General features: G+C 24.1%; 3 protein-coding genes across 4 annotated transcripts; 2 read left to right on the top strand and 1 right to left on the bottom strand.

Moving 5' to 3' along the window:
* The first annotated feature begins 5884 nt into the window (after window positions 1-5884).
* LOC145842070 (inositol oxygenase-like) lies at window positions 5885-12883 on the top strand. Its single transcript, XM_082949445.1, has 10 exons — window positions 5885-5938; window positions 6826-6915; window positions 7841-7921; window positions 8671-8763; window positions 9534-9603; window positions 10071-10248; window positions 10835-10902; window positions 11443-11509; window positions 11810-11905; window positions 12456-12883. The coding sequence occupies exons 1-10, from the start codon at window positions 5924-5926 to the stop codon at window positions 12562-12564; spliced, it is 867 nt and encodes a 288-aa protein (XP_082805571.1). The 5' UTR covers window positions 5885-5923; the 3' UTR covers window positions 12565-12883.
* A 5073-nt stretch (window positions 12884-17956) lies between these two features.
* On the bottom strand, window positions 17957-20689 carry LOC145842638 (uncharacterized). Its single transcript, XM_082950111.1, has 6 exons — window positions 20575-20689; window positions 20428-20521; window positions 20208-20327; window positions 19699-19795; window positions 18987-19133; window positions 17957-18573 (listed from the first exon to the last, which is right to left on the bottom strand). The coding sequence occupies exons 1-6, from the start codon at window positions 20684-20686 to the stop codon at window positions 18502-18504; spliced, it is 642 nt and encodes a 213-aa protein (XP_082806237.1). The 5' UTR covers window positions 20687-20689; the 3' UTR covers window positions 17957-18501.
* Window positions 20690-41453: 20764 nt separating this feature from the next.
* Window positions 41454-62192, top strand: LOC145842390 (melanotransferrin-like). Of its 2 annotated transcripts, XM_082949819.1 has the most exons (14): window positions 41454-41529; window positions 42879-43030; window positions 45270-45378; window positions 45588-45680; window positions 46108-46234; window positions 47159-47275; window positions 48345-48461; window positions 50490-50648; window positions 52061-52127; window positions 53174-53255; window positions 57083-57250; window positions 59925-60059; window positions 60671-60808; window positions 61407-62192. In XM_082949819.1, the coding sequence occupies exons 3-13, from the start codon at window positions 45286-45288 to the stop codon at window positions 60776-60778; spliced, it is 1266 nt and encodes a 421-aa protein (XP_082805945.1). In that variant the 5' UTR covers window positions 41454-41529; window positions 42879-43030; window positions 45270-45285; the 3' UTR covers window positions 60779-60808; window positions 61407-62192. The 2 variants fall into 2 exon arrangements, with proteins under 2 accessions (XP_082805945.1, XP_082805946.1); XM_082949820.1 differs by lacking the exon at window positions 41454-41529 and having other exon boundaries at window positions 61424-62192.
* Window positions 62193-72089: the final 9897 nt, after the last annotated feature.

Genomic DNA, 72089 nt, shown 5'->3' with positions numbered 1-72089 from the left:
GGGTTAGCTTGCCATTTTCGTTAAAGGACTCTTATGTTTCTTTATAAACAAACCAGCAATTAAATTAAAACTTGATTAAATAACTCATTAATGATTCCTATAATGTAGTTTAAGAACATTATTACAAATTACTGGTAACTTTTATATTTAAAAACAATTTTAAAACAAAATTACTTATAAAGTGTAAAACAATTATTATTATATATAGAAATATTTTAATAATTAAAATCATTATTTTTATTAATTAATGGTGCAAAGTGTTAGCTTTTATAAAGACAGCTAATAATTCATGTTTCGATCAACCTATGTTCTATAAATACTTTCTTATTTGCTATACTTGCTTTTTACTGCTTAAGGCATGTAGATTTTAAAAATAAATATGAACTATTTTAACTATTTTTGTTTTTATATAATTAGGTTTAAACTTTTCTTAAAGCGATTAAAAACAAAAAGTAAAACATAAAATTTTCAAATTTAGAGTATTTAAGTTTGACTTTTGTATATTAATAATGTATCAAAAAAACAAATGACTTCAATTTATTTTTTAACTTGTTATAAAATTATTATTTCTTTGTTTTAAACAAGATTTGTTGATAAACAAAATATTTAAGTATTTTTGTTTTTTAGACGCTTGTTATACTACAATTTTAATAAAAGAGCTTTCTATTGGTTAGTCAAGGTTCTATGCTGTATATTTTTGCAAGTTCTGCAATTAAAGGTTGACACCTTTTGCAGCAATCTTAAACTTAATTGAGTTTATTTATTACAAATATTTACTTAAACTTATTTGTCTGGCGTACAAGTAAATGCGTCTTATGATCTATATTAAGCTTTCGATTGACATAATTAAATGCAAGTCATTTCTTTAAGCAACTATTTTTTATAAAATATATAAAACCAGTTTTAAGAAAACAGTGTACATTGATAAACAAAAATATTTACCGTCTGACCTAAAATGACTTTGCACTTTATGTATCAACAACTGTTTATTTTACAGAATATATTGTAATACTTTACTAATGGGCTTATATAAAAAACGTTTTTCAGTCATATACTTACACCAAACAAACGAATTTCAAAATACAAGCTTAGGAAACTAAAAGTAAATTTTTTTGACGATAAAAATGTATATACGCAGTATCATACGATAAACTGTAAAATTGTTCTATTTAGTTTTAAACAAATGTGAGATGTAAACTTACTTTATAATGGTGAATAAAAAGTCTTCAAGCAAGTTTATCAATAGTATAGTTATATCAAAACTTGTTAAGTATCTACTAACACACAAAAATAGACTAAAGCTCATACTATTAGCTTAAAAAATGTTTACACAAAGATTTTTTCAAAGTATTATAATTTTGTTATGTTTATTAAACAAATAATAAAAATCTATAATTATTCAACTTTTATCTGCTTAATAAGTATGCTTTATTATATTCTAAAAATTAGTAAATAAAAACATCTCTTATTCACACGTATATTTAAAAAAAAAAAAAACTTTAATATTTTTCGTAAAAACTTCTTGTTTTACAAAAATACTTAATTTTGTTATCTGGGTGTGAGAAAATTTCTTACGATTATTTGTCAACAAACAGAAAAGCAGCTATAAACTAAAAATAAAAAATAGGTGCAAAACAACTTTCAACTTTAATAATTTATTTTTGTAAAAACAAGTCGTACTTATGAGAACTATAAAGTGCAGCTGGTAGATTTTTTTTTATAAAATTTATGCTAGCGTATTGCTTTTATTGTTCTTACTTAATTTATTTTTAAATAAAGTTGTTTCGTGCCAACAGGTGCTAAAGTTTGATTTCTTATTCAATATTTACACGTATGAGTTTTTTTTAATTAGAAAACAAAAGCTTGATATTTTAATAAACTGTTATTTTATGAAGCTTGTAATTAACTTCTTAATTCTTTTTGGTAACGACAATAGAATTGCATTAATATTTGTAGTTTTTACCGTAGTTTAGATTATAAAAAACTGAAAGAAAATAAAATTTTAAACGTATATATGTTTATCTAACGACAAAATATATATCAAAATATTTGGTTCAAATAACTGGTGCCCGAAAAAGCTTTTCGGTTATAGAGCCGCACACCAAAGATACCTTTTTAAATCTTGACCAGGACTAACTCGCTTAAGTATTACAATTTTTATTTTGAGCTTTAAACAAAAACTTTGTATTTTAATACAATGTCCTTTTTTAAATTTCAAAGTGTTTATTTTATATTTTTTGGAAAAACAACAGAAGTGTTTTAGAATTAATAGTTTTCATCATAGCTTATGTCGTACAAAACTAAATTAACTTGTTTTCGTATGTATTTAAATCTTATTGTTATTTATTAAACATTTTCAAATGTTTGAGATTAATATTTAACTTTGAGTTTTAAATTGTTTTATAGTGTTGATTAAAAAGTAATAAACTATTTCTATTTTTTAATCTTAATCGTTTTTGTGTTTTTTTTAAGCTAGATATGTTGATAAACAGAATCTTTAAGTAGTCGTTTTTTAACTGGCTGTGATACTAAAACTTTTTTTAAATTATTTTTATATGCTTAGTAAAGATTCCTTACTGAATATGTTTTTACTAGCCATATCAGCAATTAAAGCTTAACAGCATTTGCAGCAATCTTCAACTTAATTGAGTTTATTTACATCAAATATTTACTTAAATTTATTTGTCAGGCATTCACAAAAATACGCCTTATGATCTTTACAAGGCTTTCAATTGACAAAATTGAATGCAAATCATTTCTTTAAACAACGTTTTTTATAAAATATCCAAAATTAGGTTTCATAAAACAGTGTATAATAATAAACAAAAAATATTTACTGAAAAACCGAAAATTACATTGCAGTTTATGTATTAAATAATTGTTTATTTTACAATATTTATTGTAATACTTTACTGATGGTTTTGTCTAAAAAACGTTTTCAGACATATATTTTACAATAAACAAGCGTAAACTATAAAAGCTCATTAAAATAATGTTTTTATACTTATACATGTTTAGACTTTCTTGGTGCTAGCTTTAAAATGTATAAGCTTACAATTTTTTAGACGAAAGTAAAAAGTGTATACGTATTATTATACAAAAAGTTGTAACGTTTTACTTTCAGTTATAAACGAATGTAAGATGTAAACTTTTTTTATCAACGAAAAATCTTTAGAAGTTGCGGCAGTTATTCAATGTAATAACTTAGTTTTACACAACTGTATCAATTTTACTTTGTTTTAAAGTAAACAAATTGAACTTATTAGTTGATTGTTTCAGGTCTTCGAGTCGTTTTTACTAAGCTTGAAATCTTTATCTACTTATTGTTGAAGTTTGTTTTTAACTCTTTATTCTGTATACATTTACAAATATAAATGTTTTAACAAAACTATTGAAACAATTTTAAACAACTATAACTAGTAATGTTATAATTTATTTAAATTTCAGAATAAACTAATACACTGCGGAAAGTATGTATACTATGGGGATTATTAAAATACTTTAATGTAATTTTGGTCAAGAACTTAATTGTTTCTTGATGAGTATTTCTATGTGCAAAGTTGGTTAAAAATTTAGTAATCTAAAAAGGGCGACTAAAATTTATATTATTAGGTAAAAAACGGTTTAAATTATCTGATTTTTTAAACTTTCACACTTTTTTGTATAGTTCAAGTTGTTTTTAACTTTATTTGATAGATAAATAAAAATTAATATTTTTTTTTTTTTAGCTTTATAAATAAGTGTTATTAAAAAAGTAAAAATTAGTTAGGGCGTAATTTTCTTATTTATTTGTCATTTTAAATCAATAAAAAACTACTAACTTTTCACTTCAGTTATAACAAAATAAAGTTTTGTTTATTGTCTGGGTGTGAGAAAATTATTTACGTTTATTTGTCGACAAACAGAAGAAAACAAAAATAATAAAAAGTAAAAAACAAGTTCCGATTTTACTATTTGTTATCGTAAATATATAAACACTATACAATTGCAGCTGGTATGTTTTTATTAGAAAACTTATACCAACGTATTGCTTTGTACATTTCTTATCGGAATTATCTATAGATTAAGTTTTTTCGTCAAAGTTTGATTTCTTATTCAATTATTACACGCATAACTTTTTCTTCAAGTTGCAAAATAAAGCTTGATATTTTAACTTACTGTTATATCTGAAACTAAAAAATAACATTTTAGTTTTTTTTTGGAAAACAATAGAACTATAGTTGTACATATAATTTTTTGTCATAGAACAGTTACTAGTAAAATAAAACAAACTTATTCTCTTACTAACGCATCAAAACTACAATTAATATTTGAGTGAACTGAAACCGCAGCCCTTTAGTAACCTTACCGCCAAATATTTTACAACTGGGCGTTTTTATCTTTACATGAAGGCAAATATTTGGTTTGTACAAGTTTATAATAAGCTGTGTGTTAGGAATGTCAGAAGCTTTTCTTTGCAGCTTCAGCTGCTTGAAACAAAATTTATTTTGTTTTACTTTTGTTTTGTATCGGTATGTTTAGTACCTTCAAAATCGTATTTACTACTTATTTTTTGTATTTTTTTTTTAATTTTTACGTTAAACACCGCAATATTTTTAAATAAAAAACAATTAAACTTATATTTATTACTAAAAAAAACTGAAAATATACTTCAAATCAATAAATAATCACCAACTAACTTATAGAAGCTTCACATCATAACGCGTGTGTGTGCTTAAAAAACGCGCTTTAATTTTTCACATAAAATACGCACAATTTTTACTACACGCGCGCGTTTGTATTGGTTGAAATTTCCAAGTTCACAAAACCGTTGAAGCGTGTCGAATTCGTGAGGCTTTTCATGTGACGTTTGATTTGCAGCTATTAAAAGTGTGTTGAGCTTATTCGTAGGGCTATTTCGTTAAGAGTGTCGTTTTATATTAATTTTAGCTAAAGACTTGTTGTTTTTAAGTTAAGCTGTTTTTGAAAATAAAATAAACAACTATTGTTTTTAAACTTTTTTACAATTAACAACAAACTTTACTTAAAGTAATTCGTTTGAATTTTAGCATGTAGTATTAATAAAACGTGTTTAAAGGGAACGCTTTTATTTAAGTTCATCACTTTTCAAACGTTTAACTATAAGTTAATAGTTTATAAGTATAGGTACGTTTAAGGTTTATAAAAAATTATTAGTAAGTAATAAGAAAGGATGTTGTTAGTAACTTTTTTTTTCAGTTTTTAACTCTCGCCAAAAAGTTTACTGTTTTAATTGTTTTCGTTTAATTTAGTCTAATATAGTTATAAGGTTTTATAGCTTTTCTTGTAAATATTCAAGTAAATAATCTTCAACGTGCATGATATTTGTACAAAACTTTTTAAATTAGAATAAACGACCATTAATATATATTGGTTTTTTATGTTTAATAGAAGTATAGATAGAGGTGTGCAAATTAAATAAGCTCTTTACATTTCAGCAAATTGAGCAGTCTTTTTTAGTTAAGGCAAATAAAAATATAAGTAGAAGTATGAAATAAATAAGTGTTGGTGAAACCTTACTATTTTGGTAAGAAAGTTTTAAAAAATAACTTTTTAATAGTTTCAGAAATGTTTAACTAAACTAAGTTGAATTAAATATCAGTGTACTCAAATTGACACTTTATGTAAATTTACTTTGTAAATAATAAACTAAGGTAATGTGTTTTAAAGTTTTGTATGTGTATTTAGTGCACTAATATGTTTTGTTAAATACAAAAATTATAACAAATCAGCAATTAAACTATACTAAAGTGTTTTTTTTTTATCAATAAAGTTTATTAAAAGTTAATTTAAAACACTATATAAAGTTAAATTTATCATCTATGTTTAACTTATGTTGTCGTTCATAAAGTATATATATTTACACAGGTTTTATTAATAAAGTATTTATAAAAAAACTTAAAACATGAGAATTAAAACGGTAAGTTTTTTTTTAATTTCAATAGGTTTTAAACTAATGCAAGTCTAAAGTACCTCAATCATATTTTTACTTGTAAAATGATTTAAGAGTTGTATACATGCAACTTAAAAACAAAATCATATTTTATATACGATTTAAAACGATAAGTTCAATTAATTTTAAAATCGTGAGATACTAGAATTTGATACTAGAAGTTATTTGTTTAGATTTTTTTTAGAACTTATAAAGTTACAAGATTACATAATCTTTTCAAACAAATTAAAAGTAAATTTTTTAAGATTTATAGCTCAAATTTGTCCAGCTAAATCTTTTATGTTTTTACTAAACAATCAAAGTTTGGTTAAATTTTCAATGAAAAAAAAAAACACACAACAGTAACAGTTTAAACTTTATAAGTTATATACAATTTACTCATGACGTCATTTTTAAAAAGTAACGTTTTTGTAGTTTAAAATCAACTAAATATAGAATCACGTTTATTAGTCATGGTTGTGAAGTTTTAGAATTTTTAAGAGTTTACTTGTCACCTAAATAAAATGTTTTTTTTAATTCAAATATGTTTAACTTTCGATGTTGTTAAAAAACAAAAAATATTAAACCATTAAAAAAAATTAGTTGAAAAGTTGATTTAAACAATAGATATTAAACAGTATTAAAACACTTTTTTTTTCGCTATTTACAACACTAAACTTTTCTTAAATTTTAAAAAGTTGGACTAATTTGAAATGTTTATAATTAAAAGGTTTATTGAAACAAAAAAAAAATAAAAAAACACAAAAATTATTATACGTTTTTTTACTATAGCAAGTGTAAACAGTTAATTTTTCAAAAAAATTAACTTCTTTTTACGTTCAATCGTGTAACAAAATGTTTAATTATCTTTGCAGGATCTGTCATCACCAACTCAGGCGGAGAAAGAAATTTTCGACAAATACTCGAACGACTGTGAAAAAGCAGGTTTTCGTGATTTTTCCGCGGTTAGTGTTTACTTTGTATATTTATTGTTAAGATATTATATTTTATGAACTTCAATTTAATTAGAAAAACAAACTGCTCCTACTCATATTTTAATTGATAATAAAACTAAAAAAACGGGTGTTTTTGATAAAAATTACAATTTAGTTGCAAATTGGAATATTAGTATAACATTGTATATTAGTTGATAACACATTAAAAAAATATTAAAATGTTCAAAACAAACACTTTTACCTTTAAACTAAACTATTTTTTAAATATCCTATCAAGATTTTCTGTGATCAGTGTTTTATTTGAATATTAGTTGTTTTTACATTGCGAAAGTATTAAGTTATTCAAAGTTAATGTTTTTTTTTTCTCAAAAAACAATGTTTTTTTACTTAATTTCCAAAAGTTTTTATTTTTTGCGGTTTTTGTTTCTTTTGTATATTAGTTGATAGATATTACGTTTTCTGAACTTGCTCACACAATTTAAATCGTGTAATATCAAACAAATTAGATAAATGTAAACTTACTATTTCAAAACCTATAAGCAAAAAAAAAGTATTATATTTTTCAAAACGGTTTAGCTTTGTAAGCGATAAAAATTTAAAATAAGTTTATAAACAAACAACAAATAACAGAATAACGACTTTGCGTGAGTGTATAGTTTGTACAGTTTTATCAAGAGTACAAAATGATTATAAAAAATCGTAACAAAAGTTTATCATTTCTTTTTACAGAAAAATAAAGACTTCGAATTAATATATTTGTACAAATTCGTAGGTAGTTATGTATATATTTTTTTCAGAATAACCCTCACTTTGAAAGAGTATATAACATGTACAATTTCATAAATGATAATGTATATATTTTTTCAGAATAACCCACACTTTGAAAGAGTATACAACATGTACAATTTAATAAATAATTATTTTTTTTTTTCAGAACAACCCACATTTCGAAAGAGTATACAACATGTACAATTTGATGCATACAAACCAAACTTACGACTACGTCAAATCGAAGGTTAGTTTCGCATTTTTAAGTGTTTAACGAATCGTTTGCTTAATTATAGTCAAATAGGTAGTCAAATCTGTTGTGAGACTAGTTACAATTTTTAATTTATTTCTACTTTAGTTTATCGTTTTCTCAAGAAAAAATGTTTAGGGATCTAATAAAAAAAAAAGATCTATTTAAGCTACATTTAACAATTAACTTATGAAAAAATCTATACTAAAACTATATTAAGAGAAAAATCCTTCGTAAACAGTCACACAAAACAGGAGAAGACAAATAAAATATTGCTTAAAGACAAATAAAAATGTTCAGCTTAATTATTTTCAATAACGTCTAAAGTAGCAAAATATGAGAAACTTTCTAGACAAATTAACTTATTCTAGCCTAATAATTGTTTTTTCTTATTGTTTAATGACCAAAATAGCAACGTTCAACCATGGCAATGTAGCGTGATAAACAATTATTCGATACAAAATGTTTATAAATAAACATAAGCAGGTTATGTACTTCACAGCACGCAGAATGGTTATTTTTTAATATACCTTAGTAATTAATAATAAATGCAATAATGATATATATCAACATTTACGCCACGTTAGAGTTAAGCAACTAATACCATTGAATTTACAGAATAAAAATAAATAAAGTTCAATAACGAGGTATAAACCATAATATTAATAATAAATACAGTTAATTATTACAACATATAAACAGCTTGAATTTTTAACTTTAACCATCTAATTTCAAAAAATTTTTAGCACAAGGAATGGCTTGGTTTCAATCACGGGGAATATACCGTAATGGAAATTGTCGATCTCATGGACGGTTTTGTCGATGAAAGCGACCCTGATGTTAGTTTTACTTTTAGTTGAAAACTAACCTTACTAATAGAATCTGTATTTTATTTTATGTTGACTAATAGTTTACATGTATTAAGCTCATGAGGTTTATGTGTTTGCATGAACATTTTAAACAAGTAAGTTTTTTGAAACTCAACACATATTTTTTATTGTAGTAGTATTAAAATTCGTTGTATAAATACTACACATACTATGCATTTTAATTACACAAAAAAATAAATATTATGCATTTAAAAGTTATGATAATTTTCATTATTTGAACTTTAGATTGATTATAATCGTCTTGTTCGTGACTACATTTATCTAAATCAATCAACCATTAAATTCAATTCAAAACATTTAAGAAAACTTAACAAACAAACTAAGCTTGTTTAACTTAATATAATATCAACAATTCTAAAAAGGTATATTTCTCAAATGTATACTAACATTATAGTTTAAACATAAACAACTATCAACATTGTTATTATTATTATTATTATTTTTTATTTTTTATTATCATTACTTTTACTATTATTATTATTATTGTTATTATTGCTTTCCAAATATATGTATAATTTTTATTAAAATTTAAATACAATTAATTCTTTTACAGGTAGACTTCCCAAATGTATATCATGCCTACCAACCACTATAAAAATATTTTAACTTAGTTTAAATAGAATAAAATATTCACAGATGGACTTCCCAAATGTATATCATGCCTACCAACCACTATAAAATATTTAAACCTAGTTTAAATACAATTAATTTTTTTACAGGTAGACTTCCCAAATGTGTATCACGCTTACCAAACGGCTGAGGGTCTCAGAAAAATGTTTCCTGATCTTGGTTAGTTTGCTAAATTAAATTTATCATTGAAACCTTTAAGGTTTTGTAAAATAAAACAAGTATTCAATTCATTTTTTGTTTATCAAAACTTTAAAGAGTAGATTTATATTCTAATTTACTTGTACTGTGGTTAACCACTGATAAAAAGTTATCAATTTCCGTTTGATAAGATCATATGTTGCATTAAAAGAACTTAACTCGAGTATATGGTAAAAGCTACAGGGTATATTAATTAACTCGATTCTGTTTATATAAAGTTACAAGTATGTTCAAGGCGTTACAAGCTAAACTTATACGTAATTTTAATAATTGCGCTAGCATAACTCTATATAATTTATAAATTTCAAGAAAAATCTTTAACTTTCAACTTTTCTTCCAGACTGAGTCTTTTATAAAATTTCTTGATTAAAATTTGTACAGTTTTTATCTTTGCTAAGTTATAACTTCTTTCATTATATTTTTTACAGACTGGATGCACTTATGCGGGTTCGTGCACGATCTGGGTAAGGTGATGACGCAGTGGGGGGAACCCCAATGGTCCACGGTGGGCGACACGTTTGTGATCGGATGCCAAGTTGGGGAGTCAGTCATGTATCAGGAAACCACTTTCAAGAACAACCCGGATGTTAAAAATCCTAAATACAAGTTGGTATCGTTAATTTGTTCCTCCTGCAGTTGTATGTAATTATTAAAAAAAAAGACTTAATTGATCAAATATCGTTTTCAAAAATAAGCCCGATAAAATAACCCAAAGGATAAGTTGGTATTAACAGCTTCTTAAATTTATACCTATCGTTTTATAGGCACTTAAGTTTTGTGTTAATGATTACTTTAATTGTTTATTTAGTATATATAGTTTAAAAAAACATGTTAGAATTATAGATATATTTTGAACAAGTTTGTATTAGTAATTTCTTTAATAGTCTAGTCTTAATCAAAGATTTTCAGCTACTTTGTTCTTATATTGATGGTTGTATAATCTAATAGGTACGCTTTTGAACTACTTTCATATAGTTATTTTAAGCAAAAGTATGTACAAGAGTAATATCTTCGATAAGAACAAAGATATAATTGCTTCAAAAACGTAATAAAAAATTTATTGCACTAAAAACAATTTTTTTCCACATAGTTCTTAATTAAGCTTTTGACTTGCTTTTAACTTAAAGGAGTTTCAAACGACAAGTTTGTTCAAACATTTTTTTTAACTAAATAAAACGTTTATACACTTTAGCACAAAATACGGAATTTATGAACCAAACTGCGGACTGGAAAATTTGATACTGTCATGGGGACACGATGGTTTGTTTTATTAAAATATTTATATTGTTTTTATTGTTTTAATAAAAAAGTAGGTATTAGAACTTTTTTCACCAGCTTTCAATTTTTAATATAAGTACATACAACAACTTTAGTGGAGTAATACTTGCTAAATGGTCATTGAAATATATTAAAAGTAGGGTGTTTTTACTGCTGCTTAAATGAATTTAGTTTTTCTTAAATATTAACACTTAGCTTCTTTAAAAATTTTTGCTAATGTTCAGCAGTATGTTAAACCTTGAACTCCAAACATTACCTTAATTTAGCTTTTAAAAATTGAAAGAAAAATTTGTAAAAAATAATTAATATGCAATTCTGACTCATTTTTTTGAGAATAACAACAAACTTTTTTTTAATATTTACATATTACTTAAAGGATTACTTTTAAAAGGTTACAAGACTTATTTAGCGTTTAAATCACAGAAAAAGTGTTTTGAGTGATGAAAAAGTAAACAACTTACCTTATCAATAACTTTACTTCGGTTTGTTTTAAGATTGACACTAAAAAACCTAAATTTTTAGAGTACTTGTACCAAGTTTTGAAGAACCACGGATCAACCATTCCTCAAATGGGACTTAACTGCATCAGGTTAGACTCTTTTACTTTTTATTTTTGTTTTTAACATTTAGTTAAAACTTGATCGTTTTAATCAGATTCCACTCGTTTTACTTATAAAAATGAATAAATATTTATATAGTTTTTAGTGTATGATCATTCCCAATTAAAATTTAAACTTAAACCTACCAAGTTTCACTCATATTTTTATAATCTTTATCATTACAATTTTATCGTTTATTTTAAAACGCTTCAAACGCATTCTAGAAATCAGACGTTTTTGGATCGTATGAGTTATAAAAGTACAGTGAAAAACTCATTAATTATTATCAGGTTCCACTCGTTCTATCCGTGGCACACAGGAGGTGATTACAAACATTTGTTGAAAGATGAAGATGACGAAACTATGGAATGGGTCCTAAAATTCAAGTTTGTGAAGTCATAGTATACTTGGTTTTGTGACGTCATAATATAACTCACTTTAGATGCCATGATCTATTAGGTTTTGTGACATCATAATACACTTGATTTTGTGACGACATAATATATTCAGTTTTGTGTTGCTTTAATATATATTTTTTGCAACATCTAAGAACTGTTTATCTGATCGAAGTTAATCTTCTTTATTCAGATATTAAATTCATCATATTATTTGGGTTGTTAAATATTAGTTTATGACGCTGTAGGACTTAGTATTGATTAAAATAAAGTTACGTATCACATTGGCATACTTAATTAGTTAAAACAGTAATTTAAAAGCTTATTCTACTAAAACTGTATTGTTTTATTTCTACTTGTACTAGTTTATAAAACTTAAAGTACTTATATTTTTATCAAGTAGCTTATATAATATAAGAGGAGGCGTCTTAAAGATATCTACGTATCAATTAAACAAGATATTGTGTTATTTTTTTATAATTTGATTTACTTCTAGTTTTTTAACGATTCAATAAATTTCTCATCATTTACATATTCACAGTCAACACGATTTATACACCAAGTCAGTAGACTTGCCTGATCCTGAGAAGTTGAAACCATATTACGAATCCCTCATTGAAAAATACATACCCGGCAAGGTCAAGTGGTGAAAATGGAACCTTATTTTAACGACGTCACAGGTAATCATGTCTGACGTCATACGTGGTTTTATGACGTCACAAGTAATAAGGTGTCACAATCAATCTGTCTTTAGAGTTTTTACTATACTTTTTTTTCTTTTCGTCGAGGTTGCTACTTTTAGAATTTGAAACGTTTATAATTCATAACAAGTTATTTTTGTTTTTTGATCTATTTTGAATAAGCGCATTTACTTTTTGGAATATTTTAATTGTTTTTTGAATCGTTTGTTATTGTTTTTTTTTTGCACTTTTTTTCTACCATCGTTCATATCTAGTAATTAAAAGTTTCTCAAAATTTGTTATTTTTTCTTTTAAAAAATTTAACACCCAAAATGCTTACAAATCATGAAGTATCTTACTTTAAAGTAGTGCGTTTTAAATTCGCTTTTTTAAGTTGTATCTCAAGTGATGCTAGGTTATTTTTAGTCAAACATTTGTTTTTACTTAAGGTTTTATAAAATTAATTTGTAACACCTGTTTTTAACTCAAATATAAGCTGTAAAAAATTTACATTAAATTAATGAGCTCGTGTGTATTACTTAAAAATTCTTAGCTTCAATGAAAGCTTTAATGAAACAAGTTCTAACTATATTTTAAGAGCTATATGTGTAGGAACATGAAAATTATGAAACTTGTTTCCTAATTAAACAAAAAAAAAGGAATATTGTTTTATAAGTAAGTATGACCTTGATTGTTTTTTTCTTTTATTATTGTAATTTTAAGTTTTTCCTTAAGCAAACTGTAACCCGCGAGCCAAATTTATTCTGCCAAGCAAAAAATTATTAAGCTTCAAACTGTTGTTTAGCTAAAACATAAGAAATTCAAAATATGCTTTTTTGCAATAAAAGTTTACATATAGTCTCTTTATTTATGATTTCGTTTAAATTTTTGCCTATTTTAAGTTTACTTTAGTGCAAACTAACTCTTATCGGTACATTTTATTATGACAAAGTAAAAAATTCAAATTAATTCACTCTTAAACCTAGCCCGTCACTTATAAAACTTTGCCTACCAATGTTCTAGAGTACTAAAATAATTTTAGAAAGTACTTATTGGCAAGGGCTACGCTCAAGAAAAAATGTTGTATTTTTTTTTCAAAAAATAAGAAAAGAAAAACTTAAAGTATTGCTTAAGCTTTTGATTTTCCTATTAAACTTGTTTTTATTAATTGTGTAAGTTTTACATTAGAATTCTTTTTATTATTAAGGACATATGCAGGTTGCTAGTTGTCCTAAATATAATATAATGAAAAAGACCTGTAGAACTTTAATTTCAAGTTCAAGAAGGAGCTGAGAAAAGTTACTTATTACTAAAGTTATCACCACTTACTATAGTACGAGGAAACAATGTATTTACAATTTTTATTAAACACTTGTTTAAATACCTATAGAATTAAAGTAATATTAAAACTTTTTTACAAATAGAATATTTTAAAAACATCTATATACCTGTTACTATTAAGCTATATGCATTTACATCAAATGATTATGTTTTAAAAATACTAATTGCCACAATTATGGAAGGTGTTGTTACAATAGTTTTTTAAAACCAAAACAAAGTTTTAACTTATAATTACTCACAGAACATAAGTTTTGTATGAGTTTTAATAATTTTACGTAGTACTATGCAAAACAATTATTTGAAATATATGTCAAAGCCTCTTAAATAATAAAATAATTTTAGTTTTGTAGACTATTAACGTTTTTTTAAGTTTAAAAACCCAGAATAAAGTTTGAATAAAATCATTTGTTCAATAACATTACAACTTTAGTGCTTCTTCGTAGGTAGGAAGCTTTGTATCTGTCTTATTTTCATTTCTTATTGAGCAACAATCCTTTTGAGATCCATTATTGATTTTTAAGTCTTCATACTTTGGAGGAAGAAAACAACCTTCTAAATATTTTTCATAATCTTAAAAAAAATTAAAAACTTGTACTATTTACATACTCTGTACATTTGACTACAGTACAGCATAAATATAAGATTTTATAAATAAATATAAATTAATTATTGGTAAAAATACTTTGTATGCTGCAATTTTTATTTGCTTTATTCTTTTAATTTTTTGTATAATATTTAACATTATAGTTTAGTATTGTTTTATGACGATATCGTATAAAGCAATATACGTTAATTTTAGAAAAACAAATTTTATTCTCAACGGGTTAACAAAAAAAGTCACACCATCATATTTTTGTAGAAAAAACTAGACTAATTAGTTGATTCTTAAACCGTATTATGAAGCTAAAACACTATGCATTAAAGAAAACTATTTATAGATTCGAGCATACGTTTTACTGAAAAACATACATGCTTACTTAAAAAGTACGTTAGTACAGTTACAGAAACAAAAACTTATGCACTTATAAAATTAAAAAAATAAGCTGTAAAGTGTTGTAAATAAAACTACCTGTATCGTGCAAGTCAACTGAAACATTGTTATTCCCACTATCATAACGCACATTGTTATTCCCACTATTATAACGCCCATTGTTGTTCATATGGTTGCACGTACATTTTGGTCGACTATATCTTATCAAACGTATTACTAGGCAGTACAAAGAACAAATAGCATAAGCTATTATGAGGGCAAGAATAGTGTATATGACAACATGTTTGGTTGTTACATTCATTTTTCTTTAAACAATAACCTGGTTAAAAAAATGGTTTTAGTTTTTTCTTAGCAAACAAAAATAAGCAACTTTTAGATGTTATATTTCAAAACACAGATTTTGCTTTTTACTGATTTTTTATACTTAAATTAATACAAATAATAAAGTTAAATACTAAAAAAGCTAACAAAGTGTACAGCAGTAGATTATTAACTGTTTCCAAATAATTAGTAGTTATCAAAATTAAACATTAAAAATATAGAATAGTTAGCACTGAACTTTGAATGCAAACCAAAAAATAAAAAAATTTTGAATTCTTAAAACTATTTTAACTGTTTTTTTTCTTTTTCTTAATTAAGAACTGTATATATCTTAATAAATTTTAAGCAAAGTATTGATATAAGCAAAATATTTAGAACAAAAGTGTACAAATATAAGTTTTAGAAAACATTAAAGAATGCAATTATTTAAGTAGTCTTTCTAAATCTTTAGACAAAAATTTGTGTTTTTTCATTTAAAAGGACTAACTACTTAACTGTTATTCTTAATTTGTGTTAAACTTAGTTTACGCTTCAAACAACAACAAAAAAATCTATGGCACCTAAGATTTAATAAAGTATCATTGTTATGTAATGGTAAGAAATTAAACAATTATTCCTATTACAAAGCCTAATCTAATGTTTTTAGCTTTTTTTTCTAAAAACATTCTTAGTTTACAGTATAAATTCTTTGACACAACTAAAAGTTTTTAAAAAGATATTAAAACTATAGTCATTTTACTTAATAGTTAAAAGTTTAGTAATTTATGTTAAAACCAAAAAAAATAATTTTTAAGATGGAATTAGCTAATGGGTATTTAATAAAAGTTTTCAGCGTATTCAAATCATAACTTTAAACAATTGCTAGTTTTCTTTGATTAAAAAATGTATACAAAAAGTAACTAGAACTTTACTTAAATAATTAAATATTATTTGCTCCTAAATAATTCTTTTTTTTCTTAATTATTACTATTTTTTTTCAAGTTTTATCTTCTTACTAAAGGAATCAAAAACCTTAACATCTTAAAGTCACTTTGTAAAACGTTTAAAATTTTAAACTAGTTTTTAAAACATCTATTTTATATAGTTTTGTCTCAACCTTAGTTCAGTAAACTGTTTACTTTTTTTGGCTAGTGGAAATAAATCTGCCCCAAGTTTATTTTAATTTCAACTCAAGCTTTATTTTTTTACTAATTGGAACACAACTATTGTTTATAGAACGATAAAAAAAGCGCAAACTTACCAATAATTATACGATAAGATACATAATACCTAAAAATCCAATAAAACTAATTATATTAGTGGAATTTTCGTCAGTAGAGTACAAAGCCAACAAGAAATAAAATTTTACAAACTTATATAGTAACCAAGTAATCATTAAGTATTTAAAAGAGCAATAAAAAACAAAAGCAGTTAGAAACAATTTAATAACTTAAGTTTATTACATTAAAACTAAATTACAGTAAAACTATACCTTAATATAATAACGTTGAATAGTTGCAACATTAAAAATTTAAACTTTTAGTAACGTTTCGATTTAATTAAACAAAAAGCTATTAATATTTTATTAAGAAAACATGTTTTATGTAAGGACAAATGTTTTGATTTACTGTTTCTTTATTTTTGTTTAACTTTATAAGGAATTTTAATGTCATTATATTAAAGTACAACTGTACTGTAGGTTAATTATAATGAAAATAAACTTAAATTATTTTATTTGTTACTAACTGATTTTGTCTTTTATTGCTCTTTTAATTACTTTATGATTACTTTGTTACTATATAAGTTTGTAAAATCTTATTTCTTGTTAGCTTATTACTTAACTGATGATAATTGCTCAAGATATATTTAGTTTTATTGAATTTGTGTGTCTTGTATATTTCATTACATATTTACTATTTGTTATTTACTTTTTACTTTATTGATTAGTTGTTCTTAATGAAAATTTATGATTAGTAAGCAAAAAAAAAATCAAGTACTCTTGGTGAAATCCTTGAAAATGTTAATAATGCTTATTGTTAATAAACTCGATAAATTACCTATAAACACACACAAAATGTCCTTTGAAAAGTAATTAACTTGTAAAAAGTGAACTAATTGATTTTTTTTTTAATGTTTGGTTTAAGTTTGTTTCAAAAACATTTTCTTTAAGAAAAACTTTTATTTACTCATTAAATACTGAAGCTAAAAAAAAACAGTCTTTGGTTTACAACTTTATTTGCATGTTTTTATTAATACTTAAAGATATATTGTCTTTTTGTTATTGTTATGATGTTTAAGAAAAGTATGTAAAATATATTAAGCAATGTAAATGGTTTATTTTTTTAGTATTATTTTAAATTAACCTTTTTTTTAACAAGTAGATAAAGTAATTGTTAACCTAAAGCTTGTTAATTCATTTAACTAGAAAACTTTAATTATAACTTCTTCTTTTTCTATTTTTTTTAATAAAAGTTATATTAAACTAAGATAAGAATTTATAACCATATGATTTATTTATGAAGCTACTTATTTATTTTGTAAGAAAATTTTATTCAACGTTAACAAAACAATGTTTTATTAACGATCTGTAATTTTTATTTTATCAAAAAGCAACATAGAAAAATCAGTTGTTTATTGAGTTTATATTTGGAGATTTTTAATAACATTAAAATATAAAATTAACAAAACCCTAATAAGAAATTAATACAAGTAACTCAAAAAAGGAAAGGATCTCGGCTTTTTATTAAAAAGAATAGTTAAAGTTCAGTTAAATGAGACATGCAAAGGTAAATATTACTAGTTTAAAAACTTTAAAAGACGAAAAGTGTTTAATATTGATTTACAATGCTCCTAACAAAGCTTCATCGTTATTTTATGTAGAAGTTGAAATTTGTCATCTTAAAAAAAAAATTGTATTTATATTATTAAATTTAGGTACCTTAAAGAATTTAATTTCAGCTTGAATTTATACGGTAATTGGCTATAACACTTTTTTTTAAGTTTTTTAAAAGTAACCTATTTATAATATAACATAATTTTATTGTTTTTATAACATAAAGTAATACAAGAGTTTCATAAAAGTCGTATTTATTCGATTGTTTTAAGAAATATCATCAAAAACAAAACAATTTTGCATTTATCTAGTACAAACTATATTCGTCAAAACTTAAAAGAATACAGAAAAATAAAAAACAATGATAAAGTTAAAAATAATCATCAATATTTGAAAAAAAATGGGCAAAAAAATGGTTTTTCTAAGTAAACTATGTCAAATGTTATCCGATAATTTCGTCCAGATTTTGTTCGTCTAATATTTCCTGAATTTGCGGTTTCACGACAGCACAAATCTGTTTGATATATTAGAAGTATTTTATCTGTTTTAAGTAAAAAACTAAAGTTATAAGTTTGTTTAAATTTTCATTATCATAGTTTTTATAAACTGAAAAAATTATTAAGTAGCTAAAATGTAGCTAAATCAAAGTTTTTAGTTAAAAAAATTAATAAATCTGGAATTATAACAAACGTTGATATTAACTAATACTTTCAAAAATTAGATTTATTTCTATAAAGCACAGTAAACAACTAAACACAAAAGTATTTTTGTTTTAAATAACCAATTATAAATTCAAAACACTAAGAAAAAAACATATTTAGTTAATTTACTTACAAAAATCTTTATACAGACTTAAAAATAAAACTTCTAGAAATTTTTATACATAATTATAAGAAAACAAAATTTTACTACTTATTAACAACTAACTTCTGTTTGAGCCAAGCGATTCACTATATTCAATAGGTGTTCTTTAAAATAGTAAAAGAGAAACTTTTGCAATTCATGGTCTCCTTGTAATTTTACACTCAAAAGATGATCCTCAGTAACAACAAAGTTGCAAGTAGTAACATCAGCCTATTAGAACAATTTAAGTTAAAGCACTGCAAGTATGTCATGTTAAACAGAATCAACTATACTAAATTTCTAAGAAGTGCTTTGAAAAAAACAACCTTGTTAATATGAGATGTAAAACTTACAACTAAACAAATTAGTCGCATCAAAACAGCATTAACAGTTTTATGTTTGTTAATAAACTTCAATTAAGTTTTAATGAAAGGTCTAGCAACCAAAAATATGTGAAAAAGCCATATAATCAGAAAAATTAAGCAAAAATACAAAATTTAAAAAATTTTCACTCTTTTAATGAATCTTCATTTTTAGTACATTAACAAAGTACCCATGCACTAAATAATATTACAAAAAACGTTAAAAAAAACTGAATAACTTTAGCTTGTAAAATCTTTATAGATATCAATTAAATTACTTTGATAACTTATTGAGTTACATACATGCACAAGCAAAGTTATATTAATGTCTAAATTATTTGAATCATATCGTTTAAAAGTTTTTTTAAGACAGTTCGAATAATTAACTGGAAGTTTTAGATAAATACAGTTCTAAGAAAACAAGTTCAACTCACTTTGACTCGACCGTCGACTTTTTTTATTGTGACGTCATAACTCGAAGCTTCAAAGCTGTATATGTCGCCTACTAAATGCGCGGAGGCTTGCTTTGAGCTAAATATTAAATTAGATACTAGATATATGAAAGTAATATTGATTAAACAATGTTATTTTTTCAATTATAATATTTAAACAATATATTCATTAGATAGAATATATGTGCCTACTAAATGTGCGGAGGCTTTTAATTGAACTGAACTTAATACTTTTTATCAGCTATTAATTCATGTAAAACTAGTTTTGATTAAAAAACAAACTTTTTAAATAAAACACACATTATAAAAACTTTAGTTATTGGTTTTTGGATACAGTTACTCAACAGTTGTATATTTTTGTTTATAACTTTTTTACTTATTCATTAAACAGTTACAATATTAATAACAACTCAGTTATTGAACTGTATAATGAAACTTTTTTTCTCTTAGTGAAAGTTTTAATTACAAATTAAACTTTATAAAACACCTACTTTCGTTTCACGGTAGCGTCTGATTCAAATATACCATTAACTCCATCTAATTTTACTTTATAAACTCCATTTTCCTTTTGTAATTTCATTGAATCAACATTAAATTCTGTTACTTTTATGCTGTTTGAAATGATAAAAAATTAAAAACAACAATGTGTTAGTCTTTTGTTAGTATAACTTTAAGCTTTTGTTAACAACTGTTGTGCAAAAAGAAACTTACTTTTTAAACTTTATTTTTTGGCCGTCAAATATAATATCACCATATTTCATATTCTTAACAGCATTTGAAATTTTCTCGGCTGCAACTTCCGTCACTGAAAATGCTGTGATTAATTTTATTTTACAAGTTATAAATTTACAAACTTACAAAGTTCGACAGATTTGTCCACTGGTTTTGCATTGGCGTACAAGAAACAAAAAGTTAGAACAATGAATTTAACGAAAAACTTCATTTTAGTGTACAAATGATAATCAAGCATAAGTCTAGCAGTTTATATACAATATTTACTTCAAAAGTCAAGATGAAAGTCTTTATCGCCGAAGGGCTACAAATTTTATGTAATTTAATACGTATTTTTGTGGTTCTTAGTTGCTATGAGGAAACAGGTATTACCAAAATAAAATCAAAACAAATTGTAAAAGTTTTTTTTTCACTAAAGAAAAATACTCAAGTATTTTTGGTTTAAAAGTTTCCAAAAACACGCGATTTGACACACTTATCTATTTTTCTCAAAAACTATGACCTCTAAATTGCGTAAACATAAAATAATTACAAAAGTTCATAAGGAAGGCTAATAATTGTATTGAAGTAGTAATTTTCAATATCTACGTTTAGAAAAGAAAAGTAATTCTTTTTGGTTAATTTTTTCATTCATACTACAAAAAGCTTTATTGCTGATGAATAAAAAAGAGTTTTTACATGTATTACCTAATTAAAATTACATGTTGGTCAAAAAAAAACTATATTTAAAACGGCTAATACAAAAAGTTAAAATTTAATTGATCTTCAAATTAATTTGCTTTCTTTTTCTAAACTCTTAATTATTCTAGACTTAAGTTATTTTGTTACGTTAAAAAGTTTGTAGGTTTGTTAAAATATTTTTTACAGAATATCTTTTAAAATTAAGACCTTTATATTGAGCTAACAACTTAGATTTAAAATATAATTGATAAATCGATGTTTGTAAGATGTATACATTAAGAAAGCACAAACATGATTTTAGGCTTCAGTTCTTTCACTTACTTTAAACAGGTTACTTTATTTTACAAACCCAAGTAGAAAAATTTAATAATTAATGATTTTTAAAAAGTTGTTAAAAATATGTCACCAATTTTAAAAAATATTTATACAACTGAGCTAACCTTGCTCAAGTTTTTTTAAAACGTTAAATGTTTTAAAAATACTTATTTTAAGTTTGTTAAAAATTTTAAATATTTCCGCACTTGTGCCTTTACTTCGTTTAACAATTTTAAAAGTAAGTACTTAAAGTCTGTTTTTTTACAAAACAGCAAAAAGAGTAATATTTTTTGATTATAGAAATAAAATGATAACTTAAAAAGCAGTTTTATATAAATAAATTGCAAAGTTTGTAAAAGTTTAGACTTCTTTTTAGCTTTTATCATTAGTCTTTACAATAAATTACTTTATAATTATGCGCTATTTCTGTAAAATTTATATTTCAATCAGCGTTCATACATAAAAAACCTTAACTTTTATTTAATTTTTAATGAAACTCTTATAGTGATTGTTTCTCTTTGTTTACAAGATAACAAACAACTTTAGTAAGTTAAACTTAACTGTTTATTTTTCCGTGAAAACTCATGTCATTCGTAATTAAGTGGTGGTACTTCTTATGAAACTAGTACAAAACTTATAAACATTCTTTAAAATCTTAATATTAAATTTATATATTTAATGAATAATTAATTTCAAAAAAGACGTTGTCATTTTAACTTTAATAAACGGAAATTAAATTTAAGAATATTTTTTTAACTTTACGTTCGTACTTAAAAAACTAATTAAAAAATTTTTGTCGACAATAAAAAATACATTGTCTCTTTAAAATTTTACTAATGGAATTTATAATACAATATATTAAAAGTTTTCAAACAAGGAAAGTTAAAATTATTAAATACAGAATAGTTATTTGACACAATCATGTTCTTGTTTAACTTAAATATTTAACTCTTACTTTAGAATGTTACTTATAGTAAAACGAACATATTAAGAAAAGAGTATATATATGTACTTTTTAATGTTTATATACTAATTTAATCTTTCTAAACTGAGAAATATGATTTTTTTTGTGTCTGGAAAACAACATTCAAAATTTAATTTATATTTTAGAACAATTTCAATTTAGGTTCAACTCTTGTTTTTGTTCTGTTTTCGGTTAAACAAGAATAGTTGAACAAAATGTATATACCTTATTATACAAAACAGTATAATAATACTTTATTACTATAAATGAAGAACATATTATTAGACTTACTGATGGTTAATAAAGATAAATCTAAAACTTAATTTAAAAATATAACGAAGATTTCAAACTTTAACAAGACTTTTTAATGCTATATTTTTTAAAGCCTTTTAGATACTTACATACAAAACAAATACCATTATTAATGTCATTATAAAAGATTTTCGTCGAGATTGAAAATGTTTAGGTATTATCGCTAATTTCATCTTATCTGGGTGGTTTTCAACTATTTGGTTCAATTATCATCTTTCTTTTAAGGTTGGTCGTGGATCTACCTGGTTTTGTAGATCCCTGTTGTTCAAAGAAACAAACAGGAGGTCTTAATACTAAACTTTTGTGACCTTTTAAAACAACTAAAATAAAATCCTTACTAAATATTTCAATTTCAGTTCAAAATAAACAGCAAAAAATGAAGCAGGAAAAAAATAAACAAAAAACAAAATAAAAATGTATAGGTGTGAAAGTACACATTTCTCTTGGTCGCTTTTTTGTCCATTTCTGAATTTTTTAGGTGTTTATTAATCTTGTTTAAATGCATAGTACCCACAATTTAAAGAATCTAAGGCAGATACTAATACTGATATCTGCTTTGTTTCAAAAAGAAAAATCAATTGTTTTTATCTAGTTAATATTGAATGTTTTTATGTCTTGACAGTATTAAATAAACGTTATAAGTATTAATAAAATTGTATGTAAAATATAATTAATAATCATAACAAGCAACTGTATCTATATACTTGAGTTGTAAGTTTAGATGGTATGTACATCATGTTTTTCAGAATTAGATTATACTTTGTTTCTTTATTCTTTTTGATTCTTCCCAAGCTGAATAGCACTGGCTAAAAAATGAGTAAATCATATAAAGGATAACCAGAATAAGAAACAAATTGAAATAAAAAAGTCTTACGAGCATATTTCTTAAAATAAACGTGAAAAAAATATTAGACTAAAATATTTAAGTATAATTAAAATCTATAAAATAAAAATCATTTAGTATTGTACTTTTTTAAATATTAATTAAATTTAAAGAAGGTTTATGTATTTAACAAAATAAAAGTAAACATAGATTTGTATAAAACTTACTTTCAAACAAAATTAAAAAAAAGAAATTAAAGATTAAGCTAGTTCTAACGGCGTACTAAACAACTTTTTAATTCTTTAAAACTCTAACTTATTTAGTAATTTAAATTTTATCAAAAATAAAATAGTTTGAAAACTTTTCAAATATTTTCTATGCTTATCGAAATACTGTCAAATTATTAATAACCTGTTAACATTATTTATTTTATGTTTAACAAAATATAAATGTTATTTATATCAAGTTTTATTTGTTAAAACTCTTTAGTAATGTATAATATAATATCCTCAGTAAAGTTTTAAAAACTTCAAAAAACAAGAAAAATAAAAGAAAACGTCTCTTTTCTTAAATAAAGTTTTGATTATAAAATATAATTTAGTAGAGAAACTACGTGACAAACTAAAATACAAACTGCTATATACTTAATATAAATAAAAAATTAAAGTAGTTATGCTTAAAAACACTGGTATGATTAGGTAAACCATATCATAAGAAATGCTAAACAAAAATCATTAGTTAATAAGTTAAACTAACTCTTTATTGTCTAAAAGTTTACATAAATTTTTATCTGTTAATGATAAGTGTTAGTATTATATGATACAAGCTGTTTAACTTATATACTTAAATCTTTAAAACCCAAAATGGTTATTTTATAGATTATTATTTTTTTTTTAATTCTGTTAAAAAGTAGGATAAATATTAAAGCTTTTAAAGTAAATGATGTTTTAAGTAAAAACAATATTTTTATTTTTATTAGTTTTACTTATATTCTTAACCTAAAGGTAGATTACGACTTATATGTTTATAAGAATAAAACTATGGTACTCTGATTTTTGAATCGTTCATAATCTTCTATAAGAGTTTAGTTTTGAAAAAAGCACTTTTCTTAAGATATTCGATTGCCTAAGCAAATGATGGTGTACAGCTTATTCACGGAGTTTTACGGAAAACTTGAATGTTTTTAGTTTTTTTGTAGAAAATTTACAGAATAAAAAAATTCCAAAGTAGTTTTGATAAGTTGGATTTTTTTTGCCTGCCTTAAAGTTAAAAACTACCAACAGTTTTTCAAATAAATTTTGGCTTAAAACTAATAATAGTACTAATAGTTTTATAAAATTAAATTTTGATAAACTGAGTTATTGATGTTGTATTTTACGTCAGAGAAATTTATTTATAAAATCCTTACTTAATGTTGTTTTCTAACATAAAAGTGTTTAATTTTTATTTATTAATTTGCATTTAATTAATAAATCACAAAAATAATTGCCGACTTATTTGTTTTTGGAGTATAATTAACATAAATAACTTCTATTTTTTATGCACACTTGCTTTATTTTAAAAACTATGCTCAGTTATTTTACAGGTTTTTAGCTTTGGAAACACATTTAACTCAAAGCAGCTTGGAGACTTTATTTGAAACTAACAAGCGTCTTTATTCAATGGCTAATAAATTTAAACTAGATTGCATTTTTTTCAAATTTTTTTTTTTTTAAACTACGCTGTGCTTTTCTCGAATGCACTTTTTAAACCTCATTTTGTATATTGGTTTACATCAGTGTTTTACGTGCTGCTTAAGGGGTTTAAGCTTTTGTGTTTTTAATTGCTGCCTAAAAAAGCTATCAGTTGTAAACAGGAGCACAAAATAATTTGTACAAGTAATTTAGCCTGATTAACCTTCTAGTAAATATGTTTTAGTATTTATGTTGTTTTGAATTATCAAAATAAAGCAGCCTTCGGCACAAAACTTTGCTATTTGTTATACTAGTAAAAATCTTTTTAACAAAACTGTTTTGGTTACATTTATTTATTTAATTTTACTTTAACTATCCGTTTTAATTTGTTATCGACTAAGTAGTAAAAAACGTATAAATAATATTTTTATATATTTTACGGTTTTTTAAGGCCTGATTGATAATACTTTTAAATACTCATTGTTTTTTTTTATTGAGCTTTCAAACCTTTTTTTTAAATAAAAAATCGACAATAAGAGTAAAGCATGTTATTTAATGATGTATTTTTAAGATAAATAAAACCTTTAACAATTGCTATCTAAAAAGTTATAGTTCAAAAACTAAGATGTTTTGTTTTTGTCAATTACAATATTTTATTATTAATAACTCACTTAATTACTTTTCTGATACTAATATTTTACGATTTGTTTTATCTAAAAAGTTTAAACGTTATTTATTTCTCAATAATACTACAAAAAAGAAAAAAATGTTTTAACTGCAAACTTAATTGTGATATGGATAGTATAGTAATTTGCTATTTTGATGTTTATAAACCTAAGTAGATTGTATATAGATTCAACCTAAAAGTTATTTCCATACGTAGTTAAAATTAGATAGTTTTTAAAACTAGTTGCATGTAACTAAATTTAAAATGTTTTGATTGTGCTTTTAGCTTGAGTGAAATTTTCAAATAAGTAACGGTAGATACCTTAATATTCAAACTGCTAGTTTACTTTAAACTACTTAATATTTAACTAACAAAAATTTTAAAGTTTTTGATGTTTTAAACTTACTGTAAAATGTTATGCTGACATCGTTTACCTTCAATTGCGCTAGAAGTGTATGAAATAATTAAAAGTTAACTATATCTATCAAACCCAGATTTTATTTTTCTTCAGTTTTAATTTTTTTTTTTAATTTAAACAAGTTTTATTTAAGTCTCTTGCTGAATACTACAAAAAATAAGTAACAAGACAGTATTTTTTTCTTTAACCTTTGAAAGCATTATTTTAAAGTAAACTTAGCTTTAAAGCTTGTATTTGAATTGAGGTTTATGAATTTAGAGTTAAATTTTTTTTTATATAAGTTAGCTTTCAACAAGCATTTTTGACGATTGCTTACGAACTTCTTCGCATTTTAATTGCATTAAAACCGCAGTATTAGTCGTAAATTCATTTTCATTCGTAACTTAAACATACTTTGCTACTGTAAGCTTATTTAAAACAAGCAATGAGACAAACTAAGAAATCTGCAATTACCTCATTTATACCTGCAAACCATGCTAATCAGGGCTTTGTTAACTAAAACTTCCATACATTCAAGTTTTATTACAAAGAAAGTTAAATTTTTAGAATTTTTTGCCCAAACTAAAATATGAATTTTGTATCGCTTTAACTCTTAAAGGAAAGAAATAGTTGGAATATAGTTAGGTTAGAGTGAATGTTGAAATAAAATGTTTATCTTTTTTTATGGTAAATTTTCTTCTGACAAGGAGAATACCGATATTTTGTTTGAATTATGACGTATCAAAGCTCATGTAAACGCAAATGATCGAAATACTTGAAGAATGTTTGTTTTTAAACCAATAACGCTTCTAACGTTTAAAATTTGTTTTTCTATGCTGATGGTTTGATCTTTAGTTTGAAAATTTATTTTTTTTTTATAAGAAGATTTCAAGCTTTAACTTTAAATTTGTAATTATGAGTATTGCCAAAAATAAATTATGTAAAATAAGATTAAAGTTTATCATTTGTAATTAATTGAAATTAAACAACTAAATTTGGTACCTTTTTTTTTCTATGAAAATTATTAAAACTACTACTTTACTTAGAGTAAGAATAAAATACATAGTCAAACTATTGTTTTAGATTCTGTTATATACTGTCCTGACAAAAAATACTTTAATGCATATTTTTTTGATTGTATGTTGTTTACACTTTGAAATGTATCATGAAAAGCTTTTTTATAAATACTTTGTTAAATATGTTCACAGTCTTTATTGTATTTCTTTTTTAAGTTAGCTCTTTTAATATTATATAAAAGTTTAAGAAAGTAAACCATTATCAAATATTTTAAATACTCTTACTTATCAAAGCAGATAAAAAAAAAATTTATGAAACAATTTAGCTCAAAATAGTTTATTAGGATATGAAACCTACTAAACTTTTTTATTAATAAAAAAAAACACTTTTGCAGACTTGAACTGTACGTTAAAATAACAAGAAAATACATGCACATGAAGTATATATAAAGCATAAAGTTATTTACGCGGTAGTTTTATACATCACTTAAATTGACAAAATAGCTTTTTTCATTGTGTTTTCTAAACAAAATGTTATTGTTACATGATTTTAAGTTTTTATACAAGTACAGAGATGCATGTCTAAAATAGAAATCCATAAACCGGATTTGTGCTGTTTAAAAGAATAAGATTTTAAACAACAAAGTATACAGGTTATGTTCACAGCTTATGTTTGAATATGTCTTTACATGCGATAGTATTATCAAAAAATAACTTATCAATAAAATTTTACACTACTTTTTAGATTTAGATTACCTGTTCAAACCAGAATATAGGTACAAAAACCAAATAAAGCTATTTAACTCATTTTAACCAACTTTTGCAGAAATTTTAAATATGTATTTTTTTAATGCCTAAGAACTATTTTTGTTAATGAAAACTGGTGTACATTGACCTATGTTAGAATATTGTGTGCTAAGTATATTAGTACAAATTAAACAATCAGCGTTAAAATACTTCACTAAACAGTTTTACACTCATGTACAACATAATATACAAGTTTAATGTTTTACAGGTCGTTCTCATAATACACGTTCTTGCCAATGATAGACCCTACAGCAGCCAATAGAAACAGTATAAAAGTAGAAATCCAACCAGTGTAGTAACTCCAGTTCCAGTAAAACCTGTCGCACTCACCATAACAAGCGTACCCGGTCCACACTGACTGTCCAATCAGGTTCTTGATTGCTAAAATGTTGAAAATCGGTTTAAGAAGTTATTTTTCTTTGATACATATAACTATAAACACAAACAAGTCTGTATTTGATAAGATTTTGTAATAAAATTTAAAATATTAACCTGCAAGTACAAAGAACCCGGATATTGCTTGGGCTGCCCGCTTTACTTTATCATCCACTTGTTTCTTCTTAATCCCTGCTGCAGTCACCGCGAATGCGGCAAATCCGAAAAACGCCAGAATAACCGACATAACCATGAGAAAGCGCGCCCATTTTATTTGAAACGATTCCGCTGAAAATAAGTTAATAAAATAGATAATTTGCAGTTGAAAAATTAAAGATTTTACAGAACTGATAAAAGTTAAACATATAATTCGTAGGTTAAATAAAACGTTGAAATTTTTAAAATATATATTACTTTTTATCAAACGAGCTAAGTGTTAAAATGTTTCGCCCATTATATTTCAAACGATTTGGTAAAAAACAAATTTTATTAAACAAAAACTGTAAAATAATTTAAGGTGCCCAAGGACGTCTGATTAAAAAGTAAAATTTAAGTACGGCTGTTTTATAAAAAAAAACACATTAATTAAAAATTGATTAACTGAGAAAAACTAGAACTTTTTTCGTTTAAAAGTAATAAGGTTGTGATTTTTAATTTAAAGTGTAACTAAACAAAGTTTTACAAGGCTCTGAAAATATTGCATTAAGGAACTTTATATTTTGATATAAAATAAACAGTTAATAAGTTTGATCTTCCAAAAAACAAACTTTGCGTTTAAAGGTAAAAACTATAAAAAAAATAATGTAGATTTATTACAGTAAACTTAAAACCAAACAAAAACTGGTTTGATTGGTTATTGATCAAAATAAAAAGAAAACAACAACAACTACATAAAACCTTTAATTATTTTTTTCTTTTGAAAAATAATGATGAAAAAGTGATATCTTTTAAAAACACTTAATAAGTAATAAAAACATTAAAAGCATACCATAAGCCTTATCACATTTTCCAGACACTATTCCACAAGCCCTGAAAAGTCCGTAGCTCAAAACTGCTCCTAAAAACATATGTATTTAAAGTTTTGTCTAATTTGTGTAAAAGACTAGTAATTTTGTTTAGTTATTTTGTTTTCTTATAATAGAAAACTCTTAGACAGCCCGTAACTAAAAGTTTATAATAAAAATAAATGAGGTAAAAAGTCCTAAATATAACTCCTTAAGTTTTGTAGAAATGGTAAAACCAAGTCGAAAAAATAACAACATTTGCTAAATATCGATCCCATAACTTTAAAAAAATTATAAAAACTTAAAGAAAAATACATTAAATAAATAAACAAACAAACCAATTTTCCTGGTTATCCAGTCTCCCTGGCATAAATTAAAAACAGCAAATCCAAAGTGGGTCCAATACAAGCAGAATAATACTAGTGCAAGCGCTTGAAATTTCATTATGTTATTAATAAACTATCTAAAAGTAGTATCTAAAACATCATTGTAGTGCTTTGAATTTTGTTAAATAATTTAAACAAAATTTTTAAAATAAAATACTTATTAAGTACTCAAATATGAAGAGTTATTTAGGTGCATAGAACTTCACTGTATCATATTAGCAAGCGTCTGAAAATATACTCGTTAAATACAAGCAGAATAGTATCAGTGCTTGAAACGTTATCTTATTATCAGAAAAGTTACTGAAAAGTTATTTTTTTAATCAATCAAATAAGTCGAACAGTATCAGGTTTTAAGTTTGTTTTTAGAAATATTCTTATTTTTTTATTTTAGAATTTTTCTGAAAAAGCTTAGCTGTTTAGTGAGAAATATGCTTGGTTTAACAAGAAAGTTGTCAGCGTTAATAAACTTAATAATATCTAGCCTGTTTTGTTAGACTCAAAATACAATTTTCTTAGCTATTCTTAAAGAGCAATTATTGTTTATCTTTAGTATTCTTTAACAGTGTGTGTTTATAAAACAACAAAATCAACGCACAATCGTCTAAGATTATTTTTCAATACTCATGTTTTTTTTAATCGATATAAAAATAAAACATGAAAGGTAAATAGAAAGTTGAAAATTTTTTGAATTTTAAGTTTTTACATTATATTTGTAACTCTGTAAAATAGTAACAGTATCATTGTTTGCGCATTTAATTTTTTTATGCTTTTAAAAGTTTGTAAAGTTAGTTTATGGTTATTCTTATAGAATATATGAATTTTAAAGTATCTTTTAATACTTCCATTAACAAGCTTTGCTCAGTATTACGATAATTTTTTGACAAAAGAATATGACCGCTAAACTAATAAAAAAATATATAATAATGTTTATTCGACTTAGTAAAAAATAGTAAAATACAAAAAATATTTTACTGCTAAATATAATCTTAGACAGCTGTTTTGACAAATATTAAGGTAGAACTAAAGATTTTAAACTCTCAAACTTTTCTGTGGTCGTTTTATGTACTTTACCAGTAATGAAAGTATTTTATCTAAATTAATTCTTTTTGAAATAAAATAAAAAACTACTATTCTATGTTTTGTTTTGAATTTTCAAACTACTACTTCATCGCTTATTACCTTTACAACATAAACAGAAAAACGTGTTTCTTTTATCTACTCTCTAAGAAGTTTTTAATTATTTAGACGGTAAACACTTGGAATTATAAAAACTAATAAAAACTATGTTTGTTAAACATAAAAAAACAAATATCTAATATATTAAAAATAGTACTTTAGTAGTATTAAAACTAAATGTAATAAGTAAAACCTGAAAATAGTAAAAACTGTACAAGGTCGCATATACTAAGCAATAATAAAATATTTTCTGTCTTTTCAGTCAAGAAAAACCATTATCAAACATTAAACACGGAGAATGTAGATAAGATACCTTTTCTCTGTTTGCATTATTACGTCATAAGGCCCATTTTAACGTACGATAGAAAAACATACTCGTAATTTGTTTGTTTTTGAACCGATACTCACTACTAAAGCCTTGAAAAGCTTTGAATTTTGTATTCTTTCATGAACATTTTTTTTTGTTTTAGTCTATTGAACTGTGCTTTAAAGACAAATGCAATAAAAAAACTTTGTTAAAATCAAAGTTTACGATAACTTTCGATTTATATTTAATGATGCACATTGAATAACAATGTTTGTATATTGACATTGATCAACTAAAATGGAAAGTTTCAAAGTAAAAAACAAAACTCTCGAATAAACTTTTTACAACAATTTAAAGTGATTATGCATTTTTAACTTTCAATAGTTAAAATTAATAAGACAGTTTTTTTATGTCATTGTATATAACATATTTGAAGGTTTAACATAATTTATTTTTTTTTATGGTTTTCTTATGGATATGAGAATTTGTCTACTGTCAACAACGCTAATGTGTAAGAGTTTTTTATTTTCAAACTTTCTCGTATCATTTAATATTTTTATAAAGCACTTACTAAGGAAAACTAACAGCCCTTAAAGCAAAGCATTTATATAGTGAAATTATTAAAAGCGTAACTCTTTTATAATTTTAAGTTTTAAATTGTCGCTTTCATTTTTATGTATGGTTAAACAGAGTTGAATACTTATGTACTAATTTATATAAGAGAACTGTTGAAAGTTTTCAACTTCAGATGTAATAACCAAAACTGAGATGACAACCATAACATTTTTTGTGCTTTTAGTGTTTATTGTCATTTTATTGTTATTTTCAGTTGTGAAATATTTAAAACATTAGCGTACTAGAGTAGTATACAAACAAAGTTTTTTTACTGAAATTTTTTTGAACAAAACTAATTTTGTTTGAAAAAAAAAAAGATTTATTTCCAACATAAATTTAAACAAACGTCTAACATTACAAAACAGTTATGTCGTCACTATGCCTTTATAGTCGTTTTCTATTTTGTGACGTAAAAATACGATATTTCAGTATGTGACTTGAATAGATTTTTTTTCTTAACTTAAATTGAATCATTTTGTTAATAAATAAAATAGTTGTAAACTTAAGGACCATGGATCAGCAGCTGTTTTAATTATCTGGTAAACTTTCCTAGAAAAAGCTGCTCGCGGTTGCATTTTGTTGAAAAATATTTTCTTGAACCACAGTTGTTGAAAATACTATAAGTAATGTAATAAAATTAGTGAAAATAAAGCACTAGTAGCTACTTATTTTTACATAAAATTGTAATTGTTTATTTAAAAATAAGTAACTACTAGTGCTTTATTTTCACTAATTTTATTACAAACATTTTCTAATTGTATTAAGTAAGTACGCTTTCGGCTGAAAACTACATTGAGGGCCGTAGTTTTTTTTTTTTTTTGTGACTCGAAAGTAACCTTGTTCAAATCAAAACTCTGTTTAATTTTTTGCCTGAGTATTATTCAATAGTTTAATAAAATTGTCAATCACCTTTATACTAGTACTAAACACATTTAGTTAAAAATTATTCAACTGTTGTTCAAAGTAGCAGTGCTAAATTTATTAAATCGAGAATAAACAAACAAAACTCAACGTATTCAATTTACAAAAAAAAAGTAAACTATTCGTCTATCAAGATAACAAAAGTAAGTTTGAAAAATTTTAGTTTTCCAACTCATCTATTCTCAGTTTAATCTTCTTGTTTCCACACCAGTAATATTCTATCCACCTTTAAATAATGAAACTAATTATTTACAGTAAGTTTATTATTTTAAAACTTTTTATGGCAATTATCTGTTCGGCAATTTATTCTATTAGGTATTAACAATTAGTACCTAACAAAATTATTTACTATTATCTTTTATAACAATTGAACTTGCAGCAATTTATTTTGTCACATGGTTATTTATTATTACTTATTAACCTTATTTATTAAAATTATTTACTAGTATCTTTTACAAAAATTAATTTTGCAGCAACTTATCATAACGATTGATTATTTTTAAATATACAACAACAATATTATATACTTACTTTTTTTGGCAAGCATATTTACAGCAACCAATTCTGTCCGGATCCTTTCCTTCGTTCAGTTTCTTCTTGAGAGCGTCTAATTTAGCCATGTACCATCTTTTAATAGAAATGTTCAGTATATTAAGAAATACAAACTAGTTTTTACATGATTAACGTTTTGTAATGTAAAGGTTTTTTACTTTGACTTTTAAGTTAATTTAACTAGCATACTACTTTAATGTAAACAGTGTGCTTTTGTGCTTAAAATATAAACTATAATTTTTTAGCTTTAAGTTGTTTTTAAACTAACAATTACTTAGCAGTTTTAAACTGTTTATAACCTAAAGCTTATTTAACAAATATAAATTTTTGTTATAAAGTAATGCTTTAAAGTAAAATTTTGAAAAGTTCTAAAGTAAATCTTTGTTTAAAACAATAAAAAATCATTAAAAATATATTTTTTATCTCGTACAAGACAGATTAAGCATTTAAGCAAAAATAAATTGTTGTTGATTAAAATCAGTTTAAAATTGATTAATTTTAATCACACTTGCAACATAAACATTAAAGTGATACATAATTCTTTAGCTAAAATCTAACAAAAAATTTGAAGTTTAAACAGGTAGTCTTAGGATCTAAAACAGAAGTGGGCAACTTGTTTTGTCAGTGGGCAAGATTTGAAAAACAAATGTTTTGCGGGCGTGGTTATTAAAACTGTTCCCTTGCGGCATACAAAATTAACTTGAATTATGCCTAAAATAACAGAAAATTTTTAAAACTGAAAAAAGTAGTTAGTGTAATGATCTTTTTATTAACACTACCGTACATTAATTAATCTGTTTTAGAGCACAAAAAAATACTTTTAATTTTTTCACTAACACAAGTTGTGTTTACGCTTATGTACACGACTCTGGTCAGTTATACACTTGGGCCTACGGCTATACTTGAAAACATTTTATTTTACGGGGGTTGTATTTATATAGCTTAAAATACTCCGGTTAAAATCTAAACATGCAGCCAAAATGCAAACAGACAAGTGTTTCAAACTTCTTTAATTGTAAATATTTTTAAATTAAGATAATAAAGAACACTCACTCGAACATGTAAAGATTGCTTTGCTGTCTTCTCACCTCTTCGGAATCGTTCCATTTCGTTACATCGCCTGTAAAAGTAATTATTTAGTTTGTGAAAATATCTAAATTTGTATTATTTATTCATAGTTATTTACGGACTTTGTTTAACAAACTAAATTTTATTTATTGTATTTACATTGCCTGTACAACTAGAAAATTTGTTTGCAAATTTTTTAATTGCAAATTTTAATTTTAAACTGCACTTAACTTTAATTTCTCAGATTTTGAAAAGAAGTGCACTAACATAATTTACACTGAACATTCCTCAACGTTTAAAAATTACAAACAACTGTTTTAACGTTTTTAAATTCACTCCAAATTTTGTTAAAACAACTATGTTTTTTTTTCTTAAAGCTTTTTGTACCCTAGAATTTCTTGATAACTTACTGAGGTTATTGTTATAAAACAACTTAAATTTATGTTGTAATTTTTGAAACAAAAGTTAAAATACATCGTTTTTATCTAAACTGCGGTCAACATATTAAAACAATTATTTAACAATTATGACTTTTAATTCACTTTATATATATTTTTTTATATCAACACATATATATATATTTCAATTATTTTTTTTTAACTCACTCCACTTTTTCATGGCAAGCGCTTCAATGACGGGGTCTTTAGCTTTTTCCACCGCAAAAGCGGCATATTTTTTATCACAAATTGTAGTAATCTTTTTCTTTAACTGTTTTCCGCACTAAAATTTTTTAAATTATAAATAAAATAAACATTAATGGCTAAGGGGATAAAAATTTTCTGGCCTCTTCTGTTTTTTTACACTTTACGAAAAAAATTGTTTAAATTTAATTTCAAAAGCTATTTATGAGAAAGATAAGTCATGCTGTTGTTAACTTAAGCAATTTTGTCTGCATTTAAACACATTTAAATACGTTACTTGTATATAAGTATGTATGTTGGTTTTTCTAAAAATATTTATCTTAACACAAATGTAGTAACTGTGCAGCTTCAAATATTTACTTTTTCACATTATATATACTGACCGTAAGTGGCAACCACTTTACGACTTCAATGTCCATTCCGCTAGTGGGAGCCATCAAGTAGAGGAGACAACACAACAGGGGAATTCCGAACTTCATGACCTGTAAAATTTTTAAGTGTGATAAAAACTAGTGTTGCTGATATATGTAGTCAGTCGGATACGTTTGTAAGAAAAGCAAGTTTTAACTAAGTTCTTGCGTTTAAAAATATAGTTAGAATATCTAAATTAGTTTAGAAATATATATATACTTAATTGTGTATAAAACTAGCTACACTAAAAAAGTATACTTTTTATGCTTTCAAAACTAACAGTTTTGAATATACTCGAAATATAAGCTCAAAATCATAAACATAATACAAGTATCAATTTAAAGAGTGACTTTAAAGTAGCTTAAGTATTAAACAATGGTGATAATTTAACTTAATTTAATTTATAAAAACCGTTGTTTTAACTTAAATTAATAAAACTGACAAATACTAATTTTTAGACAGCAATTTAAATTTCAAGCTATTTTATGAAAAAATTTCAATCGACTATAAGTTTATTTTACCTTTCCAGTGTAAGCCGAATGATCTTTTGAAACAATACGAACAAACTTAAATTTTAAGTTTATTTATACCAAGTTAATCCTTTAAAACTTATATAAACAATCCGCAGAGAGATTTAAAAATAGCGATTATTATAATCTTGATAAGTATTAAAAGTTAAAAAATAGTTTACTTTTAATTGAAATATCACTGTTTTTCTACTTTAGATTAATTTTGATTTTTAAGTTATTTAAAATTTAGCTAAACTGTTTACAAATTATTATAAGTTCAGAACAGTAGATAATTAATCAAAATACCACTTATAACTAAGTAGTGCTTAGTTTATAGATTACTTAAAAATTGTCAGTTAAGTTAAGAAAAACTGTTACAATTATTTTAGATTAAAGAAGATTAAAGGTTTATTTAGCTGGTCTATGACAGGATCAAATTTTGATCGTGTCTACGCGTAAAAAAACTTTACAACAGTTAAAGTTTTTTATGTTAAGAAAAATAGTAACCAATGGAAATAAAATCTTAACAAAAACTTTTAAAAATAAAGCCTGTTTTAGCCCGTTAAGTTTCGCTGTTTCCTTAACCATAAAAAATTTCCATACAATAAATTCTAGCTAACCATTATAAAATAGAAAACTTTATTTAACATTTTTTTTTCTTTAATTTGAGACAAATATCACTTTTTTAAGTTTTATGTTAATGAATATTTAGTTATTCATTACAGAGAAGACATTTGTTTCAAAATTCTTAAACTATTGTTTCAACTAAAAGTTAACTACTTTTTAGTTACAACATATGAAATAAAATTGAGTATTATATTTTTTATATATATTAATTAACATTAACAGATAAAAATTTAAATTTCAACTTAGGTCGTCTTAGCGACATAGGAAACAAAAAAAATAAATGTCTAATCATTTTTTCTTTTTTTTTTGTCGAAATAGCACGTTTATAAGATATCAAGTCCTTGTTATAAGCAATAATATTTTACAAGTTCCATTTAAAGTTTAGTTAACTTTAGAAAAATTCTAACTTTAGAAAACAATTTAAGTATCAGTACTTTTCTAAGGTTAAAAAATTTACAATTTATGAAAATTAATTTACCCAAGATTTTTAATTTGTCAAACTATTTAAAATTTATAAACAGTAATATGAACTTTTTTTTACTTAACTACCATAGAACTACTTCTTAAATTTAAGATTACCTTGAGTAAACAACAATTATTAAAATTAAAAGTTATTTAATAATAAAACCTAAAACTGTTTTTAGTAAAATTTAAAACTTTGTAAATAGTATTATTAATGCAACATCATGGTTTTGTTTAATTTGTATTTTAATTTACTTCATTACGATTACACAAAAGATTAATGTTTACTAAAACTCTTACAAAAAACTAAGAATTCCTAACTAAATACAAACTTATACCTCTTTTGGTAAAAATAAAAAAAAAACAAAACCTATGCTTAAAAAAAAAGTTCTTAAAAAAATCAATATTTTCGTTCCTCATATACATTTTAAAAATGTATTTTTTAAAGCTGTTTTACACACAGTTCAAAAACAAGCGTATTTTGCCAAGTCATTTTCAAAAACATTATTTTTTTGGTTCTTTAAGCACAGGTACATTCTGCTGTAGTAAACTTGTTGTGTTTTAAAAAATTAAACTAAAAAAGCAGTTGAAGGTATCTTTTTAAAGCATTCTATAAAAGAGCAGTATAAATATGTGCTAAGATATATCAATCTAAGTTATAAACAATTATAAACTAGTAATTTATCATTAAGTTTTACTAGCCAGTGAGAATTTTTACATAAATGAGGCATTTTGAAAAAAAAAATGCTTACTAACCTAAATTAAAATCATAATAAATGGCATTAAACCTTTTTTTAATGAAATGAGGTTGCAAGGCATTTTTAAAATTTAATTTTCAAGCAATACTAACAACCCAATTATTATTAGTAATATTTTATTAACAAAGGTTTTAAGTCATTTTTGATACGTACAACTATAACATTATAATATTTTAGAGTCTATTAGAGCTTAAAGTCAGTAGTAAGAACTTTTCAACGTTTATAGACAACCTTATAAAAAATACTTATTTTGTATAAGCTTATTTTAATTTAGTTCAAACTGCGTTAGTGGCAAAAAACTATTTGAAAAACTGTAATATATTTTAGAGGTTAACTCATTGTCGAGGAATTTATCATATATCTTTTACAACTCCAATATTAAGTTTTAATTGTCATTTCTTTCAATTTTAATGATTTAGAACTCTCGGTAAAAGTTTTAGTTATATTTTTTGTGTAGAAATAAAAAAGAAGTTTATATAATTGTATACTTATAGATAAAACCAAATTTGTTTGATATCAATTTATAACGTATTTTCAAAAAAATTTAAATAATTAATTGATTAAAGCATCTGAATGTATAATAGTGTAAGTTTTGTTTTTTGAAAAAGCCTTTTGATGCTTTCTTCATCAAAATTGATAAGTAGTTTATTTCAAAAAAATTCTGATTTCCTTTTAGTAGAACTTGAAGTAAAAGGTGCATTTTTTGCGTTTAAACTAGTAATCCTACAAAAATTGATTCATATGAATTGGTTATAAATTCACCGCATAAACATAAATGTTTCAAAAACTTGTGCTTTTAAAGCTTTTAAGATCAGTAAAACAGATAGTAATGTAACATGATGATTTTAATGATCAGTAAACAGATAGTAACAAGTTGTATTAGCGCTGAAAAAATCAATAAAATTGATAATAACTATATAAAATGCAACTAGTGTTAAAAATCTTAAGATCTAAGAATAAGCGTACATGCGTTCGTTCAGAAAACATTTTATAAAACTTTAAAGTAAATTAACGGTCGTTATTAAACTTAAAAGAACAAGTTGTAAATGCTTTTGTAAAATCAGACAATAAAATAAAAAACTCTTTTTTCTGTACATTTTAATTAAATTCATTCTAATTTTTTTACACTTTTTCGCAAGTAACTTCAAAGTTGTTTTAGTTTTTTATTCAATAAGTTAAAGATAGTATGCCGTTTTGAACCACAAAAATTTATTTTTCACATCTATCAAACATTTACAAATTGTTTCAATACAGCGTTAACTAGAATTGAGTTTATTTTACTAACCATTTAGTTTAAAATAAACTTAGTTTTAAATACCATAACATGCATATTGAAAAAAATTTAGGAAATCGACAAATTAAAGCCTTATAACTGTTGTTATAACTATCGTATTACATAAAAGCTTAAAAGACTAATTTTGTTCCAAACAACCTAAATTAATATAAATTAATTAATATTAATACTTTACTTATTTAAAGTTTGAAAAAAAAAAATTAGTTATATTGCTGCTTTTAAACTTAGTTACGATGTTTTAAGTGTTCTATGCAAAAACAAATACATTTTTTTTTGTATTTGCTTTCCATACTAGATTTGAAACCATTTATAAGTATTGTTTGATTAACATATCAAATTATTCAAATTTTTCATTTTTTTTTATAAGCACAAAGACTTCAAAGTTTTAGATTCCCAGTTTTAATAACGTTTTTTACCTTTTAAAAGTTATCGTCTACATTTTACTTTTTATTACGAAAAATTTGTGCAAATATCAATCATCTAGCAATTGCATGTGTTGCTTTTATTATAAAACTGTGCTTTGTTATGGTAACAAGAAGCAGGGTTGCAAAAAAAACGCAATCCTAATATTTTTAAGTGAAAGTTCTTATTATGAAACTTTATGCTGAAATTAATTTAGACAGTACAATCATCGTTAACTAAGCAAGTGAAGATGTATAAAAACCACTTTAATGTAAAACTAAAACAAACCGAAGCAGAAAAGATTTAAATTTACGCTTCAAAACGGCATACTATCTTTAACTTATTGAATAAAAAACTAAAGCAACTTTGAAGTTACTTGCGAAAAAGTGTAAAAAAATTAGAATGAATTTAATTAAAATGTACAGAAAAAAGAGTTTTTTATTTTATTGTCTGATTTTACAAAAGCATTTACAACTTGTTCTTTTAAGTTTAATAACGACCGTTAATTTACTTTAAAGTTTTATAAAATGTTTTCTGAACGAACGCATGTACGCTTATTCTTAGATCTTAAGATTTTTAACACTAGTTGCATTTTATATAGTTATTATCAATTTTATTGATTTTTTCAGCGCTAATAAATTTTATTGCTAGGAGATTTTATTTGAATAGTAGAGCACTATTTATACTTTAATGACCGTTAAGTACAAAGAAAGCCTAATAAGAACATAATAAAGGTTATAAAAAACTCTTAAAACTCTTTTAAAAGCTCAAAAAATTGTTCTATATTGTATTTCAATTATAAATCAAAGGCTAGGTCCCGTCACTAAAAAATATATTAAGTTTTTTAAAGTAACTGTAATACCTATAATCTATAATTAAAGTTAGAGCAAATATATTTATAAAAAATAACTTCTAAAACTCAAAGAAAGAAAGGAACTTAAATACAAATACCACACAAATGATAAACGGAAGATAATTATTATTTAAGTGTACTCTCTTTTTAAGATATACAGATTAGATTAAACTATTCTAGAAATGATAAAAAGACTATTAAACGTTTACTTAAGTTAGAAAATAAAATGATTCGTTTTTTAGTAACTGAAAAGTTATAAAATGAATTAAATTTTCAAAAATATACCTTTAACTTTATTTTTTATTTAACTCTAGCTGATATATGTCTGGGAAACGTACAGCCCACGGGCCGAATCTAGTAGGCCATGTAAAGTTCTTGCCTGTAACGTAAAATAAATCTTGACTACAACTAGTAAACAGCAAAAAATAAATTTAGGTTTTTTTGATTTACTAAATTAAAATTTTAACTAAAATAACACTTATAGTGTTTATCGAATAATCGTTAACGCAGTTTTGTTGTTTTAGAGTTTCATCACTTTTTATTACGTAATTTTCCAAGTTTATAGGACCATCAAAGAAGCTTTTTAACAAGTTCAGCCGGCCAAAAAAAATATAAACATAAAAAAACGCCGAAAATAAAACGCCTAATATTTAATAAGGTCCTATAAAATTAAAATTTTAGTACACATCTAGTATTTCTGAGTGTTCTAAATATTTTTTACAAAAACTTAGTTTGAAAACATCGTTAAATTAATTTAAAATATTAAAAAAGGTATTTGGTCGTATTCAACTAACTTTTACAGTATGAATGAAGCAACTTTTTTTTAGTTTATTAAAAACAAAGTGTTCGAAATTGTATGAAATACTTGAAAACTTAAATGGTCTTTTATGTTCATTCATCCGTGAAGTGTTACTTTGCAAGCTTTACAGCTTTTACTACTGCAAACATAAATGATAATTAAAAGTTTACAGTTTTTAAAAATTTAAACTTTTGAATTGAAGTTTACCAAAAACTTTAAATTGAATTAGTAAGGAACCATAGGGCTTTCCAAATAAATGACTGGTTGTAAGTTGTTCACCAATAAATCAGCAAAGAAAAATTTAAAGTTTTAATAGTTGTATTACTTTGTACATTTACTATTTATTAATGTTTTACCTTAAGTTCAAGTAAGTTTATGACTTTAAGATTTTTAATTATAATTGTATTTGGAGCTAAAATATTTAAAAACAAGTTAAACAACTTAATTTTATTAAATTTTATTTAAATTTTTATTTAAATTTAAAAATGTTTGTTGTTATAGACTGATGAGTCAGACTGATAATTTCTTTAGTATAAAAAAATAATAATTTCATTGTGTAGGCCGACATAGGGATAAGTACAGAACAATTTAAATTTTCTTAAACATATATTATAACAATTAAGTTAATATAAAAGTTCAGTGATAACACAATTGGATTGTTGTCATCGTTGTTTTGTTTAGAATATTGGCAACACTTGCTTGGGGATTTAAGGGCATAGGGGGGGTCCACCTTGATTTTTACTAGTTGATCCTATTTTATAGATTTTATCTGAGCTATCAGTCGTTTTTAACCACTTGAAAAAATTCAAAGTATTTTTCAGGTATCAGCAAACAAAGTCGGTGACCTCAATAGGTTCCTAATGGAAGCCGCAAACTAAAAATGCAAAAAAAAACTATTTCACTAAAAATCTATCTCCTCTTTAATTTTAAAGCAATCGTCTTCAAATTTTCATAGAAAGTATATTATTAAATTTTAAAAAGATTGAATGCAGAATTTTTTTTTAGTTTTGAAAAATAAAATTTGAATTATAAAAAAACCACTTATTTTTTTGTTTTTTTTTATATATATATATTTTTTTATTTTCAAAATTCTAACATTTAAAGTCTTCTAAATTACAAAAGGAGCATTTCCTAAAAATTTGAGGTCTCTAGCTCAAAAAATGAAGGAGAAAATAGGTTTTTAGTGATTTTTTTAATTTTCAAGAAAATTTATGTTGAAAAATTTGCAGTCCATAAGTTTGTGTTGGATACTTTTTATAAGAAATACAATATCTCAAAAGTTAAACAAGATTTTTTAATTCTATAAAAACTGGCTTGTAGTTTGTACTTTAAGCTTTCATATAAAATACAATGTTATTTTTAGTAAAAAAATGTTGGACCCCCCTATGCCCTTAAGCTTCATGATTTTCCCACACTTTGTGGTTTTTAGTGTTGAGATTTTAACCTTGTGAGTGTTTGCCAAATGATGTGTCACCATCAATAAAGGGTTAGGATTAATTTTTTTTTAATTTAGTTACTTAAAAATAAAAGTTTTGCATTTCTTTTTTGTTTATAAATAGAACTAGTTTTATTTTCTAATTTCAAAATTAATTTTTATTGATGAATTCAATGATAGGGCAGGTGGAATAACACATGATGAGCTTAAAATCACTTGCTTGACCTTCAGAAAATGTTTATTGTTGCAGAGGGGAGAGTGAGTCCTTCCAATGTTTTTCTGCCTTAAAGAAAAAAACAACAAAAAATAAAGTTTCACAAACTACAATTCAAGTATATTAGTTGAATTTTTTTAAAGTAATCATGTACAAAAACTTACTTTAAAAAGTCATATCATTATTGAACACAATGGTTTCTAAAAATCATAAGTCTGTGTAAGTTATAATAATAGCAAATATGCTAATTGGAAAACATTTATGACCATAGTCAGCAAAAATCAGCAGATGTAATTACACAGTATAAGCAATTTGCATATTTAAATAAAAAAGTATAAATAAAGTTGCTTTAAATAAGCCAGATGTAATTCACATAGTTTTTTGTTTCAAGTTTAGTATAAAAAAAATGTTAGTTGTGTTTTATTAAAACAATGTTGAAGTTGAGTCATTATTTATAGTTTACTTTCAAATAATATATTATATACAAACTTTCAAACATTTTTTCTGATTGTGTTAATGTTAATTACCTATTTTGGAAAAATTTTGATAAAAAGTTATGGAAAATCTGGAATTTTTGAACAACTATGTATATGTTATATATATAAAATATAGACATAAAGTAATTACTGTTTTATTTATAATGTCAGTTTATTTTAGGTTTTTTATCAAACTCAGGCAGACTTAGGCACAGTACACAGTATAGGCTTTTTTTTTCCTCAAATTGTTTAAGCGTCAACCTTGAACAATAAGCACCTTATATATTTTTTAATTTTTATCAAAAATGAACAGAAAACTTTTAATTCGAAAAGATGGTCAAAATTTCAAAAAAAAAAAACAGAAGTCACCCTGTGGTATATATTTGTTAGTTTTCTCTTTGCGTTTCTATAACTTTTTATTGTGCATAGCCCTCATAAAATCAAACTAAGCAAGCTTAGTTAGAGCAACTTATTTCCAAACTCATTTTTATAATTACCCACTTAGCAAAAATTTTGAAAAATCCCACCTTTGTTAGATATTGCCTATTTACAATTTTTTCTAAATTTACCTCTAAAGGAATGATATCATCCACTTTGGAAAATTCTGCTCCCAATTTCTTTCATTTCAATTTTTTTTTCATAAGACAGTTTTGTATAGCTAAATTAAGTTAAAAAATTAGTAGTAAATTTAACATGGTATTGTCAACTTACTTCGTACTACTATGTCTAAAAACTTTAAAAGAAAAATGTATCTTAAACTGTGTTCAGAATAAGCACACTAGCTTTCTTGCTTAGTGGACAATATATTAAACGTTGCACTGCAACTAGACAAAATCTTAAGTCACTGGTCATCCCTCCAAACAATAGCTTCATGGTGTAACATGATATTCTGTTTGTCAATTGATGACTGCAGGTTTTTTGTTTGTAACTAACTGACAAGTTTCAATAAACGCCAAACTCTGGTCTCAGTCTACGAAAAGCTTGTGGTCTAATAATCAAAATGATATCTTTGAATCTTTATGTTAACTTTAGCTTCTCTCACAGCATATTTAAGCCAAGACTTAGGCTTGTGTAGGTTTTTACTTTTCATCATAATTGTTTATAGTGATAACTTGTAACAATCACTATGTTTTTGTGGTCAATGAAAAAAAAAAGATGAAGGAAGCTTTACTAACAACTCTGTCTCAAATTTTATATAGCAAGAGTTTTTTAAGTAAGGTATATTTTCTTAAAAATTATGTCTTTTAAAATTCAGAAAGTTGTTTTGTTTAGTTTTACCTAAAATTTAAATTACCTTAAATAGTTAGGTTACAAAATTACTTACAGTTAGGGTTGTGTAGAAAATTTTTTAACTAATTTTCTTTTTCAAGTTAACTTGATATTTTTCTCTTCTGTCCAAATTTTATACAAAACATAGTTTTGTTTTTGAAGATGTTACTTTAAACTTATTGGCTCTTTATACTGTTTGAATTAAAAAAAAAGATCTTTAGAACTTAATTCAAATTTAATTTTGTTTTATCTATTATTAAAACTATACAGATTTAATTTTTTTTTTCATTTAAACAATTTAATTAATTTAGTTAGTAAATCTATATTATACAATTTACTGTAGAAATTTTTTTTTGTTTGTTGATAATTTGTATAAAACTATCAAGCTTGAAGTTTTTTACCAATACCTTTACTAACAGTAAAAGTTAAACTTATGTTTGAAGATATGCTTGTTTTATTATTATGAAATTGTTCCTTTTAAGTAACCTATTTAATTTACATATAAAAGTAAACATTCTTTATGGTTATTCTAAATTTAACAGTGTAAAAATCTATATAAGCTGGGTTTTCCAATTTTATAGTTTTGAAAATTAAAATAAAGACACATTTCAGCTACTAAATAATAAACATGTCAAGCTACAAGTACAAAAAACACAAAAGTCAGGAAGATGGGGACCCATTGACTTTAAATGAAACGACCCAGATTGAAATGAGCACCTTTGTTAGTTTTTGTTTGGTATTTAGCAATATGTTAATATACTTCGAAATCAATCAACTTACATAAAGCAACTCAAACTGAAATAAGTAGTTAGTTTTTTTTTTCCAATTTTATTTGTGTTTGATAATCTGTAACTTGTTGTCATCAAGAGATTAGTTTAATAATTTCATGTTAAAAGGTTTATAATTAAAAAATGTTTTATATTTTAACAGCCTTCAGCTGAAGAAAGTCAAGAATCAGCAAATCAAAATGAAGATGCCAACAATCAGGATTTGAGATATGAGGAACCAAACAATGTAAATCAAGTGGGTTTTTTAAATAGTATTTATTAGTTTTAATGCGTGGACTAGATAAGTTATTAAACAAAAATTTTTTCATTAAAAAATAACTATTTACAATTATCTAAAAATTAAAATAATTTTAAATTCTACGTTTTTAACTTCAATATTTGTTGTTTTAAATCACAAACATTGGCATTGTAAGTTGTATATTTTTTAACCATTTATCAAAGTTGGCTGTATGTGTTTTTTCATTCAACTTAAAAATTAAAAATTCACTCTTGAGACTAAATGAATTATTAGCTTAAACATGTTTTATTGTTGTAAAATTGCTAATGATTATATATCATATGTCCTATAGATTTTTTTGTTAATTTGTATATTAATCATAACTACTTTTTAACATTTTAGCAACAGTTAAAACTTTAAGGTAATAATTTTATTTTTTTTTCAGACAAACACCCATGTTAGCATGAAACCCTGCCGTGTTAAAACTTGCTACCTTATATGGGGAGTTGTAACAACTGGCTTGCTGGTGTCACTTTTGATGGTGGCCATAATCGCTCATGGAAGTATTAGATGTGAGTTGTTCTAAAGTATGAGAATATATTTTGTATGTTAAAGTTCTATACATTGAGTAGTTGTAATATGAAGTTTTTTTTCACTAAAAAATAAGAATGTATTTTCATACTGAGTATTGTTTTTACATAGAAAAATAATTTTTCCTATGAATATGTATTTTTTTAATTGATGTATATCCTACTTTCTTATACACTTTCTATGAGTAAGTTATTGTGTATACTAAAAGAGCAAAAGTATTTGATAAGTTTCTTCGGTAATAAACTAAAAATTAAGTTATGTGCACATGCTGCAAGTGACAAACGATAAAATATAAATGGTTCTTGCTTTTAGTGTCAGTTTCTGTTTCCTGAATACAAATGTTTAATTAAAAGTACTATTTTAAGTAAAAAATAAAGAACACCTATTTTTAGCCTATTTTAACCTATTTTTAGCACCCCAATAAAATGGTGCTACATTATCACACTAAAAAGCTGGACACTATAGACAGCATTTGTTTATTAATAATCAAGTTATTTTTTATACTAGTTATTATTAGTTCATTTTTTTGTCATATCAGCAGTGTTGTACAAATTAAGAAGAACTTAACAAGTATAGCAATATAAAAGTTTAAATTATAATTAGAAAAAGTATATTTTTCTAGCAATAAAATGGTGTTGTCTCAACTCAAATGAACTGACCAAATGTAATTATATAGATAAACAAATTGATATTTTATAATGATATAATAATGTTCATTTTTACACAGCAATAAAATGGTGTTGTCTCAATTCAAACGAACTGACCAAATGTAACGATATATAAAATAATTATAATTAGAAAAAATACATTATACAGCAATAAAATGGTGTTGTCTCAATTCTAATAACCTAACCAAATGTAATGGTATATAAAAAAATATATAAAATAAAAATCAAAATTTACAGCAATCAAGTGGTGTTGCCTCAACTCAAATGAGTTGACCAAATGTAACGACATGGCCTCAGTGTTCAGGTTGCAAGGTCTTGGTCCCAGGGTTGAGTGTGTCCTCAAAACTTCTGTCTGTTAGTTATTACGATCATTTTAATTGAAAATATTTTTTATTTGTGTTTAGCAAGCATGTATAAATTAGCAATTTTCATAAGATTTAGTGTGGTATTTAAAGGTTTGTGTGTTAGTTATTTTATTTAATTTAACTGTTTTTTTTGTATATTTAGTAAAAGTAAAAAAGGCAATTAATACTTTTCATAAACTAAAGTATGTCCTTAAAACTTTTATTTTTCAGATTATTCCGATAGTTTTAATTGAAAAACTTTCCTATGTGTTAAGTAAACATGTATAAGTAAAAATACTTTTCTTAAAGTTTAATATGTTCTTAAAACTTCCTTCTGCAAATTATTTCTTTCATTTTAGATAAAAACAGTTTTTTTTTGTTATTTTCAATAAAAAAATCATTATTTTGAGAAAAACTAAAGCACAAACAATTATTGTTGTGAAATACACAATAGCTTTTTTATAATAACTTTTTATTTCTTATTGTTTTGTTTTTAGTCTATTCTTCGATAATAAGTGTGGTTTGCGTTCAATTGTTCAAAATTTAGTGTTTTATACATTATTTTTTTTTATTAATAAACTGTTTAGCTATTTTATCATTTTTTTTTAAACTTTAAGTAAAAACTTTCCGGTTTTCTAACAAAAACTTATGTACTTTTATATATTAAAAAAATAACTTTTCACTTTTTATACGTATATAGTGTTCACAAATTTTATGGTTGAATGATTTCATATTCAATGAATTACTCAGTTTAAAAATAAACTACTCTAAGTTCCTTATTTTTTCTCACTTTATCTTTTTTTCGAGTAAAAACCGATTTCAAAGTGTTTTAAAAAACCAAGTTTTTTTTATGTTTTTAAAACTTTAAATGATTAAGCTTCAAAAACTATTTAACTTTATAAGCTGTTATCAGTTGACACAAAAACTAAATTTTCGAATACAATTGTTAAAGAAATTTATGGTAATTTGTTACTCCATTGCTTTTTATAATAACAAATAATTTGTTGGGTTATTTATGTTTCACTGCTAATAGAATATCATCAGCTCTTACTTTAATTATTAAATAATATTTTTTACAGCTCAATGTGTAGAAGCAATAGATACGGACATGGCCGATGTTATGACGATGAAATCAAATATTTTGTATGAAAACAGAAATAAACTGAAACCTATTCTGACCACACAAACTGTAGCAAGTATGTTTAATTATATTGTATCGATTAAAAAATATTTTGTGTGAAAAATAGTGTTAACTTGAAACTTATATTAACTACACGGAGAATTTCAAATACGTTTAAATATTGAGTTTAATTTAAAAGTATTCTGTATGAAAGTAAACTAAAACTAACTCAAACATACTAACCATTGCACATATAACTATTGTACGTATGTTTGGTTAATTGAGTGCAGTGGTATTTTTTTAGTTTGAAATGTTGTTAACCGTATCAGTTAAAGTAAAACAAAGCTCGCTACTACTACAGAAACTATTTGGTTAACTATAAGTTGTGTTTAATTTCTATTAATGGAACACTTATAAAAACTTTATTATAAGATATATAATTATCCAAAAAATATTTCAAAAATAAACATATTACTTCATAAAGTAAATATGACTTGTTTAAATTAAATTTATTACCTTAATCAAATTTATAAAATAAAAAATCCCAGAAAAATTTAAATTGCTTATAACATAAAGTGTTTTGTATTTTTTTTAAATTATTCTGCTTATAATGACTAACTATAATTTATTTCCTCTTAAATATAAAGGTTATTTTCATTTAAATAATAGTTACAGTGTAAGAAAGCGTTTTATGTAATTCTAAACCAGTTTTACAAAGCAGTTTTTCTTAAGTTTTTGTAAAATTTTCTACTCTAGAATATACTAACACAATGTTTACAATTTGATAAAAAGAATTAATTGTTCTGTTGGTTTGTGATTAGAATAATTAACAACTAAACTGCAATGTTGCTATTTCTTAATAGCTTAAAAAAATACTTTGAAATTTTAGTATTGATATTTATTATGGGCAAGTAATTTGTAAACGCCATAACATTTCCAAATAAAAAGCATTTTATTAATGAATTTTTAACCCTTAAAACATAAGGTTTACAAAATGCAAATACAATTTTTCAAAATGTAATTTCTAAAATTTTTACTAATCTAGAGTAGTTTTATTTTTTATTTATAAATTTTTTATTAACCTTTATAAACATGTTTTTAGGTGTTTAAAGCCTTATTGTATTAAAATTTTTTAATCTCATTCCAACTTTAAAGCTGTTTTCACTTTAGTATTAAGAAGTTATTTAAAACATTTTGTTTAAACCCTAAGCGCGCGTTTTAACATTTATCATGTATTTCATTTCAAAGTGTTGTTTTGTTTCAAATAAAAATACATGGGCTAGCCATAAACTTAATCTAGTTATTTTAAACGTAGCTTAGCCCATTTAAACTTACTACTTGTCATGTAATCGTTTTCTTGATGATCGTTTTTTCAAATTGGTTTTTGTACTTTTTATTTTAGGAAATTATTAATTTAAAAAATCTTCAAGATAAAGTTAGTTATGTATATATTATTTAGTTGGTTGTCAAAAGTAGGCTTACAAAGATAAAATAAGTTATTTAAAATTAAATATTTAAGAAGTTTCAATTTTGTTTTGTTTTATTATTCTCACTAATACTTGTTATGTATTTATTAATGGTTTTGATAGCACATTTTTTACGAAACACCTTTTAGATTTAAAACAGTTGTATTTTTCAGTAAGTTTTTTAACAAAAATTTAAAGATGTTTATTCAACACAATTAACATTATATAAATAGTAAAAATATTATTTTTTTTAAATATTAACCAAAACTATGATGTTTTTGTTGTATTAACAAAATTCATATTTTACAAAGCTTTTTATCTTATATTATTATTTAACTTCAGAAACACATGGGGACGAATATGGCGATGCATTTGCTAATAAAATTAACTTAATAATTTATAAAGTATCATATAATATTTAATACTTATATTTTTACAGAGACATATGGTGACGAATACGGTAACATTTTTACCGTTTCAATTAAATTAATAACTTGTAAAATATTATATTATAAATAACTATTTATTAATGTCACAGAGACATACGGTGATGAATATGGTGACGTATTTGTCGTTTCAATTAAATTAATAATTTGTAAAATATTATGTTATAAATAATAATTTATTTAATGTCACAGAGACATACGGTGATGAATATGGTGACGTATTTGTCGTTTCAACTCACAAAAACGTCAGTCCGGATCCGAAGTTCACAGATAAGTGCAATATGTCATCAGTGTGCTTTGTTCAGAATGATATTGTAAGACATGAGGACTTACTTAACTCGCCTAATATTAGTCAGTCATTTGTTTAAATTATTTTTGTTATACTTAGATTTTTGTTATTAGTATTATATTTTGTTGTAATGTGTTATGTCTTCAGTTTGTTACATACAAAACGATATTATAAACACGACGGTTTATTGAATTAAGGCCATAGGGGGGATAAGTTATGTTTTTTACAAGTTGATCTTATTTTATAGAGTTTTTACTAAGCTTCAAATTGCTTTTTACCATTTCAAAAACTCAAATTAGTTTTTGAGATATGACCGATCAAAGCCGGCCCGCATAACAAGTTCCTAATGGGGAGGGAAAACTAAAACAGCGGAAAAAGACTATTTTGTTTAAAATCTATCTCCTACATTTTTCAAGCAATCTTCTCCAAACTTTTACAGTCTAACCTTAATACAATAACAAAAAAAAAACGTTACTTTAGACTTTAAATAATTTTGAGTAGTTTATGTGATAAAATTTTTATTTTTTTAATCTATTAAAATTCATAAGTAAGGTTTTTTTCTGATAATGTAAGAAACATTTCCTGAAAATTTAAAGAAGATTGCTTGAAAAATGAGGAGTCGAAAGATTTTTAGAGATTTTTTAAACTTCCGAAAAAATTGACCCCAAAAAAATTGCGGTCCATACGTTTGTATCGGAAACTTTTTACAAAATATAAAATATCTCAAAAGTCAATTGATACTTTTGAATTCTATAAAATCTGGCTTGTAGTTTGTATTTAAAGCTTTCATATAAAAGCCAAAGTTAATTTTTGTAAAAAAATGTTTTGGACCCCCCTATGGCCTTAACCTAATATTAGTTGGTTACTTGTTTATTTGTAAAGTATTTTGTGTTATTTATCTTCAGTGAGTTTGTACAAAATAATATTATGAGACATGAATATTTGCTTATCACCTATTATAAGTTGGTTGGTTTTATTTAAACTATATTAGTGAGTTTTAATAAATTTTTCTATAGTTCAACTAATATTAGTTAGTTAACTAAACTGGTAAATTGTTAAAAATAAAAACAAAATTAAATAAAATAAAGTTGTATACTTCACTTAACTTTAGTTAGGTTCTTATCATTTTAAAAGTACTTGTTTTAATGTAAAATGTTATGCTTGTAGTAATTTTATTCAATTCACCTAATGTTCATATGATGTTAATTTAGTTTATTTAAACCGTTTTATATTAATTAGATGTTGATGTTAGTTGATGTTATTATATCACTTAATTGTTTTTGTTAATTAAGCTGTGGTAAACATTCAAAAAGTCAGAAAAATAGTCTGTTTTTTCTGTACAACCACGAGTTTGTTTTTTTCAAGAAAATAGAAAATATTTTATGTGGAAATTTCTTTTAATGTGATTTTCAATATTTAGTATTATAAGTTTACTAAATATTAAAGTTAATTAAGAATAAAACATTTTCAACAGTCGGAAACGTAGTAAAAAAGTTTGCCAATTGCAAGAAAGATTCACATACGAGTGCTAATTTCACAAGGTAATTTTTTTTTTGATAAGTTTATATATGTAATTTAACATAATATTTAGTTTAAAGATATAATATAAATTACCTATCTTATTCTATCTTATTTTTCAAAAATGAAATCTCATACGAGTGCAAATTTCACAAGGTTTTTTTTTTTTTTAATATGTAATTTAGTATAATGTTTAGTTTAAAATAAGTTAAATGATAAAATTGATTGTAAAAAAAGGTTCTAGTAAAAGTGCAAGGGGTAAATGTATTGTTTATTTTTATGAATACTTATTAATCTTTAAATTGTTAAAAACTTAATTGAAACATTGATTAAATGAGTTTGTTTTCTTTAAAATTAATAACTCCTATCATACTACTTAACCTAAGAATCGTTTTCATTTGTAGCTCATTCATAATCAACTTATACTTTAAATTAGTTTTTTTGGTATAATTATGGTTATAAGGAATTTATTCGAAACTAAAGAAATTTAAATAAAGTAATTTTTTTGAACAAACAAATAAAAGCTTTAATGAGTTTACATTTTAATTTCAATTACTTATGAAAAGAAAAAAATCTTCTGTCAACTTTTCTTAAAATAAATGAGTACCAAAATTGCAAAATAAAAACAAAAACTTTAAAAACTAAAACTTAATTAAAAGTTACATTTTTTCAAACATGATGAAAAATAATGAACAGTTTTCTTACAAATAAAACAGACTGTTAAACAAAAAGGTTTGAAATATAACTACTATGATTTTTCAGTGCATATAAAGAATGCCATGAGAATGGGGTATACTATCAAAATTCACCCGCGTTCAAAATCTACCCGATTTTTTTTTCACATTTTCTTTATTTACTTATTTCTTTTATATATTTGTTAAATATTTTTTATTCATTTTTTATCAATTTTTCACTATCACTGTTACCCCTAACCCTTACCCTCGTTCGGTAAGCGGTTCTCGAATTTGACTGGTAGGATTTTGAACGTGTCCCGAGAATGGACACTAACTAGTGTTGTAGATAGGGAGACGACAAATAATTGTTGTTTTTTTATATTTAATTTTTTCAGCGCATACAAAGAATGTCCATATGTGTTCAGTTCGATAGAAATGTTGGAAAATGCTCTCAAAAATAATCACGTCAACGAAAGCGTTAGTTGATTATATGATTTAGTTTTATATTTCTTACTTTTATTAACTTTTTTTTTCTCGACTTGTTTCAATTTTAACAGGGTTACCACACACTAAGTAAATTCAGGGAATTTTTAAGTTGTAGAAAATCTCAGGGAAACTTAGGGAATTTTGATTCTCTTTTTTTAACTCAGGGAAACTCAGGGCAGTTTTGGTTTTTTCTAAAAATTTCAGGGAAATTTTAAGATTTTAAAAAAATTTCACGCAAAATTTTTTCTAGATCTACTATGAGATTTAGTTAGTCCAGTTTCAATATTTTGTTCAAAAAAGTTAATTCAAATCATTTTTAAGTGCTTATTTAGAAAATTTTTAGCCTTGAGGCAAGTTTTTCAACATACTAAGAGTTAAGATAGTAATTTTTTTAATAAAAAAAAACAATTTAAGGAAAAATAACTCAGGGAAGTTTAAGGTTACACAGAGCAGTTTCTGGTCACTCAGGGAAGATTTTTTGACTCAAAGAGTGGCAACCCTGTTTTAATGTGTTTGTATATTACAAAAAAAGTCAAATACAGTATTTAAAATGTATAACTTAAACTAAAAAAAAAGTATTTAAAGTAAAATTCATGCACACTTTAAAATTTTCATATGAAAATTACAAAAAAGAAATCAACGATTGCATATTCAATTATTTAAAACATCTGTCTGCAAATGTGTAATTTTCCAATTTTTCATTTTACTTTCAGAGACATTTGTTTTGAATAATTAATGTTTTGAACGGCAATTTTGCCATAAAATCCATATTTTTAAGCCGTGGTAAAATTTATAATCTCATCATAATCTTTTGACCTTTATGCAGTGTTTCTGATTTTTTAATTTTCTCTGTTAAAAGGAGTTTCTCATAAAGTGCACAAATATATGAAGGAATTTTAGTTTAAACGTTATACGAATAACACACAAACAAAAAATGAATCAGACAAAAGTTCTCATAAACCATACTCAAATAAAAATAAAACTAAATACTGCAAAGTACTGCACAAATAGCAGTGAAAAATGGAATATAATTTACTTTCCTAAAGTTTTTTATTAAAAGTACACACATATTACTTGGAATAAATATATTGTTTTGATTCATAAGAAGTACACAAGCTTAAAAGTAAATGGTATTTTTTTAATTAAATGAATTCTTGATTTTATTTTGCAATGGTTTGAATGAGACTTTTTATTAAAAATAATTAAAAATACAAATTAAAAATTAAAAATTGAGTAGTCAACTTACACATGTTTCAAAGATGTTATATAACAATAAATATGTTTTATTTAACAGTTTTTGTTTATGAAGTTTTAGTCAGTAAGTCCATTAGAAAACAGCTAATTTTTGAAAACTAACAATACAAATGTATATGTATAAAGTCACTTTAGTTTACATGTATTAAATTGTTGTGATGACTAAAATAAAAGTGACTGTTTGTCACAATAACCGCAATTGTACGTGTAGCTAATAAAAGTGTTGTATACAAAAACTTTTATGCATTTGTTTGCAACAATATTATATAATCTTTTATTTCAAAAGTTAGCTTTTAAAACTTTTGACAAGTTAAATGACCGAATTTTTTGAATACTTTGTTAGAATTTTTCCAAGAAAAGAAAAACATAACTACTCAGAGTGTTTTTAATTTTGTCTGACATTTTATATATAATTAACTTAAAAAAACTAATAATTTAAGCAAGAAAACAGTTTATGTAAAATATGTTTAAATTAACTCACACTGAAATTACTTTCTAAAAAAATAAAAATGTTGACAAGTTGTACAAAACAAAGCTATTAAGTTCAACTTGCGTACTAAAAAGAGTAACCAAAAGCGAAAAGTAGGTCATATATTTTTATCAATAATTGTTTTTTTATGCATTATTTCGGATCATTTTGGTAAAATTTTAATAATTAATGAGTTGCTAATACCAATTATATGTCGGTTGTGATATTTTCAATTTTTGAGGATTTTCCGTTGTTTTTTTGACAATGTAAAACAACTAAATTGGCCTTAAAACTAATATTTATATATTTTTTATGAAAAATAAATAGGTTATTTGAACAGACTTAATTGATTTATGGTCTATTTTTACAGTTGAAAAATGATATTTTCCTTTTTTGGCGTAGGCGAAGTTTAATCTAATTCATAGGGCCTAAAATAATTTATTTTCAAAGCAAAAAAGACTAAAAGTTTTTTTTACACCGAACTCGTTTACCAATGAAAGTTTATTTAAATAGTTTTTATTTAAATATTTTTATCAGGTGTTCTATTTAAAAACAATTAAAATATTAAGTTATTTACAGAACAAGTACTTAAATAGTAAATTAACTTATTAACTAACTAATTATTTTACATTAAAGTTTACTTTTATGACAGAAAGTAAATTGTGTGGGTAATTTTAAAAAAAGAAAATATTTTGTAAGAATTTTCCGTTTTCTTGTTTGAAATTGAGAAATAATTTATTTAAATTATATTTAAATAAACATAAATGATTTATTTTCAAATTTAAAAAATTATAATGGTTATATGAGTTAACTCTTAATATTGAATTATTTTTGAGATTTAAATAAATTGATATACTTTTTCTTTTACAGAAATAGCATGCGTAATTTGATCTAGTTGAGAAAAATTTTAATGACATATTTTCAAAGCAAAGTTAGAGAATAGTTTTCTTTAACGTTAATCTTTTTTTTTTACAATAAAAATAAGTTTTTGTAGTTTTTATTTATGAAAATTTGTACTTCTTATCAGATAAATATAATTTGGTGCATTTAAAAGTTTATTATTTTTCAAGTCTGATTATTACCTGGATAGTGTGACAACAAAAGTAGTGATTTAATTATTTATTTATTCTTACGCAAATAGTGAAATGTATAAGTCATTTGAACGGATAATTTTGTATTTAACAATTTCATACTGTAGAAATTGTTTTTATTGAATTTTTTTTTTGAAAGTAAGTAAAACTGGACTAAACTGTTAATTTATTTTTACAATTTTAGGTTTTAATTTATGCAACTTCTGATGTAGGCGTAAGTAATTATATATACAAAAAAAAAGATGGATTAATATTAGTCCAAAAGTTGGGTGGACTATTAAATTAAGTCATTTCACAAATATTTTAAAATTCAAATTTTCTGCTGTGTTAAAATAATCTTGAATAAATTAAAATAAAATAAGTGCACGATGTAGTAGTATTATATAGAAATTTGTGTTTTATTTGTTCACAAAAATTTTGTGTACAAATTTTTTTCTTTCTTACATGACTATAACCTTAATTTTATCTGAACTTCCAATAAAATCGTGCAAATTTTTATGAAAACTTAATCACAACAGGGTTTAAAAGTATGGTGTAGAAACTTTTATTAAAAAAAAATAATAGTTTGAGTGGTCACCTTAAGAGCATTAATTAACTTTATTGTCTTCGTTTTTATAGCAAAAGAAGCTTAACTTTTGTTAATTTAATGTTTTTGAATAAATATTTACAGGACATCGAAACTTAACTTTTAATTGTATATGTTATTAGGTTTATGAACACAAGATATAGAAGTGTGGTGTGAGAACTTAGTTTTTAATTATATTTAATATATTTATTATCACACATAGATGTACGGTGTTGAAACCTAACTTTTATTTTTGTTTACTTTCACAGGACATAGTAATATAGTGTAAAAACTAAACTTTTATTTATATTTATTACCACAGAACATAGATGTATGGTGTAGGAAACTAAACTTTTGTTTATATTTATTATCACAAGACATAAAAATATGGTATAGAAACTTAAGTTTTATTCATATTTATTTATATTTATTATCACAGGACATAGATGTATGGTGTAGGAACGGGGAAACGAGATCACTGAAATCGTACAGAGACTGCGTGAGATTGTACAAACCGACAACTTCTGTTGTTATCAGTAACAAGTTGAGACAAGGTCAAGAAGCTGATATACCCATGTATATTGTGGAATTACTACATGTAGCTTGGGTAAGTTAATAAATTTATAATTTATTTATACATGTATGTATGTATTATGTTCCCATGTATATTGTGGAATTACTGCATGTAGCTTAAGTAAGTTAATATTTTTTTATTGAATTGCTACATGTAGCTTGGGTAAGTTAAAATGTTCAATACATATTTATAAATATAAATAAGATATTCATATGTATATTGTTTAATTATTACATATTGTTTGGGTGAGTTGAAAGATATGATAGATATTTAAAAATAAATGTAAATAAAAAGCTTATATTCCGATGTGTAGTTACGTAATAAATATTTATATAAATTAATTGTAGATAAGAAGCAGATATAAAAATGTTATAGAACGATTACATGTAGCATGGTTAAATTAAGTTATTCAATTTGTTTACTTGTGTTTAAGTAAATAATAAAAATCTAACCTACTTTACTATCAAAATCTTAATAAATATGCTTACATTAGTATTTTTCATCTTTAAAAAATTTAAGCAATTTTTAATAGATGCCTAAAATATTAAATTAAAACTTACTTAAAGTATAATTATTAATAACCAACTGTTGTAATTTTTTTTTCAGATTTGTTCTACCATCATAATCTTTTATTTAGACCTACATAAACGTTTTTTTTATTCTTTTCAAATTTATATTACTTTTTGAGATGTGATGAATCTTCAATTTGAGTTGTCGGAATTTGAAATGCTAGAAATTTAATTATTAATAACCATTGTTTAAAAATAATAAATACCTAACGTCAATAATAATATATTACTAACGTTAACTGAACAGTTTATTATTTTACATATTTACAGTTCTAAAAATACTTTACTGTGTTCGAATCATAAAATTTGGTGTGAATTTGCTTTCTAGCAGCTTTGTAAAATTGCTGCATTTGTAGCTTTAAAATAACTCAGCATAATTATAGTGCTTTGCTTGTAGGCAAAACAGAAACTACATTAATTTGAAAAAATGATAGTTTGGCATAAATTTTTTACAACTTAAGAATAATTGTAACTTTTAGCTTCATATTATGTAAAAAGTATACAAGTTTATGCAAAAATAAACAGTAAGTGTTCTGTATAATACAGGCTACATCTGTTAAAACACTTTTAAGGTATTTTTTTTGTGAAAATGTTTAAAAACAACTTAAAGAATACGGTTTTATCTACAGTCGTTACAATTTCAACTTTTTGTAATTTTTTGTTTAAAGTTTTTTTGTATACGATTTGTTTTCTTCCTTTATCCTAATGACTTAACAATTTTCCACATGATTTATTTTGTAAAGATTTTAAGGATGGCTTGGCGCAGTATATTGTATTTCTTATGTAAAAAAGTATTTTCTATTATTCTCAAAGCTAAACTGTATTCAAATTTTTTTTCTGCTAAATTAATAACGAAAGGTGTTTTGAAAAAAATACAAAGTTCAGATAGAATAATATATACAATTTTTTTTGCAACAAAATACTGTTACAAAAAGAAACTAATAATTCCAAATAACTCAATTTTGATTGATCAACTACTTCAAACTTGTTCAAAAAAAAGTTCCTGCATTTGTAAAATCAAACATTCAAAATAAAAACACAACACACTTGCATATTTTTTTGAATATATTCTGATTTCTTATTATAAGTTTGATGGAATTTGCGAAATCCGACAAAATTTACGTGACGAAATCTTATTGAAAAACTTTGTTATTTTGAATGATCACAAAAGACATATGTTAGCAAAATATTTAGCACCATAACATCATACTTGTATTTAATAACATAAATAGAATCTTTTACTTGTCATATAACTTTCCATGAAAGTCAACATTCATAACAATAAACTTTTACTTCAAAATATTTCTTTATACTAAGTTTTTCGCAAACTAATAGATTTATTATGATAAAGTCAGACAGTAAGGTTTATTACTATAAAAGCAAAAAAATAAATTATCAATATTTTAAGTAATGAGTTGCTGTTAGCTACTTTTAGTTGTTTATGGTGTCCTTAAAATTTTGCCTATACAAGCTTTTTCACTTGTTATCAAAAACACAAATAGAGTTAAGACTTGTTTACTGGTACAGCAAAACAATACATAACTTGTAGAGACTGACTCATTTATAATAAATTTAATTATAAAATAAAATAATTTTTATTACTATTATTTTACGACTAAAACATAACTTTTGTTGCTGTCGAATTATTTGTTAAGCCTTTAGTCTCATTTAAATTTTGTAGTTATTACTTTATAGAAGTATGATAAAAAATAAGTAGATTAACACATTTTAATTTCATTTTATTTATTTTTCTTTTCACTCAATTATTTTTTACAGTTATACTTTGAAAGTATTTGTGAAGATTATATAAACAGTTTTAGATTTTAATGTTTAACATTTTTAATTAGGAAAGAGTTTATGAAATTTAAACAAATAAATTTTAATTTTAATGTTTTATACTTATACTTTAGAAAAAGTTATAGTATTTACTTTCAACATTTTAAGTCTTTTTTTTGTGTTACAGTTATACTTTTAAAGCAGTTATGAAACTTATTAAAAACTTTTTAAATCTGTAATTTTACAATTATACTTTGGTTAAGGTTATAAAATTTGTTTAGAACTTTTTTAATATATTTTTATTTTACAGTTATACTTTGGAAGAAGTTATGAAATTTATTCAAACTCACATTATTTTACAGTTATACTTTGGAAGGAGTTATGAAATTTATTCAAATTACTCTATGTTCGATTCTACTAGGTACAAATCAAAAGATCTGATTTTTGAAGACAGAACTCTGAAATTAGTACCTCTGCTGCCTAACTGCACTGCCAAGGTATGATTTTATATTTATTTTAATATTTTTTTTTTATTTATTTTAACCTCTGCTGCCTAACTGCACTGCCGAGGTGTGATTTTATTTATTTTCATACTGATATTGTTTTGGTTTAGTTATGACTTTATTTCTGTTTTCTATAGGTATAAAAAAAGTTTTTTTCAATGGTAATTTTTTTTTTACAATTAAGCTGGTTTTGAAATTATAGTTAAACTTTTTTTTTTCTTTTTAAACTTTTTCTAAGTTTTACTTTTTCTTCAACAGCATGATAATAGTTCTCAAACTTGTACTAAATGATAGTATGATTTTTTTATGTTTTATTTAATAGTTAAAATAATCATTCTACACTTAAAATTTGTAAAAACAGAACTAAATGCAGTCTAACAGTTAAGTTTTAAAAGTATATTTCAAACAAAGTATTACTACAAAAATTAAAAAATTTTTAGAACCAACATACTTAATGTTTGGGGAAATAGTTGTTTAATAGTTTGTTTATAAGTTTTAATTCTCAACATCTTCTTGAGTTTATAAAAACCAAACAGCTTAAGTTGTGATAGTTGACCTTAAATACATATTTAAATTATACAAACAAAGTTATAATTACAATGCAGGCATATCTGGGACCGACATACCTAATGTTTGAGGAAGGAGTTAAACAAGTCATCAATGAAACTTGTTTTTTGAGAGAGTTTTACAGGCCCAATATTGGTGTCAACTAGATTCTTTATGTAGATGATATGTATTGAAAGGTGAGTTTTAGTTTATTTGTTTCAGAAAAAATGTTTTAGTACGTTATTGACTTTCTTTTAGCTGTGATATTAAAAGACAAAATAAATAGTAGAAAAATATTTTGTATCTTACACTTATCTTATGTGCTTGTTTTTTGATCAAGGTTCCAAAAAAAAACTGTGTAATTTTTCAATTAAGGCAAAAAAAAGCTGGAGTTTGGGAAATAAGAAAAATATCACAAAAATCCTGGAATTTTAAACAATTTTTACACAAAAATAATAAAATTCTGATTAGGTACGAAAAATCTGTCATATACAATCTTTTTTTTTTAATTAGATTTATTTGTTATAAAACACATTTAAAATAGCATAACATTATCTTTTCAATTTTTCATACTATTTAAGACAGTTTTTAATCTTTAACTTAATTTTACACTTAAAATGGACACAAGCTTGTGCTTTAAAAAACCTGGAAAAAGTTTAGAAAATCTGAAAAAAATTTCAAAAAACCTTTGGTAACCCTGTTTAATACAACCGTAAATTATTTAAAAAACAAAACAATTGATTTTTATAATACTGTGTAAAAAAATATTTTTACCTGAATTTTCAATATTTCCAGTATTTTTTCTTTTGAAGATCACCGGTTAATCGAAGCTGACTTCAAAGCTGTTATGACGTCATAGTGCTAAAGTACTTGAGGCAAATAAAAATCTACTTGAAACTTTAGACTTCTTCACATGTACGTATTCTACCATAGTATGTACCATACATACTTATACGTGTATAAACAGCCAATTATTTGATGCGGTTCATTTGTGTTTTTACAGAAGAGGTTTTTGTGTTTTTCAACTAAATTAATTTAGTAAAAACCATATTATATACGCTACTTTGTTCTCAGGCTGTTATCTCTAAATAGAGTTCCTACCAGTTTAATATATTTTTATACGTATTATTCTTTATAAACCATGTGACTTACTCAGTTAAAACATTCCTTGGATTCGTTTTTAACTTGTGTTCAAAAATGTATGTTGATATATTGGGATACACAGTTATTTAGATGTTAAACAATTGCTTTTCTTATTACACATATTCACAGTTATTATCTGCACTTTGAAATTGTCTGTTTGAGTCTTTTTATTTTGCATTTGAACAAGTTTGGATTCAAAAGTGATCTTTTTAACTGGTCTTAACATACTAAGACCCTGTTTAGAAGAATAAAAATATATTTTATCATGTACAATCATAAAAGTTTATGAATTTTTGTGCAGAATTTTTCTGCAAATTAAGTTTTATTTATCATCAAAGTGAATGCACTTTTTAATCCTTGAAAAATATACACAGTATGTATGATGCAAGTATTTAAAAAAATATTAAACTGTTTTTTCTTTTGTGCTAGTTTGTTACAGAGCTAGAGTTTTCTTCAAATATGTATTTTATTTGTGACTGTTTTTATGTGTTAATGTTTTTATTCATTGTATAAAGCTTATATTAGTAAGTTGTATAAATAAATAATTCTTATTTTTAATGATATTTTTAACTTAACTTACTACTCTCAGTTAAATACTGTTAATTTTTGGCACAAACTATAAGTATATGTTTTAAAATATCTTTTTTAATTTTAAAAATCAAAAAAAAATTATCATATTACATTGAAATAAAAAATTAAATTAACAAAAACTAAAATTTAATCAATATTGTTGTCTTTTTAAAAGACTTCTCTGGTGTTAAAGGGCTATAAACTACTGTTAATGTAGTTCAATGGCTTAGAGATCCAAAGAATTGTCATTGTAGATTAGTTTTGAAAAGAGTCTTCACTATATACTTTTCTTTTGTGAATGAGTTATAGTTATATGCAACCTAATACTTACAATGTATCAAGACTTTTTAAGGGCTATTAAGATAGCATTGTTAAGTTATTCGTATTTGAAAACATATAATTTATTTAGATACTCATCAAAATGTCTCACATTAAATTGAACTATGAGTTTTTAGAGAAAATAATTATAAGTAGCTAGAATCTTGAACTACTAAGAACATTTTGCGTTAAATGCAACAATTTAAATAATAAAAAAACAAAAATTCGAAGTTTCAAATTATCATATAGAAAAGTTTGGTAAGTTATTTTACATATATCTAAAGATTGTAATGTACTTGTGAGTTCTTAATAGGTTTTTTACTAAATTTAGGTTGGACAATAGTTTTAACTAAATTTAGTTTGACTTTGTGAGACTTGTTTTCAATTAAAAGAAAATAGATGTTTTAAATCAATTTCCAACTAATACTCTTGAATTTTTTGTATCTGTAATAATTAAGAAGTTTTAAAAGAGGTGATTTTTAAGTATTTGAAAGTTGTGCACACCACACTATTTAAAACGAAGTTTTATGTACCAAATACTTCAACATATTTTTAAACACTGAAAGATGTTACTTTTTCAACATTGTATAAAAAAATTGTTACAAAATATGTGTTAAGTAACTTACTTTTTTTCTTATATTTGATTTCTGGTCGGAAGCTGCACGCTAATTCATTTGACGTCTTGAGAAAAAATTTGGTAATGCTACACAACCTGCAAACTGCAGGGTCTTTTGTAATTCGCCGGTTACTTTTCTTAGTTAAACTTGATTGTGGGTATCACAGTAAAACTTTCTTCGGTTTGCACTGAACTGAAACAGTTGTAGCAATTAACTGTAAAAAGTGTCTATTGTATTTAAAACAGTGTTTTTTCCAGCTTTTGAACCAAGCAGGCCGCAGTTTGTTGACTCCTGTTCCAGAACTTGTTTTAGTTTTTGCGTGTATAGTTTTATCTAACTATAAAAAAAATTAAAAATATCTTTGCTAAGTTGCGCCGTGATAAGAAAACTAAACTTGGTGGATCTATTAACTAAAATTAGATAGGGAAAATAAGTTCGATTCATGTTTTACTTTTCAATTGTGTGTAATTTGTCTAATATGTAGTCACAGTAAGTGTTAAATTTTTATTTTAATTAAATTTGCATAGGAAATTAAAAACTATTTTATCAAATTTATAATTTTCTACATAAGCTTACAACATTAATAAAAAACCAAGTAAATGTGCTTCAAATTTAGTAAGAAAAGTTTTAAAAGTTATATTGATTTGAAAGAGTTGTTTTTGTTTAAGAGTTCTCACTTAACATACTAAATGAAATGAAAAATCTTGCACTGATACACAGTAATATAGTAAAACTACTTATAACACAGGGAAAACTATTGTCGAGGAAGTACGTTTTATAGCAAAAATGCTAAGCTATGTTTTTAATTTATGTTAATCCCCAAACTTTTAAAAGACAACAAAAACAACACACAATAAAATTACTAGATTACTTTTTTAAAACATAGAGAACATGAACATAAAGTCAAAGATAATTCAAGATATCTCTAGTTTTATTTCCTAAAATCTATATTTTAAAATTTAAATTTGTAGAAATATTTTATCGAATTAAAAAAAAAAAGTTGTTTGAGCAACAAACCAATGAAAAACTATTATTTATTAATATTTTTTCCATCTATGACAGTTTGTTAAAATTAACAGCAGATTAGTAACAAAAGTTGTGAATGAAACTTACCAGAGTTATCCAATCCGTAAGACCTTTTGTCTAATTCTCAAAAAAAAAAAAAAACTCATGTTATTTAAGGTTAAATTAAACTATTTTTTTATATAGTATAAGATAAAACTGTTTCAGATTTTATTACACTTTGTTTAATTTTAAAATTTACAAGTAAGACTACTTATGATTAATTTACTGAAGTAAAATGTAGTTAAAGACAAAGTTGCTATACGCTGAGTAATCGATTTTAAAGGGAAAGACAAAAATTAAAACAAAACTATTACTGATAAGCTTCGCATTAAAACTGATTAGCGAATAAAGTTTTTAAAAACCTTACTAAATGTATTTTACTCACATTTTAATTTCAAACAAACGTTTTTGTAGTATTTCATAGTATTAAGACAGCTATTACAAAATTAATAAAACTGCACAAGAAAGAAAACTATTTTTTTTATCATTTATAACTATCATGTCATGGACAAGATTTAAAAGGTGTCAAACTGGTGTGCGACTCGATAACCGAAAGGTTTTTTTTGTGCACCTGGTCCTAGGACCAAATACTTTTAGTGCTTTTTTTGTCGTTCAACAAACTATTTTGAACGAGATTATAAGACATAAAAATTTTGGTCGAGTAGTTCTGACAACTGGTTAAAATAGCGTGTATAGAGAATGGATTTCACATTTAGTTATTTTTATTTTGGCAGTATGATCAACTTTATTAAGTTAATTTCAAACCTAAGTTCTATTTTTACTTAACTACTTTTTTTTTATATATCAACTTTAATATCAACCGTCTTTTAGATATTGTTAAAATTTGTAACATTTTTTTTTCTGTTCAGTTTTAAATATATATTTAAATACTTTTAATACAATTTAAAATCTATACCACTTATCAATTACTTTTTTTGTTTGTTTTTATTTTAATGATTCACTATACACCAAAAAAACCTGACAACAATAAATTTCATTGGTTGTTATTATATTCTTATATCTTATTTATGTAAAATTGGTCCGTGGTAAGAAAGTTCTAACTTTTATTAATATACAACTAAAAACTCTAAAAAAAATAGAGTAATTGAATTTAATAGTGCAAATCAAGAACAAATCTGAAGAATTAGTCTTGTTTTAAATTTCTTATTTTATTATCTTTTTCTTCTTTATTAGTAAGCACTTGTTAAAACTAAATTATTAGGAAAAGTTTCAAATTATACAAATTAAAGTTTAAAACATGCTTGGAATTTTAAAAACTAAGACAAAGTAAACATACTGAGTATCCAAATCATATCAATATGAATATGTAACTATACTTTAAACAGCTCATAATTTTTAGATCTTGTGTTTTGATAACTTGTCTTAGTTATTTCATGGTTTTATAAATTGTGTAAGTATTTTATACCCATGCAAAGTTTAATGGGTGGCTTTTTTGGTGTTCGGTTGTGCAAACCCTTTTAAAACTTTTTATTTTTCCTCGAAATTCATTTTGATTAGTTTAGCCTACAAAATAAAAAAAACTGTTGTGATTCTTATTGTTAGACTAAAATAATTTTGTATTTTTAGATAGTTTAAAAATTATACTCGCCAAATTTAAAATACTTTTTAGTTAGTATGTTTTAAAATACAAAGTATTACATTAAATAGAAAGACTATTATTTAGTTTTTAAATTTTTATTAACTACTTACGTTAAGTAAAAGATAAGTTAATTAATTGCTAAGTTCTTAAAACCAATCATAAGTTAAATATCTCGTAGCAGCTTAACTTTCTACAATAATTTTCTGCCTTTTAAACTTTTAAAGTGAAATATCTAGAAACAATCATAGTTTAAAGTACTGCTACAACTGATTATTCTAAAGAAACTAATTATTTTTTCTAGTCTATATAAGACACGATTTAGCCATTATCATATAAATTCAGCGACTTGATGATGAACTACGGCATAAAATTAAAATTTAGTTTTAATAAAATTAAAATTTAGTTTAAAATTAAATTTACTAATTAAAGTAAACTTTCTTGCACCCCTTAATTTTGGTTACACAAAACTAGTAATTATGTCATTTTTAGTTTAAAACTTTATTAAAAACATAAACACAAATATTTTTTTATAGTAGAAAATTTCTTATATTTTTTATAATATATCAAGATGTTATTTTGGTTCCAGTTTTTACTTATTAACTGACTTCTAAAATATCTAATTTAGCTTATTATCAATATTTATTTTTGAAAATATAAGTTGTTTACGTATAATTAGAGTCCAAACTAGTGTGATATGTTTTATTTTTTTTTACTCAAGTAGAAACTTTGAAAACTTATAAAATTCAAAGAAGCTGTGTTATTTTATTATGAAAACAATATATTCTAAAACTAAAGTTTTAGTGTGATTTTTTATTATTTTAGGTGTAAATGACCATATAAATGCATATATGCTACTAAAACTAAACATCAGAAATATAGAAAAGGGAACAAGTCTACTTTTGTTTTTTACATAAAATGTTTACTTTTCAACTATTACAGCTTTATTTACTTAGTGGATCAATCGTCAGTATTGAAATTTTTCAAAAATAAATCACAAAAAGTTATCTAGTAAAGTTTCAACGTCTAATTAGTTTTTTTAGTTTGGTAAGTAGTCAAAATTCACAAGTCGAAAAAATGAACATGAACTTGTTAGTGATGTTCGTTTTTAATTTTCGTTGTTCATAACAGCAAAGTCAACTGTAATAAAATCTTTAAAAGTCCCAAACAAATAAGAGAAACTGGGCTTTATAGAGAGCAACTTAGACGGCAAATTTCAAACACATGACCTGTCCTTGACAAGGCTTTAAATTGTTACCATGCAGTGTACGTCTCTATAACCGAAAGGTCTTTTCGTACACCCGGACCTTAGACCAAATACTTAGAGCGTTTTATTTTTGTCGTTCAATAAGCAACTTATCAGCTGTAACTCTTTTTATACAATGTTTTGTAAACTTTAGTTTGTTGTGCATGCATTGATGATTTTCAAAAATATCTTTTTACACAGTCAAAACTTGTATAGAATGGCTTAAAAAATATACAGAAAAATATATTACAGAACTTTACTTAGTGTATGCTTGATGTATATAAGTGCTTTTGTTTACACTTAAGTTTTTATGAACTCCACAGTATTTTTTCAATTAATTTTTAGAGAACTCATTTAGTTTTTTTATCAAATAAACAAGTTTTTATTTTTTACTACAAATTTAGGTATATATAGGTTTGAAAAGAATAAAAAATGCATGTATAAATCTGTGCAAATTTAAATGTTAGTTCATTTTATATGTTTTGTTTTTATATTTTTCACTTATAACTTAAAAAAAAAGAAATTTATTAAATATCATCTGTTTTGCATTTGTTTTTGTTTTTTGAAAGTTTAAAGTCAGTACTGTTCATATATTTGTAGAGTTGTCTATCCTTTTAAGTACCTAAATACTTTACTTAAAAAATATTATTTTATTTTCAATTACTTTTATATGAGGTTGAAACTAATTTACCAATCGCTTTGAAATAAAATTTAGTGCCTATTTATAAAATATTATCAAAAATAACTTTTATAAACATTTATAAGAAATAAAATAAAATCGTTTACTTAAGTTAATCTTTAAAATATGAATTTTTTTTAATAAGTAGACCACCATTTTTATGATTATTATTAGTTAGAGCTTTTTACCTCTCTAAAACTAAAAGAAACTACAATCATAAGACTTCTTTTGGGTTAAAAATTACGTAAAGTAAATATTTTTTAGGTCGTTTATTTAAAGCTAAAGCTCAAACTTACCTGAACAGTAGTACAAAATACTTTTATTTTAACAACAAAGCTAAACTTTTCAGAAAATAATTCTTTACATCGTATAAAACCAACAACAGTTGTTAGACTAAAACTTTGATACTTATACGAAGTCTTAAATTAAGTTTAAAATATTTTTTTGTTCTTATGAACGATAAAATTAGAATTGTATTGTGTGGTTAATACTTTTTTAATTTGGTGTACCTTTTAATAGTTATAGACAGAAATGGAAACAGATAAAATTCTACAAATAGATTTGAAAGTAAGTTGACAACCACGCTATTACACTGTTTTATCTTTCAACTTTTCTAAGTGTTACAGAAACCAATTTAACATTCTCACTAAGTGTGAGTACTGAGATACAGACTTACATTAATTTGCCAACTCTAACCTGAGAACTTCACTTTATAGATAAACTGTAATTGCTTACTGTTTTTACAGGTATACTATCAAAATCCACCCGCGTTCAAAATCCACCCGATCAAAATCCACCCGCATTCAAAATCTACCCGATCAAAATCCACCCGGTTCAAAATCCACCCGATCAAAATCCACCCGGGTCAAAATCCACCCGATCAAAATCCACCCGAGTCAAAATCTACCCGATCAAAATCAACCCGAGTCAAAATCCACCCGATCAAAATCAACCCGGTTCAAAATCCATCCGATCAAAATCCACCCGATCAAAATCCACCCGAGTTAAAATCCACCCGATTAAAATCCACCCGGTTCAAAATCCACCCGATCAAAATCAACCCGACTCTAAATCCACCCGTTTCAAAATCCACCCGATCAAAATCCACCCGATCAAAATCCACCCGGTTCAAAATCCACCCGATCAAAATCAACCCAACTCTAAATCCACCCGTTTCAAAATCCACCCGATCAAAATCCACCCGGTTTAAAATCCACCCGATCAAAATCAACCCGAGTCAAAATCCACCCGATCAAAATCCACCCGAGTCAAAATCCACCCGATCAAAATTCATCCGAGTTAAAATCCACCCGATCAAAATTCATCCGACACAAAATCAACCAAAGTCAAAATCCAACCGAATCAAAACAAGCACCTTGTTTATTTATTTCTTTTTAAATCAAGTATCATTTAAACAAATCTCACCACTCTAAAGTACCAATCTTAAACAAGTTTTATTTAAAAAACACTTAAAAAATCTTGTATTTTTGTCCCTTATAAATTGACTTAAGAATATAAAAACTGTACTACAGATTGAACTTATTTTGTGAGGTTTTTTGAGTTGTTATTTGGTATTTTTGCTTATTATAAGGAATTTTTGACAAAAATATTTTTGTTTTTTTGATTACTGAATATAATTTTGGCGAATAGCTACAGCCGGCAAGCAGCTTTTAAAGGTACTGTTGTTTTTGATATAAGTATAACTATAAGAGCTAATAAAAGTTTAACAACGTCAGGATAAATAAATTAAAGTTTTACTATACAAATATGACTATGTTAAAACTTTTAGAAAACTAAAGGATGTGCCAGAAAAAATAATCTTGTATTATCTCAATCACAATTACACGACAATCAATTATATTTAATTTACTGTTTCTAGGTATAAAATTTAATAATTTAGAACTTTTAAGTAATTTTTAAACAAATACGTCACACGATTTAATTTTTATAAAAACTGAGTATTACAAGTGAAAGCTACCATTTATACTACAAATTAATCCATTTAATTTAGGGGTCAGCAAACTGCGGCCCTCGAAGTGTAAATATGTGGCCCTCGAGCATGTAAATTTGGTCAACTAAACAAAACAAAATTTAAATTGAAATTTTCAAAAAAGAAAAAGAAATTATAATAGTTTGTTTTTAAGTTTCTGAATATCATTTAAAAATCATTTATTATGCTTAAGCCTTAGATGTGAAAAAAGACAGATAGTAAATCTAGAAGTTTTTCTTTAAAGTTTAGACTTTACTTTTCCTTTTAAACAACAAAAGCTTACGTACTTGGATAAATTACTTATATAATATTGCAAAGTTTTTTTAATTGGCAATTTTACATGTTTTTAACTTTTAAAAACACGGTGACTGGGTTGAAGTAACTGTTGTACTTTTTTTGTTTCAAAAATTTGCAACCCGAAAAACTTTAGATAGATTATTAAGGTATTTAAAGGTTTTAAAAGAAAAACTTACACTGTTTAAAATGAAAGTATTAATATTTGTTTATATTTTAACTAGTTTAACAAAATCACTAAAATTCTAAATACGTGATATGCTGTGCATTAAATAAAAAAAGATTTTTTTTAACTACTAAAAAGAAAATACAAATGAAATAATAGAAATTGATTATAAAAAGTGTACATAATGATCTACACCTGTTTTTAATGATCTACACCTTGTAAATAATGATAGAAATAATAATATGACACAAGTTTTTAAAAAAATAGTTTTCGACTTTAGAAAAAAATATACATTTTAAATATGCCAGGCCTGATCCCTTTAAGTAGATAAACGTGACTAAAACAGATTAAAAACAAAAATTGAATAAAACAACGGCTCGCGGAAAAAATTGAAACATGAAATTTGGCCCGAGATAAACAATTGTCTGCCGACTCTGATTAAATCCAACTGCATCTTCGTTACTTTTAATTACAAAAAAGTAAAAGGCAAACGTTTAAAATTCATTTAGTTTGTGTTTTTTTTAATATAATTTTTTTATGTGAAAGGTCTTAACAAGATATTTATCTATAAAAGTTCTCTTTGTTAAGAAAAGGTCACTATTTTACTTTAGATAGTTACCTTTACTGTATTGCCATTTAAAGATTTTTCAATATTAACTTTAAATTAAATATTTATTAATTTTCGGTTTTATTTGTTAGACAAAATTTTCACGCTTTTAAAGTTAATTTGTCTACTAAACAATTAGTTATAACAATAGTTGTCTTTACCGTTTAAATTCGTTATAACCAATATAAAATTTTGTTTAATTTTAATATTGTTTCATTTTTAATTAAATTACTTAAAATTTCTTAAGTTTTAACAAATGGACTTTTTTTATATGAAGATTATATTTAAAAAAAATAGTGGTAAATAATAACATTTCTATGAATTAAAAAATATCAATTAGCAATATAATATTGAACAGTAAATAATTATTTATCTTACTTAATTACAATTTCTATGCAACTTTATATTTATAAAAAAACATAAAACGTTTACAACTAATTAATTAAAAGCATGCAGTTATAGCTTTTAACTTAAATTGTCGGAAATTAATTCAAGAAAATTTATCGCATGTAAATTAAAAGTTTTAGTTTAGACAATTTTAAATTTAAAATTTAAACGTTAACCAAAAGAGATTAAATTTTATAAAACCACTCAATTAATCACTTTCAAAACTGGCCTTAACCTATTAATAAAATTAATAATACGATTGTTTAAGTTGATACAGTCTGGTACAAAAATTCATAAAAATAACTTATACTTGAATTTAAACTCTCTTGTCTGAAATACATACTTTTTTTAATGAACCTATGTAAAAATAGAACATTTTAATAATAAATTAAAAATGTTATAAGTTTTTTTTTCGTAATATTTGTTATAAATATAGTGTTATTTCTAAAAAACTCAACTTATTTGTTTACTACTACAATTCTAAAGTATATAATTTCCCTAGCTCAAGTCTAACTACTAACTTTTTTAGTTGCAATTTAAAAGCTATTTGAGCAAACTCAATGAATTGTAGAGTCGATATTTGTTTTATGTAAAGGACTTTAGAATTCATAGAAAAATGTTTAGCTTTTTAATTTGTACTATTAGTTAAAAACTAGCAAATTAAGTTGTTATCTAATTAAAAATAACTTATAACTTTAGTTACTTTAGACGAAACTATTTTTAGTTTTTTCAAAAATAGATGGTTTATGAAAAAAACATTTAATAAAATAAAATTCAATTAACTTAAACACTTTGAAAA

This window comes from Thalia democratica, chromosome 8, assembly GCF_965202585.1.
Source record: "Thalia democratica chromosome 8, ktThaDemo2.hap1.1, whole genome shotgun sequence".
Taxonomy (NCBI): Eukaryota; Metazoa; Chordata; class Thaliacea; order Salpida; family Salpidae; genus Thalia; species Thalia democratica.
Note: the sequence above shows the minus strand (reverse complement) of the source record. Positions and strands in the feature narration are given on the sequence as shown.

Excerpts from the sequence above, each read along its gene's own strand:
- LOC145842070 (XM_082949445.1), top strand. Across the intron at positions 9,604-10,070 it reads AAAAATGTTTCCTGATCTTG|ACTGGATGCACTTATGCGGG; the intron begins GTTAGTTTGCTA and ends TATTTTTTACAG. Across the intron at positions 10,903-11,442 it reads ACTGTCATGGGGACACGATG|AGTACTTGTACCAAGTTTTG; the intron begins GTTTGTTTTATT and ends CTAAATTTTTAG.
- LOC145842638 (XM_082950111.1), bottom strand. The coding sequence starts at position 20,686 with ATGCTTGATTATCATTTGTACACTAAAATGAAGTTTTTCGTTAAATTC. Across the intron at positions 20,328-20,427 it reads CAAAAAATAAAGTTTAAAAA|CATAAAAGTAACAGAATTTA; the intron begins GTAAGTTTCTTT and ends CATTTCAAACAG. Across the intron at positions 18,574-18,986 it reads ATCGCTTGGCTCAAACAGAA|ATTTGTGCTGTCGTGAAACC; the intron begins GTTAGTTGTTAA and ends TATATCAAACAG.
- LOC145842390 (XM_082949819.1), top strand. The coding sequence starts at position 45,286 with ATGTCAAGCTACAAGTACAAAAAACACAAAAGTCAGGAAGATGGGGAC. Across the intron at positions 53,256-57,082 it reads ATAATCACGTCAACGAAAGC|GACATAGATGTATGGTGTAG; the intron begins GTTAGTTGATTA and ends TTATTATCACAG. Across the intron at positions 57,251-59,924 it reads AATTACTACATGTAGCTTGG|TTATACTTTGGAAGGAGTTA; the intron begins GTAAGTTAATAA and ends ATTATTTTACAG.